Source organism: Argentina silus, assembly GCF_951799395.1.
Source record: "Argentina silus genome assembly, chromosome: X".
In the NCBI taxonomy this organism is placed as follows: Eukaryota; Metazoa; Chordata; class Actinopteri; order Argentiniformes; family Argentinidae; genus Argentina; species Argentina silus.
This window is the reverse complement of record NC_139653.1, coordinates 35,443,481-35,515,569: the sequence shown is the minus strand read 5'-3', so window position 1 is coordinate 35,515,569 and position 72,089 is coordinate 35,443,481. Positions and strand designations below refer to the sequence as shown.

The 72,089-nt window shown below is 46.2% G+C and overlaps 1 protein-coding gene and 1 pseudogene across 2 annotated transcripts; one reads left to right on the top strand and one right to left on the bottom strand.

Moving 5' to 3' along the window:
• Positions 1-17,602: 17,602 nt before the first annotated feature.
• LOC310822359 (ephexin-1-like) lies at positions 17,603-26,152 on the bottom strand (the record flags this gene model as incomplete). The annotated part of the gene is made up of 10 exons (XM_083694698.1): positions 17,603-18,858; positions 19,073-19,177; positions 19,347-19,426; positions 20,973-21,121; positions 21,402-21,491; positions 22,015-22,089; positions 22,955-23,099; positions 23,882-24,051; positions 24,508-24,578; positions 26,074-26,152. 10 exons carry the CDS (start codon positions 26,150-26,152, stop codon positions 18,620-18,622), a joined length of 1,203 nt encoding a protein of 400 aa, XP_083550824.1. The 3' UTR covers positions 17,603-18,619.
• Positions 26,153-44,866: 18,714 nt separating this feature from the next.
• On the top strand, positions 44,867-61,072 carry LOC310822358 (eosinophil peroxidase-like; annotated as a pseudogene). The gene is made up of 15 exons: positions 44,867-44,945; positions 50,161-50,232; positions 51,496-51,583; positions 51,812-51,985; positions 52,150-52,282; positions 52,631-52,760; positions 53,007-53,213; positions 53,420-53,765; positions 54,488-54,648; positions 55,237-55,495; positions 55,620-55,790; positions 56,395-56,632; positions 56,860-56,998; positions 57,330-57,932; positions 61,034-61,072. The product of its transcript is annotated as an eosinophil peroxidase-like (transcript).
• Positions 61,073-72,089: the final 11,017 nt, after the last annotated feature.

The following is a 72,089-nucleotide window of genomic DNA, read 5'->3' as shown; positions in this document are numbered from 1 at the left end:
CGGTCGTAACGATGCTTCATCGCCGTTTGTGAACTGGCAAGAGCTTCTCTTGCAATGGCATTGGCCTTATGCAAGCGCTCACGAAACTGACTAACAAAGTCCAACACGTTCCGCTCGGCGGAAGATTCGGACAATAACAATTTGTCCTGTAATGATTTTAGCGGACCACGGGGCGTGTGGCCAAAGACAAGCTCTGCGGAGCTGAATCCTAACGATTCCTGGACGGCTTCACGGGCTGCAAATAACACGAATGGAACTCCCTCGTCCCAACTTTTTTCAGTTTCCAGGCAGTATTTGCGGAGCATAGTCTTTAAGGTCTGATGCCACCGTTCTAACGCACCCTGAGACTCAGGATGGTATGCACTGGAAAATGTATGCCGTACCCCTAACATTTTGAATGCCTGATTAAAAAGCTTGGACTTAAAATTTGTGCCCTGATCCGTTTGGATCACACGGGGCAGGCCGAATGTGGAAAAGAACTTGTTTAGCGCTTTCACTACCCAACTGGCGGTGATGTTACGCACCGGGACAGCTTCGGGAAAACAAGTGGCAGCGCACATAATGGTGAGTAAATACTGATTTCCACTTTTTGTTCTGGGCAAGGGACCAACACAATCAACTATCACCCGTTCGAACGGCGCTCCTATTGCAGGTACAGGATCCAATGGGGCCGGAGGAATGGTTTGGTTTGGTTTACCTGCCAGCTGGCATACATGACAACAGCGGCAATGCTTAGCTACATCAGCCTTTAACCCTGGCCAAAAGAAGTGCCTAAGAATGAGCTGATAAGTTTTGGTTATCCCCAAATGTCCTGACCACTGGCTTTCATGAGCTACCGACAAAACATGGTGACGATTCACAGAGGGAACAACTACCTGATAGACAGTACTCCAATCAGAATTGTCCGCTAGGGGAGGCGACCACTTACGCACCAGAACATCGTTATGGAGTAAGTAGGCTACCTTCTCCCATTTTACTGTGTCAGCACTCACCACATTGGAGAAACACTTCGCCAGCGTCGGATCAGCTCCCTGAGCAGCGCACAGGCGTTCACGGGTCACTGGGAGCGACAGGGTATCAGAAGGTGGCGTCTCTGGGCCGGTCGGCGCACTAGATCGGCGGCACCTTCATTAGAGGATGCGGTTGCGACCTTCGTCCCACCCTCTCCTGAAAAGGTCTGCGCAAGCACACTGTCAACGAGAGAAATATCCTCATCCCTATCCTTATCTCTAATTGACTGTGCGCGAGTGACTGCGCACTCAGGGAACAACTCCGAGTGAGACTTTCCAACCTTGCCTGACTCCGGGCACTGAGGGAAATCCAACACTTCCAGTGTAGGAGTCACTTTACCCCCAGCTATATCGTTACCAATTAAAAAGGCAACACATCTAATTGGCAACGCAGGACAAACAGCGACAGGAAAGAAACCTGTGATCAGTTTCGATCATACATGTATGCGATGTACTGGCCGAGGGACGTAACCCATTTCAAGGCCACGCAACACGGCTCCATACCCGCATGCAGACTGCTCTGTGAAGGGCAACGCATCGGCGACCATTACCGATTGCGAGCAACCCGTGTCTCGTAAAATACGCACCGGGCGCTGATCACCAGTCTCGCCTGTCAATGACACTAACCCCTCAAACGTGAACGGTTCAAAACATGCATACATTTCCGCAACACTAGTCTCAGTGTCAAAACACGGTTCAACTTTAACTAATCCGACACTTTTCGGATACAGGCCCTTCTGAGAAGGTTGTTGCTCTTTCTGTCTAAGAGTCAAACAGTTAGCAATTATATGACCAGGTTTTTGGCAATAAAAACACTCTCTTTCCTCTTTCTTGAGATTTTGTGGCTTAAAGGAATGACTGTGCACCGCCGGAGTATGACGAGGCTTCTCAGCAGAGACTGACGGAAACACAGTCCTGTGAGTTAGCACATACTTGTCGGCCAGTACAGCAGCAGAGGAGAGTGAACTTACTTTTTGTTAATTTAAGTAGACTACAAGGCGATCGGGCAAACTCTTCTTGAATTCTTCTAACAGAATCAACTCCCACAACGTCGTAAAATCATTTGCTTTGCAGGTTGTGCTCCATTTATCAAACATGGTTCCCTTTTCCCTTGCGAATTCACCATAAGTCTGGTTTGGGGCTTTTTTAAAGATTTCTAAACCTCTGTCTATAGGCTTCAGGGACCAATTTGTAGGATCGCGGCTTTAACATTGTTATAATTTAAACTATCCTCTATAGGGAGGGAAGCAACTGCTTCTTGGGCTTTGCCATGAATTTTGCATTGCAATAGAAGTGCCCACACTTCAGCCGGCCACTGCAGCGCTGAAGCAATGCGCTCAAATGCACCAAAATAGGAGTCCACCTCCGTTTCCTTAAACGTTGGCACTAAAGCAATGTGCTTGCTTATCACAAAGGTTTTATGGCGTGAAGTGGTGGAAGGAGACATACCGTCTGCCGCAGCAGACGCACGCAGTGCCTGCGCCGCTCTCTGGGACTCGAGGTCCGGCTGACGTATTCTCACAGCTGTGTCAGCCTCGATCTCCAGCTTTTTAATTTCCAGTTGTAGCTGTCTGTGTTGTGCCTTCTCCTGGGCTTCTATGTGGAGACGGGCAAGACGGACTTTTAGCCGAGCCCCGTCTTTGGACCCAGTGCTGGCAAAAGGCAAGGGATCGTAGCGAGGCAGCGTAAACAGAGTTTTCACCCGCTCATCTGTCTCACCCTCCACTCCCGCACTTGCCTGAGCACCGTGAGGATCACCTGCCACTTCACCCAGGGCACTACCATCCAGCACAGCGGACTCTGACTACGACAACACGATAACCTCTCTCTCCACCAATTCGCGTATTACCAGAGCCTTAAGCTCTGCTTTCTTAATTATCCGCTTAGGATAAACTAGACCGAAGTGATGTGCAATCTGTGCTAAATCATCTTTACAGCAACTATCAATCTGCCCAAGCGTGGGATTAGCCAGGAATGTTTCGACGTTAAACAGTGCCATGTTCAACGGGTACTACAAGCACACACAATACCCTATTGTATTATTCTAAAAACAATCCAACCTCCCAGTTGTCAATAACTTTTTTGGCTACGGGAATCCTTTAACAGATAAATCCCGGACGAGCCCCCACTTATGTTACAATCCGGCTCGCTAGGGGAAAGGGAAGCAACATAAAACCAGATGGATTTGGTAAATTATAGTTGTTTTATTAACAAGGAACTTAAATCGTCTTATAAAGGTAACAAGGGTCATACAGAATCAGTGGCTACTACAATGGAAAAAAGGACCGGCAGGGGCTGTTCAACTCAAACAAATATAACCAAAAGAGAGCTCATAAACGGCTAACTAACTAACTAACCTAAACTTTCATTATCTAATCAAAACCAAAGCGAAAACAAAACCTCACTGGCCTAAAGCAGCGGACAAAACTTAAATACAGTCAAGAACAGCCACCTCTACTCCTGGAGCATCTAAACAAAAGAATCCACTACGTGGGGTGCGAATCAGTACAACAAAACTAAACTTGGCCCAATTTTCAGTAACCATAACAAATAATAATCGATTGCGCTATGCACAGTGTCCCAATACAAAGTCTATCGTTCTAATAAGTCTCCACAAGGGAACTGTTCAAACACACACACAGCCCGCTGACTGACAAGCTGGCCCCACTTTTTATACGCCCCGTGCTGGGACCCGATAGGCGCGCTGGTTGGGGTGTATCCAATCCGGATCTGCGCTGGCGATACTGACAGAGTGGGCGGAGCCTCGGAATCCTGTAGCGCCCAGCCTGCTTGACAGCACAAGAGACATACACGGGCGGCGTCGGCTGCAGCCGTAACAGAGGTTAGAGGCGACTGTCTCCCAAAACCTGGCCACTGGAGGACATTCCCAAACCATATGTGAGTAAGTACCATAAGCTTGTATAGTGCACAGGGTGCAAGTAGGGTTAGCAATTATTTTCATCAAACAGAGCTTCTTGGGAGTCAAGTAAACTCTATGTATGAAATTGTAATGTATTTGCTGGTGGTTGGAATTTCTCGAAGCTAGCAGTATGTTGGACCAGACTTTGTCCCAATCAAAGGCTGGGTCCAGATCTGGGAAGTCAGCCCTCCATATAGCTAATATATCTAATAGCATATATCTAATGCCAGGGGTCTGTAAGCATGCACTGAGATGAAACGGTAAAGTTTGGAAACTAGGCCGCTTGTGCCTCTAGTGCTATGAAGAATTGTATGCAATGGGTGTGGTGCGAGAGGACTTTGCCATGGTACTCCACTAGCCTTCAACGCCGACCTTAACTGTAAATAGAAGAAAAATACGCGGTCATTTACCTCGTCACAAAAATTTTGTCACAGCCGTTTGTAGCACCGTTTGTAGTAGTACTGATTTGGTGGGGCAAGAGGAAGCATTGAACTAAAGAAATTAACTCTGGGTAGAATGTTCATCTTTATTATTGATACTCGGCTGCGAAGAGAATTAGGCAGTGAGGACCATCTATCCAAGTCAGAAGTAATTTTGAGAAGTGTGTTACCATAGTTATGTTTAACTATTGACTGAGTCGAAGGAAAAATGTCTATCCCCAAGTATGTAACATTTTTGACAACTGGGACAGATGAAGGAACAGGTGCACGGATCGTCGCTTGGTTCAACAGTAACAGAGCAGATTTCTGCCAATTTATTTTAAACCCGGATAGCTTACCATATTGATCAAAAATAGACAATATTTGTGGGATACATTGTACGGTGTTGTCCATGTACAATAATACATCATCAGCATATAAAGAAATGTGATGATGCGTACCATTGATAGAGATCCGGGACAGTACGGATGATGGTCTGGGCCAGTGGCTCAAGAGAAAGTGCAAACAGCAATGGGCTTAGGGGACAACCTTGCCTCGACCCCCTCGAGATGGCGAATAGGGGAGAGCAGTTCCTGCCCGTGAGCACCATGGCCGTTGGATTACTATATCATGTCAATAAGAGCGGCACCGAAGCCCATTGCGCCGAGCGCTGACCACAAAAAGGGCCACTCGAGACGATCGAAGGCCTTCATTGCATCCAGCAAGAGAACTGCAGCTGGAGATGACATATTTTGGGCACCGTCTATGACATGCAGGAGCCTCCTTACATTATCAGAGGCCAGCCTGGATTTAAAAAAGCCTGTCTGATCGCTATGTACTAGTTTCGTCATATGACCCTGAAGGCGCCGAGCCAGGACTTTGGCATAGATCTTTATGTCTGCGTTTAGGAGTGCGAGGGGCCTGTAGCTAGAACACTGTACTGGGTCTTTGCCTTTTTTAAGAAGCAGAGATATTAAAGCAGTGTTGACATCTCTTGAAAAAGAACCCTCCTTGATTGAAAAGAGTACCATCTCTAAGAGCAGAGGGCCAAGCAAGGACCAAAAGGCAAGGTAGAACTCGGGCGGAATACCGTCAGGACCTGGAGATTTTCCATCACCGCTTTTAGCATTTCGAGTCGTGTAACAGGAGCATTTAGGTTTTCAGCTTCAGTGTCAGAGAGACACTCCATTTGGATATTAGTCAAAAAACTTTCACATGCAGATTTTTCAAAGCCATACTCTGAGCTGTACAGTTCTTTGTAAAAAAAAAGAAGCGAAGGCTGCGTTCACACTCTTGGGATCAGTTAGAACAGTGCCATCTTTAGATTGGACGCTAAAAATATCAGAATAATGTTCGTTGGTCCGAAGCCTCAGGGCCAGCAGGTGGCTAGGTCTGGCGGAGTGAAAGTTGTCACGCCTGAGGTTGCTGTCTGGTGACTCTGGTGCCCTCCTCTGGCGGTACGGGGCCAGTGCTCTCCCAATCTACCATTATTAGTTTCACCTGTGTATTCTGTCTGATGTTTGGTATATATAGCCTGTGTGTTCCCCATGTCTTTGTCGGAGATTCTCCCTGTATGTCTGTGAGTACCCTGTCTGCCCGTTGGTTCCGTGTATCCAGTTGTTTACCCCGTTGCCCTAGTTCGAGATTAGTATTTCTTAAATTCAAGTTATTCCACTTGTTAAGTGTGTACTTTTGTTAACAGAGCTTGGTTTTCTCCACCTTTATTTTACCCTTTTTCCCCAGTGTTTGTTTGTGTGCCGTGCTCCAGTTATCTTATTAAAACATTCTTTGATTTTGACTTTACATAGTCCGTCTGATTATTTCTCCCACTTGGGTCCACTGCACTATCATTGCTAACAGAAAGTAATAAGTCTGCCTGGTTCTGTGCATGAGAAATTCTGAACGGCGCCTGAGGAGAGAATTTATTTCTTTTTTAATTAGTATCTTTTGGAGGGCAACAGAATTGCTGTAATAGTGTTGTAGCGTTGCATCAAGAGTAGCATACTTTAATTCTAGCGCTTCCAATTTAGCTGAGCGTTCCTTCCTTTGGGTTGATGCATACAAAGTGGTGTTGCTTCTAATGAAGCCCTTCACTGCTTCCCACAAAATTCTCGGGTCAGAGACCGAACCCTTATTGAACCCCAAAAACTCGCGGAAATTGGCACAGCAACGAGGAGTTAAAACGCCATCTGGGAGCCCTAGTGGGGGCAGCCCTTATAGTAACAGAACAGAAGATGGGTTTGTGATCAGACCAAGTAACTGGTATATAGAAAGCGTTTTGAACATTTTGGAATAGGTCTTTGGACGCAAAGAGAAAATCTATCCTTGAAAAGGATCTATGTCTCCCCGAAAAAAGATATTATCTTTTATAGAAGGGTTCATCAAACGCCAGACGTCACTCATACCTGTGTGGGCTGCCCACTGGCGTAAAGCCCCAGAAGCAAGACATTGGTCCCTATTCTCTGCCCCACCCGTTCTATCAAAATTGCTATCCCATACTGCATTGAAATCTGCGCCCAGCACCAGACGAAAACCTGTGAGATCCAGAATAGTTTTAGTTAATAGTTCATAAAAACCAGCATCGAAATTGTTTGGAGCATAGGCAGAGATCAGTGCAATGTTCTGACCGTCCAGCCGAATCTTGGCAATAGCCAACCGCCCTTCCTTGTCGGCCTATGAGCCAATGAGATCAAATTTCAGCTTGCGCTAACAAACTATCATCACACCCCTTGTTTTTGTAGGAGCAGACGAAAAAACAATTGGGTGATAAAGCTTATTTGCAAAGCGGCCAGCATCTTTAACAAGCAGATGAAAACTACGCCAAAATGTTTCTTGTGCAAAAATTCTAAGATAGTGGACCTTTTATGAGGGATATTGAGACTCCTGGCATTAATGAAGATTATATTGAGACTAGTCATGTGTTGGATAGCAGAGAAGTATGGATCATAATCACCTCAGCAAGCAGAATATAGGGGCCTGGATCCCTAAAGTAAAACTCCCCAAAACAAAAAAACCCTAAGTAAAAAAGAAACACAATATAAAATGAAGAAAAGTGAAGAGACACTTTGCTCCTCGACATTCCTGATAAGTCCACAACTGGACAACCAACTCAAATCCGGGAACTAAGCAGCTGCCCATAAGAGGCAGCACCATCACCAACCATTAAGAACAGGTGACATAAATTTCAACATCCATTACCTGCAAAACATTGAGTCAATATTGTGAGTCATCAAAACACATTCAATGGGTCTATAGCAGCCTTAAAATTATGAAAAAAAATAAAAGGTATTAGGAAGGGCTAAAATATACCCAAAGCCCCCCCTCCCCGACATTACAACCCCTATAGAGGCAAATAGAGGGAGCAAAACTCTTAAAAACTAACACCAAACCGCCAAACATCTTGGAAATAAATGGATAAAAGCGTTGCTCAAGATTAATTTACCAATATAATTCAGAGTTCACTGAGGGGAGGGGTAAAAAAACTGGCTCAGAACAAGCAAGAGCAGTTCGTTATACGAGACATATATTAAAAGTTTTTGATGCAATGCAGGGCCTTCTTTGGGTCATCAAAACAGTGTTTAATCCCACCAGGTGCAGTGAAAGATAAAACAGCCGGGTATCCGATGCCAAACGGGATCTTTGCAGAGTGAAGCAGCCATTTACATTCCAGGAAGGAGTGTCACCGATCCTGCGTGGCCTTTGAGAAATCCTGGTAAAAGCTTATTTTGTGGTTCTGCCAACGGACATCTCCGATTTCCCTGGCGAGATTTCTCACGCGCTCCTTTTGCTGAAACCTCAAAAAGCGTACCACCAAGGGCCTTGGGGAAGCCCCGATCTTGACTGGAGCTAGTGACCTGTGAGCATGCTCCAAATCCAGGCCTCCGGGAAAATCCGCGTTGAGGATCTCCGGGAGTGTTGACTTAAGGAAAGATATGGCGTCATTATCCTCGGAACGCTCCGGGAATCCGTAGATGCGCAGATTCACCCGTCTATCCCTGTCCTCGTATTCCACCAGCTTGGCGTTCAGCCTCTCGAGCTCCGAGGCTGGGGCCAGAGGGCAGTTACGGCGCTGCGTCTCTGCGACTTCGAGCATATCTAGCCGACCCTCAGCACTAGCCAACCGGGTAAGCACATCGGCTAACTTCTCCTCAACAGCAGTAACTGTTCTCCGGGTTTCCGACAACTCTTTCCGAATGTCTGTGAAATGTCTTGATTGGTCTTCTGATAGCTTTTGGAGGAGCTAGAAAATCTCGGTATTAGAAGTAGGTTCGGTTGCAGGGGGGTCCAAGGTGCTCGGAGGAGCGTGTCTAGCTCTCGTGTTAGCATTAGATTTAGAGCTAGGGTGTTGTTGAGCGGTATTACCGTACATTTTTCGAGGATTCGGCATTTTGCTTGCAGTTAAGATGAAAATAGATTAATGACCCGTAAAAAAAAATATACAGGATAGCAAAGGATTATAAAAGTAAAATATATGGTGATGGTGCAGGAGCCTCAAGTTCAACCAGCCATCTTCCTCGACGTCGTCACGTGACCCCCAGAAACGACTAAACTTCTATCTAAAAGAACTAAAAGAAGAGAGACTCATGACAATATCATAACCTGGAAGATGTAATGTAGAAAACATGTTATTTGCCATTAATGTAATTGAAACTATGCAATTATTCTCTATATATTAATCTTAAATAATGTTCCTTTCTAAATATCACCTGCTGTTGATTTGATGTGCTTTACTCCATTTAATTATACTACACTTACAGTAAAGGTATATTGTATCCACCAATCAGTGCGTTGTTTGTTTTTCTCAGTCCCAGATGTTTTTCCCCTTAGTAAAAAATAGAATGCTGTTGTGCTGTGGGTGACAATGAAAAAGGAAATGTCAATATATTTTATTTTCCGATCACCAGAACAGAAATAGTGAGACAATTTTACTGAGTAAGACATGGCCACCTCAAAATGATTTTTTTCTATTGTTGCGTAGTAAAAGGTAGACGAGTGAAAGGTATGAGAGTCATTTGTCGATTTTTGTAGAAGATTTGTAGCACAGCACTCGTCATGAAAGATGGTCAATTTGTGTGTTTGCGGTGGTTGCTTGAACTCTGTTACGGTTCCCCCTCCTAACCATCCCTCTGGCACCACCTCGAGGCCCCGGCGATCATCGCTGGAGCGTCCAGCCCCCAGTCGACAGTGCACCTGGACCCGATCCGCAATCAGCACCCTATAAGAACCCTGCCAGGTCAACACTGCAGTGCCAGAACGTACTGTGATCTTACGGCAGGGGTGTCCAAACTTTTTTTTAAAGAGGGCCAGATTTGATAATGTGAAGATGCCCGGGGGCCAATGGTCCCTTCTGACATTTTTTTTAACAACCACCTGACCACCTGCCTGCCTGACTACTCATCTGCCTGTCCAACTACCCGTCTGCCTGCCCGACCACCTGCCTGTCCGACTACCCGTCTACCAGCCCGACCACCAGCCTGTCTGACTACCCGCTCTCCTGCCGACCCTGGACCGAACCTGGACTACTCTTTTTCGATTCTCCACTTGTCCCCATTCCCCTTTCCCTTATTATTATTTATCATTAAATACGCCTTTGGGTTTCATCTACCGTCTCTGTGTGCCGTCGTTTGGTTCCATCTTGACGTCAGACTACGAGGGCTTCAACGCGGAGTTCCGGTTTATATTTGATCACCCCCCGGACGGCTCAGACGCAGCTACCCGCCTCCACGTCATCCGCCAGGGGACTCGATCGGTGGCTGACTACACTGTGGAGTTCCGCACCCTTGCTGCAGAGAGCGGCTGGGGGGAAAAGGCGCTCCTCAGTGCTTACAAGCGGGGCCTCGCCGATAACATCAAGGAGAGGCGTTATGAACGCGGACAGGACAGGACTCCATCTCCAGGGTTGACAACCACCCTCGGCCACTCTCTCCCCAGTTTCCTTCCCGGTCCTCCCCGAGCCCCAATCTCCACGACACCCACCCTGACCACCTCCGCCCCCAGCAGCCGTCCCCAGAGAAGAGGAGGAACCAATGCAGGTGGGCAGGTCCTGTCTGTCCGCAGCAGAGCACGAGCAGCGGTTCCAGGACCAGCGCTGTCTCTACTGACCGGTCACTACATCCGGGCCTGCCCAACCTGCCCTCGACCTCCTGCGGAAAAAGACATGGCTTACCAGAGAGAGGGGTCCTGGTAAGCCATACAACATTCACTCACTCTGGCACCCCTCAAACTTGGCTCATTCCTACAACCCTCGCCTGGAACCAGGAGTCTAACAGCCTGGGCGCCATCCTGGATTCCGGGGCTGACGACAGCCTCATTAACGCCACCCTGGCTAAAGAGGCTGGGACTCCCCTGCTTCCGCTGGATACCCCTATTCAGGCGGAGTCTGAACAACATCACCATCAAGAACAAGTATCCGTTACCCCTCATCAGCTCTACCTTAGAGCCTCTCAGTCACGCAGCCGTCTTCACCAAGCTAGACCTCCGGAGTGCGTACCATCTGCTGCGCATAAAGGAGGGGGATGAATGGAAGACGGCCTTTAACACTCACCTGGGGCACTTTGAGTATCTAGTGATGCCCTTCGGGCTCACTAATGCCCCGGCCGTCTTCCAGGCTTCGGTGAATGACGTGCTGCGTGACGTTGAATGTCTTTGTGGTTGTATACTTGGACGACATCCTGGTGTTCTCCAGGACTAAGGAGGAGCACCACCAGCATGTCTGTCTGGTCCTCCAGTGACTCCTGGAGAACAGACTCTTCGTGAAGGCCGAGAAGTGCCAATTTCACGCCGCCTCCGTGGACTACTTGGTCCACATTGTGGAGAGGGGTCACCTACAGGTGGACGGGAGGAAGATCCAGGCGGTGGTGGAGTGGCCCCAAACCCTGAACTGCCAGCAGCTGAGACGTTTCCTGGGCTTCACAGGGTTCTACCGGCGGTTCATCCGGGGGTTCAGCCAGATGGCCGCCCCCCTAACCGCTCTCACCTCCACGCTCCGCCCGTACTCATAGACCCCAGAGGCGGAGGCCGCCTTCTCGACCCTGAAGAGTCTGTTCACGACAGCCCCGGTGCTTATCCCGTCCAGTCTGTTCACGACAGCCCCGACCCATCCCGTCAGTTCCAGCAACACCAAGGCCGACGCACTCTCCCGTCTGGCCCCGGAGGAGGTGGCGCCGCCAACCCCCAACACCATCCTTCCCCCATCCCGAGTGGTTGGCGTCATCACCTGGACCATCGACTCTGTGATCAGGACTGCCCAATGCACCAACCCCAGCCCAGGAGGCAGACGCCGCGGACGTGTCTTCATTCCCCCGTCAGCCAGATCCCGAGTCCTAGAGTGGGGGCATGCCAGTAAATTTGTCACCCGGGGGTGGGCCGGACCTTGTCCTTCATCCGTCTACGGTTCTGGTGGCCCGCCATGGAGTCGGATACCCGGGAGTATGTCGCCGCGTGTACCATCTGCGCCCGGAGCAAGGCGTCTCATCAACCCCCGGCCGGACTACTACAACCCCTTCCCATCCCCAGCTGCCCTTGGTCCCACATTGCTCTGGACTTCGTTACCGGTCTCCCCATCTCCCAGGGTAACACCATGGTCCTTACCATTGTTGACCGGTTTTCGAAGTCCGTCCACTTTGTCGCCCTTCCCAAACTCCCCTCCTCTGCCGAGACCGCCAATCTCCTGGTAATACACGTGGTGCGACTCCATGGGATCCCCCTGGACATTGTGTCTGACCGTGGTCCCCAGTTTACTTCCCGGGTGTGGCAGGCTTTTTGTAAGGGGATTGGGGCCATGGTCAGCCTCACATCAGGGTACCACCCCCAATCCAACGGCCAGGCGGAACAGGCCAACCAATGCTTAGAGGCTGCCCTCCACTGTGTCTCCTCCCGTCATCCTTCCTCCTGGTCCCGACACCTGCCATGGATTGAGTACGCCCACAACTCCATGATCAGCACCGCCACAGGCATGTCCCCATTCGAGTGCTCTCTGGGCTACCAACCCCCCATGTTCCCCACCAGGGTCTACCTCCGTCGGTGTCGGCGGGTCTGGAGGACCGCTCGATCTGCTTTAAAGAGAGCCACCAAGCGGTCCAGACGCACTGCCGAATGCAGACACAGACCCACCCCCACCTACCGTCCTGGACAACAGGTTTGGTTGACAGCCAAGGATCTTCACCTTCCCTCCACCTCCCAGAAGCTCACCCCCCGCTAGGTGGGTCCCTTCCCAGTCGACCGGATCATCAACCCTACCGCGGTACGTCTCCTCCTCCCTGCCTCTATGTCCATTATCCCCATGTTTCACGTCGCCCAGATCAAGCCCACAGTCTTCAGCCCTCTGTCTCCCCCTGTCAAAGCCCCTCCTCCGCCTTGAGTGCTTGACAACAGTGACTCCGTGTGGACCGTGAGGGAGGTCTTGGCGGTCCGCCATAGGGGTCACGGTTTCCAGTACCTCGTCAACTGGGAGGGTTACGGGCCTAAGGATTGAGACTGGGTCCCGGCCTCTTACTTCACGGACCCCTCCTTGTTGGTCGACTTCTATCTGGCCCACCCAGACGCTCCAGGACGGTCGCCCGGTGTCTCCCGTAAGGAGGGGGGTACTGCTACGGTTCCCCCTCCTAACCATCCCTCTGGCACCACCTGGAGGCCCCGGCGATCATCGCTGGAGTGTCCAGCCCCCAGTCGACAGCGCACCTGGACCCGATCCCCAATCAGCACACCTGCAACCCTTCCTCAATCAGCACCCTATAGGACCCTGCCCGGTCAACACTCCAGTGCCAGAACGTACTGTGATCTTACGTATAGGCGCATCCACAATGTACCATATTAAAGTCAAGATTTTTTTGTTGTTGACCTTTTTTTGTGAATCATGACCAACAGACGCTTTCAGCCCTCCTGTGTATACTGCGAATTCCTTGTGCCTTGTCTTCCTACGCGTAACCCAACCTGTTCTCCTGTGCCCCCATCCAGATACCTCGTCCTCCTTGGTTTCCCCTTGTCGACCCTTCCACGGACCTAGCCCCTTACATATTACTGGACCTCCCTGCCTGCCCGACCACCTGCCTGTTCGACTACCCGACTAACTGCCCGACCACCTGCCTGTCTGACTACCCGCTCTCCTGCCGACCCTGGGCCGACCCTGGACTACTCTCTTTGGATCCTCCAGTTGTCCCCATTCCCCTTTCCCTTATTATTATTTATCATTAAATACGCCTTCGGGCTTCATCTACCCTCTCTGTGTGCCGTCGTTTGGTTCCTCGACTTTATGTGTAACAAACTCTTGTCTAATCTAGACACACAGTCCATTTCAAGAAATTTAAGAGTAAGAAAGTGAGTTTTCGTGCATGGGATTAAGATTAAGTGCAGATTTAGGAGACAGGACTTCACTGCATCCTGTGCAGCCCAAACAATGTTTTGTGTGATGCACACTTCACTGATAGTGACTATTTACTAAATATTTTAGTAACACTCAATAAACATGCATCGTGAACTAAGTTTTCCAGTGATCTTAGTTAGATTTGATCACTGTTGATTCGCAATAGCTTCTGCCAGAGCAGCTGTGGTACAGCTAGGTACCTGACTTGCATCTGCTGAAAACTAGCTGGCCAGAAGTTACTTTACCAGGTAACATTCTATTATTATAATTATTGTGTTATAGTTACCTAGCAAGCCAGAAAGCTAACTACATGGAGCTGAGTGTTTGAACGCAGAGATCCAGCAGAATCTATTGGTTCTCGGTTGCTGGCTTTATTTCATCATCAACTTTATTGGGAATCCTTCTAGCCAACTACATCTGACTTTATTCTTGACGTAATCATAAAAGTATGAGAGTTAGGTAATGTGAGAAATGTTAGTGCTTCATTCAAAGTTAACTCAAATTGTAATGATTTTAGAAATTAATTAACATTGTTTGATCCAAAGCATATTGATCGCCAGAGAATGGTTATAGTTGCATTATACTTATAGAAAGCCTTACCTTCTGCCATGATGTGTAAAGTGTAATACACTTGATACCATCATCCAAAGTAAATTAGCATCCCACAATGAACATGGTCCAAATATAACCAATTTTTAAATAGCCAAATCGGCCTTATATAGTCTAATATCTTCCATCACTAGCCACAATTGACAAGATTGTTGATCTCAAATCACGATCAAGAGGAGCTGCTAACGGGCCTTACACAGGGTCGTTACAATATTGTAGCCTTAACCTACCTTTGTCGTGCTAACTAATCCAGTTTAATGGTCCAAATATCTTTGATTTTGCCATCAAGCCACACATGCTTCCATCAGCCATCGATTGACAAGATTAGATCAGCCGATGTCTGCTCATAAAAATGTCCCTGCTAGAGATTTTGGCAATAAGTAAGGAGGTGATGTGGTCGGCTGACACCGTCCGTTTATGAAAGAAACTGTATTGTGTCCCCTGAAACTTGCTAGCTAGCTAGCTGGGCAGCTGGTCTGCTGGTTTGAGTGTGCCTAAAAAGTGAGTCACTATTTTAATTATATTAATATACACTATGAATTAAATACACATTGTTTTTTTTGTATAAAAGAAACCGTTTCTAGATGCATTGTGTGTTTGTTTGTGTGTTTGCAATTTAGTTGTGACTAAAAGGTTTGTGATTATTAGCTAGCATGGTCAGTTTGACATACTACTTTCACATGCACTTTTGGACGGACGGGTCGGGGGGTTGAACCTAGCCTCCCACTGCACCCATTCAGCTAGCTACAGCCCCACTACCTCGCTTTTTCTCTGCAAGAAGTGCACAGTGCTTTATTACTGCCTAGTATCTAGGTCTCTTGCTCTGATTAGTCGTATGTGAATCTATTTTGTATAGTGGCCACAGAAGTATAGCTAGGATAAAGCATGATGCAGGTGTTGGTCTACCAGATAGCATCTTCAAATTAAATAAAAATGACTCCGCCAAGCCACAGTTTGGAATAAAGTCCTTTGTTCACTCACTCTTATTGTTCCTCTGATGTTCGTCTGATAAAGCTTGCCAAATGTGCCTTCGAAAAATCTCTAACTTTACCTCCAAATCTGGATTTTGGATGTCAAAATTGGCTCGTTAACTACCTTTACTTGCTATTAAATTACTTTTCAAGAGAAATTTGGCCAGCTTGATGTCCTTCAAAGGGGACAACTACCCAATGAACAATCAGTCAGTGAAAGAAGGATTTCATTGTTCATGTTTCATGTTCATGAAACCAACGACTTTTGCTTTGTGACATGGTGCATTATCATGCTGGAAGTAGCCATTAGAAGATGGGTAAATTGTGGCCATGAAAGGATGCACATGGTCAGCAACAATACTCAAATAGGCTGTGGCATTCAAGCGATGATTGATTGGTATTAACAGGCCCAAAGTGTGCCAAGAAAACATTCCCCACACCGTTACACCACCTCCAACATGAGAAGGTGTACAGATGTTCCTAATAAAGTGTTTTGTGAGTGTGTGTGTGTGTGTGTGTGTGTGTGTGTGTGTGTGTGTGTGTATATACATATATACACACACATATATATATACACACACATATATATATACACACACATATATATACACATATATATATATATAATAGATATAGTAGATATATGTAGATATATAATGCCTGATCAAATTGATTAAAACTCAAATCAAAATATTAAAAAATACATTACTGTAGGTACAAGGTAATCAATACTGATTTTGTCTTAACTTAAACATTGCCCTTTACAGGGATAGATTTGTTATATTTTTTATAGTCAGATGGGTCCTTACCCTGCAAATAGTCCATGGGCTAGGAGAAACTGTAATCCATGGTTCAGAGTTGTTTAAAAAGCCACTACTAACTTTAGTCATTGCTAACAAAAATGAATGGGTGTGAATGGGATCAGTAGACAAAGTTAATTTGTGGCCAAATTAGTAGTATTGAAACTACCAACCAAGTCAGACAGTTCATTTGAGTTGATTTGTCCATGCAATGTTGAACTTTGTCCACTGATCCCATTCACACCAATTGTTTTTATGTTAGTGGTGGCTAAAGTTAGCTGAAGTTAGTAGTTGCTATTTAAACAAATCTGAACCATGGATTATAGACTACTTTCTGACTATAAGGTGTAAAAAATTAACTTTAAGCCACACAAACTCCATATCACCTGCTCAATGTTCCGCAGAAGCCTTTAACGGAGGTCCCTTCTGTAGCCATCCTACCATTGCGCCAGCTCCAACCCTGACACTACCTTCAGACAACACTCCCCCTATATCTCTCCTACAAATAAACATTCACACTCACTCATGCGAAAATGCAGTCTTGTATGCTCCCACACACAAACACTGTTTCCTGTGGTGAGATGTGTTGGTTATGCGAAGGCTATTTTAAACAGTGGCTAAAATAGAAACCGAATGACGCGGGTTTCACGCTCTGGTAACAGTACAGCTCACTCGCTGGGTGAAATACTGCTGCATTAATGCAGGGCACGTTGTATTTTGTATTCACACGATCACAGTCTAGTGTATTATTATGGACACGAAAAAAATGCACTTTGGCCACTTTTATGTTTCAATAAGGCGCTGGATTTCAGACGGTGTGTTGTGTCATTGTGTTTTATTCAGTTTTGCCCCTGTAGGGACACTCCACATTACATGGGGTGATTGTTGGGTTGGCCTACATTTGGCCCTTCACAATAGACAGGTTGCAATATGTGTGATACTAAAAGTAATGGCATTAGTTGATTTCAACCTATACTACAGACATTGCTTTTAATTTTCAGATATTGGTGACTCATGAACTCATTGGCTTCATTTAAAGGTTACACATAGAATTAAGAGTGTGGTGAAAAATACTGTAGTTGAGACCTGCACTTACATTAATTGGACAGTAGGGTGAGCTGTAGTGTTTCTCAAAGATCATTGGTAAATCTCTATTGATTTGTTGCTGTAATCTCTGGGGCATGACTCTTATTGTTCATAATGATCGTTTATAGAGAACACAATAGCAAGAGATTTGGGGGGTCTAAAGACCTTGAATATATTTCAAGTAGTGTTGCATGCCCTACTATCGGCCTATATGTAAAATAAATAGAGTCCTGGACTTGTTATGAGTTAATATGGTCTAATGTTATGTCTCCAAGACAAGGTTATGAGTTACTAATTATACTTCTCTTGACTGGTCAAAATCACATCACATTATCAGTTATGCAATACCATGATAAACCCATGTCAGTGCTTAAACTGGGATACCAGTCAAACCAGTTATCATTAAAATCAACAAGCAATGCGTTTCAGGTTTATTTTTTTATCGACAATAAATTACTTAAAGTTCTTACAAAATGAAATGGGACAATTATTTAGTAATTATAATTTTTTGACACATTAAACATTACAATATACACATGTGCACATACTCATACACACAAACACATGCATGAATGTTCTTTCACTGCATGCCATTCTGGTGCTGTCGGTGTACAAGTACATTCTTTGCGGATGCTCCAGGTGTGTGGTGGTTTTTGCCATTGGACTGGTTGTGCCTCAAGTGTGTGTGACATATCCACGTTGGCAGAGGAACTGGCCCCATAACACATGTCCACTGCATATGCAAGGCCTGCAATTCTTTAGTGCTCTTCTCCACTTGATTACCCACAGCCCAACATTACTGAGCACGTTGTCATTTGATTGTTCTATGTACAAATTCATGGAACATTAATTGTCAGTTTCTATTCAATACCGTTTACCTTTTCATAATTTTTCCTTTGTGCTTATGTAGAGTTTGAATAGAGTGTTTGCTGTTTACAAACAGGTAGATTGTCATGTCATTGTTCACAGGGATTTGATTCTCGAGCGAAGTGCTTAAAAATTAAAGACAAAATACACCCATGCAGTTGAGGTGTGATTACATTACATTCACATGCGATCCTCCCCATGAAAACTGTTTCTGTGGTTCTCTTCTCTTTTTGCATGCATAGCTGCTCTTCCTGAGCCTTGTTCTACAGTTGCCTTTGACTGTCAGTGCCAACAATTTCACATGAAGTTCATATTGTAGGACATGCAAGTTTATAATAGTGGTGAAAACAACTTGTGTACATTCTCTGATAGCAGGACTCATCAGGGCAGCCTGGGATCCCCAACCCCGGTGCATTCAAACCACCTGAGCAGAAATTAAGAAATTATGCAATCGCACAATGTCATTTTCCTCCAATGCAACCCCAGGCTTGAATCATAACATTCTCCGATCCATTTGGTGCAATAAAGATGATTGCCAGGGGCTTCACTCAGTGACTCCGGTTAACATTACGCTCTTCACTGCCCTTCCTCTGATTTATCTGTCCAAGTATCAAAAAAGTTGGAGACTTTTGGGCTGCGCCTGCCCCTGGAGGCCATCTTTGGCCCAAGCGAAGACCCCCCTCCCTGAGCCTGGTGGATCCGCTGGCACTCTCTGAGGTTCTGGGCTCGAACTTCCTTGCTCTGGATCTCCTCCACCACCCTACAGAGAAACCACCCCCTCTCACCGTCATGGAGCCTCTCACCCATCATCCAACCTGAGAAAGAGAGGGAGGAAGGGAGGGAGAGAGCAGACAGAGATAGAAAGAGTAGCCAGAGAGAGAGGATGTGGTCAGGAGAGAGCGAGAGCATAAAAAAGGGAGCCATGGGATAAATATGTAATAACAGGCCTGGTGAAACTCATTAGACAGGTGAAACTCATCAAAGCTCCCTCCCATAAGATTTCCAAGCAGACATGTTGTCTTGTCTCACCATCGTCTGTTCTCTCCAGGATGTTGAGGACGTCAGCCATCTCGATGGAGAGTTCATCTGGTTCCTGAGATGAGTAGGACTGGATGCATTGCACCTGGGGGGAGTCTGACACACAGACAGACAGCAGCATAGCACATAAGTTCTACTTATCACCTGTTAGAACAGGTATCCATACATTCAGCAGTGAGTGAATAATATTCAGCTGTGAGTAAATAACATTCAGCTGTGAGTAAATACTATGTGAAGACATCATCTGTGACTGACAATTTCTCACCTGGTTGGTGTGCGCTAGTGGACATGAAGCATGTGCGTCTGTTTGGTGTGAGAGCACAAATCCAGCGGAGCTTATCACTCCTGTCAACAGCACAGAAACATAGGACACTGTTTACAACTGATAGGCTACATGGAAAACATTGACATGTGACAGTAATAGTTGTCTTGCTGTCACGGAGGCCCTCCACTCTGCTCAAGCTTCCTCCCTCTCCTCTGTTCTCATTCTTCTGGACCTGTCCGCTGCATTCGACACAGTAAACCACCCAATCCTTCTCTCCACCCTCTCAGAATTGGGCATCTCTGGCTCTACACTCTCCTGGTTTGCATCCTCCCTGGCCGATCGCTCTTACCAGGTTACCCTCACCACTGGGGTCCCCCAGGGCTCTGTCCTAGGGCCCTTACCCTTCTCCCTTTATACCAAATCTCTTGGCTCGGTAATTTCCTCTCATGGTTTCTGCTACCACAGCTACGCAGATGACACTCAACTATTGCTCTCTTTCCCCCCTTCTGACTCTCTACGTGTCTTGCAGACATTTCTGCTTTGGTGTCAGCCCACCACCTCAAGCTCAACCTTAACAAGACTGAGCTGCTCTTCCTCCCGGGGAAAGCCTGCCCTCTCCAAGACTTCTCCATCACAGTAGAGAACTCTACTGTGACCTCCTCCCATACAGCCAAGAACCTTGGGGTGATCATTGACAACCATTTATCCTGTGTGGCGAACATCACACTCCTGTAGATTCTTCCTCTATAACATCAGAAGGATAGGTCAATTCTTCACCAGAGAAGCAGCACAACTTTTGGTCCAAACACTTGTGATCTCTCGCCTTGACTACTGCAACGCACTCTTGGCCGGTCTCCCCGCCTCCACCATCAGGCCTCTGCAGCTCATCCAGAACGCTACCGCCCGTCTGGTGTTCAATCTCCCCAAATTCTCCCATGTCACTCCCCTCCTCCACACCATTCACTGGCTCCCGGTAGCAGCTCGCATCAGATTCAAGACCCTGAAAGGGAACAGCTCCTCCCTACTTGCAAGCAATGGTCAGCCCCCAAACCCCTGCCCGATCACTCCGCTCTTCCACCTCGGCTGGCCGCCTGGCACTACCGCCTCTACAGCAGCTGCACTACTCGGTCACGGCTTTTCACTGTCCTGGCGCCCCGCTGGTGGAATGAGCTTCCCACTGCTGTCATGACTGCAGAGTCACTACCAATCTTACACCTAGATTGGTATGTAGATTGAAGACCCATCTCTTCAGGTTACATTTTAATGGTCCCTCCTAAAGACCTCTTCACCCTCACTACCCCCCTGTATAAGTTTCTCTTCTGAAAAAAAAAAATCCTTCTTCTAGCATTATGACTGCCTATGGCCCCTGGTCTCAGCACTGATTACTTTGTCTTAAGATGACTGATGGATAGATGATTCACTGACTGAAACAAATGTATTTGTTGTAAGTCACTTTGGATAAAGGCATCTGCTAAATGCCATAAATGTAAATGTATTACTGGTATTACAGTAACTAGGTGTACTATGTAAAATGCTGATACTGTGTGGTAAAAAAACTAGGGTGGGTTTAAGACCCTAGTGTGAGGTAGGTATTAGTTGTTAGTTGGGTGTTTTCAACACACTCACATGCTGGAGGCCTTGAGCATGTAGTTGACGGTCCTCTCCTCCTGGTTCTCTAAAAGTTTCAGGTTGAACACGTTGGCCAGCATCTGGCCCTGGTCCTCCAAATCCTCAGTCCTCAACATGGCCCGAGTGCATGAGTCCAGCACCTGGAACTTCTCACCACTGATGGTTACGCAAACACAAACACACACTCCAAAAAATATAATTGACTGGTTTTACACAAAGAGTTCAGTTCCCTGTGATACCAGATGTGGGGGTCTGTGGACTAGTGACCCTAAGACGATGACAAAGGCTGGCCTGGAGCTTCGTTTGGTAACATACTCTGTCACTGAGATAACCATATGACCCCCCTGACCAATTCACTTTATGTCTTTGTGACAGTTTCACTGTTTGAATATAGCATGTGAGATCTGCCATTGTGACTGTGTTTACCTTAGATTTGAACTCCAGTGTTTTCTCGATGCTGATCAGCTCCTCTGTGCGACTCATCTTCCTTACCCCTTCATTGCAGTCCTTTACAATCTGAGACAGGAACAAACACACACCCTAAGGATATACATATACATATCCTCAAACTCGCTGTGGTATTAGTACTACATGGTATGTTACAACTATCAATATACTGTATTGTAGATAAGATAGATGATCAGTGTGCAGATAAATACAATTCATGGAGACAAGGTAAAGCAAATTATTAGTACAGATGGCTACTGAACCTGTTTCAGAACCTAACCACTACATATATCCATATGGCTATGCAGCTCCAATTAAAACCACATTCTTTTCTAGGTAAAAAGGACAATTAAACTCATCAGCATCATCATTCCTTATGAGGTAGAGAGGCATGACACCACACAGGACATAATTATTTCTTCATATTTCATCACTCCATGCCCTGAGCCTGAGCCAACTCTAACCACTATACCTCCAACACTTCCTTCATTGTACCCAAGCTCAGTACTGACCCCAACCCAACTTAATCCTGCCAGGTCTAGGTGTGTGTGTGTGTGTGTGTGTGTGTGTGTGTGTTTTTTTTTTACAGTACCTGTTCCAGCTGCTTATGTGCCTTGATGGCGTTGACCTCCCTCTCTGAGTTCTCCTCTGCCCTCTTCAGAATGTTCTGCAAGATTTCATAGCACTTAACATTAAGTATCCCCTATACCTTAGTGGTAACACTGTTATTACTCTCGTAACAACATTGTATTGACATAGTGTCACATAGAGAATTACAAAGAAAACAGCTGGGGGCAGGTATTTCTCCTATAGGGCCCCCTCCCTTTGAAACAGCCTGCCACTCCATGTTCAGTCCTGAATTTTTTATAATCTAGATTGAAACCCCACATATTTAGCCTCAGCTATGACTAGCAGTAGACCAGTTATGTGTTCATCATTCATGTATTGTGATTCACACTCCCACAAATTCCACACTAACTCCACACTTCTCTCACTATCCCATGAGCCCCCCATCCCTCAGCCCCACTCAGTCCAGGGTCCAACCGGTCCAAGGTCCAACCACTTCCATCTGCATTCCTGACCCAAAAGGCCACCCAGTGATCTACAAACCACATCCCCTGTCTACCATCTCTTGTGCCACTTACATGCTCTAGTGTTCCTGTCTAAAGCCTGCCTCCTGTGCCACCCCCCTGTGTTGTCCCTCCTGCTGGATCCCCACACTGCCTACCAACGCTGCCCTCCCTACTGTTTAGCATTCCATGTCTTGTCTGTGAACTTGGTCTTGCCCCTGTCCTGTCTTGAACCCCCCCCCGCCCCATCCCCACCCACTGTGTTGCCTCATGTCTGCATCATGTCCTGAAGTCAAATCTCTGTTATTATGCTTGTTGTTTATCTATCTTCTGTTTTAATTTGGATTTGTTTCCCCTGTAAAGTGTATATGCACTTTAAATAAAACTTGGCTTGATGACAATGGTGTGGAAGGCTTTTATTATACAAGTGGAATAAGGAACAGACCTTGTTGGTCCTCTTACCTGCACCAGAAGCTTGAGCCGTGTGATCCTCTGGAAAGGGAGGATGAGGAAGGAGGTGAAGGAGAGGCCTCGGACGTGCGGCTGGTTTTCCAGCTGAGCCATGGCTTCACGGAACGCCTGGTTTCCCTGTCTGAACACAGGCATGCTCAAACGAACACAGAGAGACAGGACCAACACAAACCACAGTTAACACACAGTATAAACACACTTTAAATTAAGCTGCAACTATACCCATGTAGTAACGCTGATATTACTCTGATAACAACAATACTGTATTACCATGCTGCTACCATAGTACATTAGCAAGGTGAAGATTGGAGGTAGGGTAAACTGATCCTAGATCTGTGCCTAAGGGGAACTTCTATCCGGAGCAACAAGACACTGCACCAATGTAACTTAGGCAAGTTCAAACATTCCCAATGTGCTGATTCAGGTTGGAGGGATGGAGAGAAGGCCGCTGAGGAGGAGTGAAGAGTGCGAGTAGGGGTGTATTCTTGAAGTAGATCGGAGAGGTAGGGGGTGCAAGGGAGTGAAGGGCTTCGTATGTGAGCAGGAGGATCTTAAAGTCAATGTGGTATTGGACCGGTAACCAGTGTAGTTGCATGAGAATGGGAGTGATGTGGTCATTGTATTTGGTGCTGGTGAGGATTCGTGCTGCTGAGTTTTGGATGATTTGTAGTTTATTGATGAGCTTGGAGGGTAGTCCTGAGAGTAAACCGTTACAGTAGTCCAGTCAGGTGACAAATGCGTGGATTAAAGTTTCAGCACTGGAGTGAGAGGTGCAGAAATTCAGTGCGTGTGATGTTCTTGATGTGGGGTTCGAAAGAAAGGGTGCGGTCCAGTGAAATGCTGAGGCTTTTAACTTGTGTTGACAGGGAAACTGGGTATCCATCAATGTGTATGACAGGGCTACTGGTTGCTTTTGACAAGGTGGTTTTTGAGCCGATGACCATGACTTCTGTTTTATTGCCGTTGAGTTTCAGAAAGTTAGAGGCCTTGATATCATGGAGGAAGTTGATGAGGGAGGTTGGGGGCAGGGGGGCAGTGGGCTTGGATGAGATATACAGCTGGGTGAAGTTGGGGTGCGACCACACATTCTAGAACTTTGGAGAGAAATGGGAGATTTGAAATGGGGCGAAAATGATTGAGATTGTTGTGATCTGTACCAGGCTTTTTGAGTATTGGTGTGATAGCAGCCATTTTGAGAGAGAGTAAAACAGAGCTGGACACCAGGGGTGAGTTGATTGTCCGGGTTATCAATGAGGAGAGGGCAGGGAGGGCAACTTTGAACAGACTGGTAAACAAACGGTCCAATTTGCAGGTGGAAAATGTAGATGCATTGATGACTTTGATTATGGATGCCTCAGACATTGGGATGGAGGCAGAGAGACTGGTTTTGAGTGGGGGCCAGTGGGGGTGGTGATCCACGGCATTATAGGTGTGGGGAAGTAGCAGCTCTTTATGGATATTGTCGATTTTTGTCTGGAACTTTTTCAATAAATTATTGCACAGGTCAGGGGAAATATTGTCAAGAGTTGAAGCAGGTGTTTAACGGTGGAGAAAAGGATCTTGGAGTTGCTCCTCTCATTATTGATCATGTTTGAGTAGTGGGAGCTTCTGGCAGCTGAGAGGGCATATTTATAGAGAGTGAGGTGTTCAGAGTATGCTCGGGAGTAGACTGTTGAGACAGTTTTTTTAACCTACCGCTCAAAGCGATGTCCTGCGGTTTTTAATAGGCGGAGTTCAGGGGAGAACCAGGAGGCATAGTGAGAAAATGTAACAGTGTGTGTCTTGAGAGGGGCTAGTGCATCCAGGGTGGAGGAGAGACAGGTGTTGTAATGAATAACTATGTTATCAGTAGTTGTGTGAGTGCTGGGGGAAGGGCAGGTGCTGATCAGGTTAGTGAGGTCATTATTATTTTTGTGTTTTATGTTTCGGAATGTGATGGAGCGTTGAGCTTTTTCCTTGTAAGTTTGGGCAGGGACCTCAAACCAAACAGCTTTGTGATCAGAGATGGGAAGTAATAGATCAGTGAGATTGAGAGGGGTCAGACCAGTGGAGCAAACTAAATCGAGTCTGTGTCCTTTGCTATGGGTCGAGAAGGTGACATGTTGTTTGATATCCAGGCAGTCCAGTAGTGAGAGGAAATCAGTAGCCAAAGTGGAGCCTGGGGAGTCAATGTGGATGTTAAAATCACCCAGAAGGAGCACATTTGCTGACATGGCGCAGACAGTGGTGAGTTGGGAAGACAGTTCAGGGAGAAATACAGCTGATGGTCTGGGTGGGGGGTAGTCACAATAATGAGTGGCCGCGGACCAGAGAGTTTGACAATGAGATGTTCAAATGATGAGTGTTGGGGAAGATTGACAGTGTTGGCTTTAATGGACGCCTGCCTTCCTCTCTCCTCCCTGCAGAGGGAATATCCACACCACCGCCATAATAGCATAATGCAAAGTTTAATTTTCGTACATATTTGCCATTTGTTTTTTTGTGACAAATAATGGCAAAACCAAGAATGACAGTAAGCTGTTTTAATGGAATAATTTTTCTTAATTCTTGTTCAAAAACGTTCAATCTGAGGAAAATAACAGAAAAAGGGAAGTGAGAGATAATAAGACGCTCACATACAGACTGTTGACATTAGACAAACAACTCAGTTTTATTGTTGAGCCAAACACCTCAAAAAGCAGCTGTTTGTGCTCTATTTCTCACCTCAAATTTATTTTCTGCCAAATCGTCATCTTCCGCTTTGGAAACCTGGCCGCCTCTGGGTCATCCTGCATGTCCTCTGCAAAACATTCCCCACCCGCCATCCCTTCAAGCCCCTGCTCTCTCTTCTTCAAAGCCCATGTCTCATAGCGGTCCACCTCCTTCTGCCTCTTCTCCTCCGTCTCTAAGAGCTCCTCCTTCTTCTCCTGCTCTCTCTGGGCACGGGTGCGCAGCGTGTGTGTGGCCATTGAGGCCACGCCCCCAGCAATGGTGCCTGACAGAGAAGAGGACAATATCCAATAGTACTAAGTTTAGAATAGAATAGAACAGTCAGATATACATAGATCTAACAAAATATTTACAGTAACTGACTTGTTTTTTTCGAGAAATTGCTAATTGTCTGGCCTTACCGTTGAAGTACACCTCGTGCCCCTCCTCCTTCTCTCTCTTGAAGGTCCTCTCCATCTTCCGGAGGTTGCGCTCCATCATCTTCTGGTTAGCCCAGTTGAACGCTCTTCTCCGGATGCTCTTGTCTTTCTTCCTCTTCTGTCTTCATCTGTTCCTGTGCTACATGAAGGGCACCTTGTAGATCTGGGTGTCAATGTAAAGGTTTGTTTTGTTTTTAGTGTTTAGGAGTAGGCCAATAGACACATTTGGAGATTGAAGATTTCATTCAGGCCCCATGTGAAATGTTGCTAGACTTATATACTAAGGAGCAACTGTTGAAAGTTGCAGACCACGATGAAATTGAAGTATCTGGTTGTGATAAACGTCTAAAATACAGTGCCAAAGCCATTTTGAAGGCCAAATTAGTTGAAATGGGGGGGTCCTCTCTGGCGAAATGGAGGTTTCCCCACCCAGTCGGCCTGTGGAGGTTAACGTTAGCAAAAAAAGCACAAGCAAAGAGAAGTCTAAATGGTCATTCAATCACACAAATTGTATCAAGGCGGAATGAAGAATGGACTGTGTAGTTCTGTGATCAGCAGTGTAAAGGTCAAATCCAGGTTAACAAACCATCGCCCTGTCCAGAATCCCTTTGCCCTCTACCCCCTAGAAAAACATTGCTGTTTTAAGGTTGATAAACACATATTCCTCCATACTTGGACACGCTGGCGTAGCTGAGCAATTAGTATCTATGTTAGACTGGATGGAAAGGAACACACACTGACCTGCATGTTGTCTGACTGTTACAAAATCTGAAATATACAGAAACAATGTGTCAATGAACATGTTCATACTGTATTTGACACAAGTGTTGTCTGCAAATATCAACATGCACAAATGTTGAATACCAGAAACTGTAACATAGGGACATTGTAAATGAAATGTGTCCCTGCTTTCCAAGATGATTTATTTAATTTGGTTTATACAATTCCAATTCAGTGAATTTGATTTACCTGGATTCCCTCCCATGTTCACAAAATCTTTGAGTAAAAAAAACAAAAACAGAACAGCCGTGTCTATATGAGTATAAATGAATACTTCATGAGCGTGTTTTAATCACAAAAGGAACAAAAGCAAAAGCTTCTCATTCTTTGAGATTTTAGTACTGAATTGTTCGGTCATTTCAGACAATGCATTATGAAATCTAACATCACACCATCAATGAGGCCAAAACCAGAAATACATATTTTACCTTATAGAGTTTCATACAGTACATTGTTTGTTTTTAAATGGGTACTGTTATATTATATGACAGATACAATCTAATTATATGGCTTTAAATATAAATCTTCATGATCAAGTCAATGAAGCTGTGGGGGGACATGCAGCGTTCGGCCTGTAGAGGGAGCTACAGGACCGTGGCCGGGGTTGTGTCGGCGAGACTTTTGTTGCACACCTGCTGCGAATTAAGTCTCGCCGGCGAATGTTTAAGATGGGTGTGCTTCTGCCATTTCAGTAAGGGAGCTAAGCTGGAGAAGCTGACGGCGAGAGCAGAGGAGAGCCGAGCCGAGCACAGGACCAAAGGGCCAAAAGACTTTGAACGAGGCTGGAAAGCCGAGCCGAGCCAGCGGACCCCTTTGTTGAAATAAACGGGAGAAAATCCCTTACCTCCATACTGCGTCTGCCTCTGTGTACAAACGGACATTGCTACATTGGAGCCCAACGTGGGGCACAGAGGACTAGATGGACGCGCTAGCAGCGGCAATCGCGAGGATAACGCTCGTGTTAGAGCAACAGACAGCCCTGCAGCAGACCCAGCAGGCGACCCTAACGGAGCTGACGGCGGCGAGGCTCGCGGGCGGGGCCGGCGGGCCGGCGCCGGGGACCGGAGCGGCACCAGGTCCCCCTAAGGTCCAGCTGCAGAAGATGGGGGACCTGGACGACCCAGAGGCGTTCCTCGCGGTGTTCGAGGGGACGGCGAGGATCTCGGGGTGGCCGGACCGAGAGTGGGCCTACCATCTGCTGCCCCTCCTGTCAGGGGAGGCGCAGCTCGCGGCCCACAGTTTGCCGGCGGCCGCCCAACGGGATTACCCGTCCCTGGCCCGGGCGATTCGGGACCGCCTGGGCCTGACACCGGAGGAACACCGACGCCGGTTCCGGGCCATGACCATGGAGGAGGGGTGCCGGCCCTTCGCCTTCGCCCAGCGGCTGGGGGACAGCGCATGGCGGTGGCTGGACCCCGAGAACAACTCGGCGGTGGAGGTCGGGAACCGGGTGGTATTGGAGCAGTTCCTCGCGGGGCTCCCGGCCCGCACCGCCGCCTGGGTCCAGTACCACCGCCCCCAGGACCTAAAGACCGCCGTGGGTCTGGCGGAGGACCATCTCTCCCTCCCACCGCGAGGGCCACAACGACCAACCCCGGCCCCGCGGCAAGGGGGGGGGGGACAACGCCCAGGAGGAGCCGGGGGAGCAGAAGGAGGGAGGCCGGCGCCCGCCCCGAGAACGAGATGGCAGGAGCGCGCCGATCCGGAACCAGCCCCGGCCCCGCAGAGAGAACTGCGAGCGACAGGGGGGGTGTGTTGGCGGTGCGGACGGCCGGGCCACGTGCAGGCCGAGTGTCGGGCGATGGACGTGGGGCAGGTCGTCCGCATCGGCGACATACCGGGCCCTCCCCCCGGACCAGGAGCGGCGTATCGTATTCCGGTAAGGATACAACGTGATACGCACCAGGCGTTCTTGGATTCGGGCTGTATGCAGTCCATGATCCAGGAGCGCCTGGTTCGACCGGGGGCACTGTTGAAGGCATCGAGGGTGCGGGTGAGGTGTGTGCATGGGGACATTCACGAATATCCGCTGGTCGCTATCGAAATTCATTTTGAGGGGAGAAACCATAGGGTACAGGCGGCGGTTAGCCCACGCCTCACGCATCCCCTGATTCTAGGTGTGGATTGGGAGGGGTTTCCTCAAGCGGTAAAGAGGGCTACCGGGATGCGTGCACGACAGCTAGGGAGGTGTGTGGCGTGTAATGTGCTCTGTGCCGAGGCGGCGCCTCGCGACACTGCCGGGGAGCCGGAGCCGGCGGGGGCGCCTCACCCCGAGACTTCCTCGCCGAACTATCCGCTGCTAGGCGACTTCCCCCTCGAGCAGTCTCGTGATGAGACCCTCAGATCAGCCTTTGACCAAGTGATAGCAATTGATGGTACTTTGATACGGCCAGACACAGTGCGCGCCCACCCCTATTTCGCGATTATCAGCGACAGGTTATACCGAGTAAGTCGTGACTCACATAGTCAGGAGGAGGTAACCCAGTTGCTGGTTCCCCGCAGCCGCCGCGAAATGGTCTTCCAGGCGGCTCATTTCAACCCCATGGCGGGCCATCTAGGGTATGACAAAACACTGCACCGTATAATGGCTCGATTTTATTGGCCGGGGATTCGGGCAGAGGTGCGTAGGTGGTGCGCATCCTGTCGGGAATGTCAGTTAGTAAATCCCCCGGCCATCCCACGGGCCCCCTTGCGGCCCTTACCATTGGTCGAGAACCCCTTCGACCGCATTGCGATGGATATTATCGGGCCATTTGAGCGGAGCACACAGGGTTATCGATTTGTGTTGGTCTTGATAGATTACGCCACCCGATACCCCGAGGCAATACCTCTGCGCAATACCTCTGCCAGGAGTGTAGCGCAAGCATTGTTTCAAGTCATCTCCCGCGTGGGAATCCCGAAAGAGATTCTCACCGATCAGGGCACTAATTTTATGTCACGCACCCTCAAGGAACTGTATGGCTTGCTGAACATCAAGGCGATTCGAACCAGTGTTTACCACCCGGCCACGGACGGCCTTTGTGAGCGGTTCAATCGGACCTTGAAGTCAATGATCCGGAAGTTTGTCCACGAGGATAGTCGGAATTGGCATAAATGGCTAGATCCCCTGTTGTTTGCGGTGCGGGAAGTTCCCCAAGCTTCCACCGGGTTTTCCCCGTTTGAATTACTCTACGGCCGTAAGCCCCGGGGTGTCCTAGACCTGTTTAAAGAAAATTGGGAGGAAGGGTCTAGCGACAGTAAGAATGAGATCCAGTACGTCCTCGACTTGCGCACAAAGCTCCACGCCCTAGGGGCTATCTCACGTGAGCATTTGCTGCAAGCCCAGGAGCGTCAGAAACGCCTGTATGACAGGGGGGCTACCCTACGAGAGTTTACACCGGGAGACAAGGTGCTCGTACTGTTACCCACCTCCAGCACGAAATTACTCGCGAAGTGGCAAGGGCCGTTTGTGGTCACACGTCGCATGGGGGACGTGGATTATGAGGTTATACGCTCGGACCGGGGGGATAGCTTGCAGGTGTATCACGTCAATCTCCTAAAAAAATGGAACGACGTGGTCACTGTTGCTCTGGCTACGATAGTTCCAGAGAGAGAGGAGTTCGGTCCGGAAGTCCCAAAATCGAAAGGTAGCACTCCGGTCGATATTGATACCCATCTCTCTGCTAGCCAGGCCGCGGACGTTGCAGATTTGCAGCTTAAGTTCGCCGACGTGTTCTCTCCCCTGCCCGGTCGGACTACGCTCATCGACCACCATATAGAAACGCAGCCGGGTTTAACGGTGCGCACGCGTCCCTATAGGTTGCCGGTGCACAAACGAGACGTTGTGTGCCGGGAGTTGGAAGCCATGCTGGAGCTGGGTGTGGTCGAGGAGTCCCGCAGTGATTGGTGTAGCCCCATCGTGCTTGTCAACAAGCCAGATGGGACTATACGGTTCTGTGTGGATTATAGACGGGTTAATGCGGTCTCCAAGTTCGATGCCTATCCGATGCCCCGGGTCGACGAGCTCTTGGACCGGCTTGGTACGGCCAGGTACTTCACGACATTGGATTGCACGAAGGGATACTGGCAGATTCCACTCTCGCCGGTGTCCCGGGAGAAAACGGCATTCTCCACTCCGCTCGGGTTATTCCAGTTCACCGTGCTCCCTTTCGGGTTGTTCGGAGCCCCAGCCACTTTTCAGCGCCTCATGGACCGTATTCTGCGGCCGCACGCCGCCTATGCTGCGGCCTACCTAGACGACATTGTCGTCCACAGTGACACCTGGCCGCAGCATGTGCGGAGGGTGGCTGCTGTTCTGCGGTCCCTGAGGCAGGCGGGGCTAACGGCCAACCCGAAAAAGTGCGTGATCGGGCGGAGGGAGATCCGGTATCTGGGGTACCACTTGGGACGGGGGGAGGTGCGACCGCAGATTGAAAAGACTGCGGCTATCGCCGCCTCTCCCCGGCCCAAGACAAAGAAGGAGGTGAGGGCCTTCCTGGGGCTGGCGGGATATTACCGCCAGTTCGTACCGGGGTTTTCAGAGCTGGCCAGTCCCTTGACGGACCTCACCCGGAAGGGGGCCCCGGATCCGGTCCAATGGTCGGGCCAGTGCCAGGGGTCGTTCGAGGCCCTTAAGGGGGCTCTTTGTGGAGAAACGGTCCTGTATGCGCCTGATTTTAACCTCCCTTTCTCCCTACAGACGGACGCGTCGGATAGAGGGCTGGGAGCAGTGCTGACCCAGCGCGTGGAGGGGGCCGACCGGCCGGTGCTGTACCTGAGCCGTAAGCTGTCGGAGAGGGAGGGCCGGTACAGCACCGTGGAGAAGGAGTGCCTGGCCATCAAGTGGGCGGTCGGCACCCTCCGCTACTACCTGCTGGGTCGCGCCTTCACCCTCTACTCCGACCATGCCCCCCTCCAGTGGCTCCACCGCATGAAGGATGTCAACGCGAGGATCACCCGGTGGTACCTCGCGTTGCAGCCCTTCAACTTTTCCGTCGTGCACAGACCGGGGGCGCAGATGGTCGTGGCAGACTTCCTCTCCCGGGCAGGGGGGGGGGAGTAGGTCGTCGGCCGTCGGGTCCCCGGCCTGTGTCGGGCGGTGGGGGTATGTGGGGGGACATGCAGCGTTCGGCCTGTAGAGGGAGCTACAGGACCGTGGCCGGGGTTGTGTCGGCGAGACTTTTGTTGCACACCTGCTGCGAATTAAGTCTCGCCGGCGAATGTTTAAGATGGGTGTGCTTCTGCCATTTCAGTAAGGGAGCTAAGCTGGAGAAGCTGACGGCGAGAGCAGAGGAGAGCCGAGCCGAGCACAGGACCAAAGGGCCAAAAGACTTTGAACGAGGCTGGAAAGCCGAGCCGAGCCAGCGGACCCCTTTGTTGAAATAAACGGGAGAAAATCCCTTACCTCCATACTGCGTCTGCCTCTGTGTACAAACGGACATTGCTACAGAAGCTCTGTACAAGAAGCTATCACATATGATAATACACTCTTGGACTACTCACCCAGCTGATTAGAAAGATGATCTGTAGACAAACAGATGAATAGAAGTCAATGACAACATCTTAGACAAAGTTAAAAGACAATGTACCCTGACGCTTAATGAGATCATCTGTTGTGACAAATGCATGAAATCCAGTGAGAACATCAGGAAGCTAGCTACTACGGTGCTACTTACCCTGCATCATCTTGAGCATATCTGTACATATGAAGAACAGATGAGCATCATAAACATGGACACCAGAAGATGAAGCATACTGTAGTGACTAGTTGAAGGTGCTACTTACCCAGCTCCTGAGTCAGTTGAACTGACATAAAGAACAGATGAAAGACAGTTCGTTCTGAATATTCTTTTCATCATCAGCCAACAAGTCCTCCATCCACCGTTTCTTATCAGCTGTGTTTGTCATCTCTCTTTCCTCCTCCACCTCTTTCATCATTTCTTCTTTTTCTTGTTTTTCTTCACTCCTCTCTTTCTCCATGTCACTTTCAGTGAGGATCTCCACCTGTCTCTCAAATACCAAGGGTGGTTTCTTCTCCTTCTTCCATTTCTTAATGTTTTTCTTCTTCTTCCTTCTCTGCACTTCTGTCTTCTTAAGACTTTCTTCATGTTGCTCTTCTTTTGTCTTGAGTTCCCTGTTTCCTAGGAGCACCATCTCTCGAGCCACAGCGAACAGAAAAGCTGTTCTATAAATGCATGAATACATAGAATTGAAAAAAAACAAAAAGGCAACAGACTAAAAATTTGTTTGAAATACAGGCGAATCCTGAGAAGTGCACTTTGGATAAGAGCACACTCTGTTTAAGTGCGACACAGATAGATAACCAGTCCCAATTTAATTCAATTAAAATATCTTTAATTCATCTGGAAAATGGCATGCTCTTGTTTTTCATGCATGCAGCCATGAGTGGCAATGTCAAATCTGCACTGAGCTTAAGAGCCCCACCTCTGGAACTTAACTTAACTCACCAACCGACAAAGAGTTCCAGAACACTCACCACCAAGAGTGCTAAAGGTCATACATGCCATTGACCTGCAACAGATGAAACAACAGAGGGGCTCCAGCCACTGTCTGCAATAAAAGCAACTATCACTGTGGACCCACATACATGATACACTTGTCACAGGATACACTTGTCATACAGTCATTAAGCTGGTATTTATCCAGCATTTATGAAGAAACTATTTGGTAGCTACTGTATGTGGTAACAAAGGGTACCTTCTGGTACTTACCTCAATCAATTCAGGGCACCTTCTGGTACTTACCTCAATCAATTCAGGGTACCTTCTGGTACTTACCTCAATCAATTCAGGGAACCTTCTGGTAACCATTTGGCCAAGACGACATCCTCAAGGTCTGAGGCGACACTCTCAGGCAGGGCTACCTCAGGCTACCTCATCACCACAGTGTGACTCCAAATCATCTCCGCTACATCTGCAGGTATAGATGTCAGTGCACACGGAATCCCTATGTTTAAACCACAATGAAAACATGGGTTGTTCCACATTTGATTCAGTCCTAGCCCCTGGATGTTACCCAAGGAAGCCTCTCTCTCTCTCCCTCTCCTCCCCTCCCCTCCCTCTCACTCTCTCTCCCTCCTCCCCTCCCCTCCAGAACAGAATCCCTATGGTTAAACCACAATGAAAACATGGGTTGTTCCACATTTGATTCAGTCCTAGCCCCTGGATGTTACCCAAGGAAGCCTCTCTCTCTCCCTCTCTCTTCCCCTCCCACCCTCTCTCCCTCTCTCTCCCTCTCTCCTCCCCTCCCCTCCAGAACAGAATCCCTATAGGTAAACCCCAATGAAAACATGGGTAGTAACACATTTGATTCAGCCCTAACCCCAAGGAAGCCCCAGTGTCTCTCTCTCTCTCTATCACACACACACACACACACACACACACTTCCAATAAAAATATACACACTTCTTTTCAAATGTAGCAGAGAAGAAAACAACGAATATGGTCCCTGAATGCAGTATCAGGGTCTGGAGTCACATCCACTGTGGAGAGAAACAAACAGTTCACATCATGATCAACTTTATGACTAAATTAGCAAATACAGTATAAATAGAAATCATATTAACCTGGGGGACTGCATGTCATGACTATGAACCCTCTAACACAACATGGCCACTATACTATACTAAAGTTATTGACTGTAGATGAACAGCCTGGCTTTACCAAGCGTATAGCTGTAAACCACATGGTTGGTGATCAACACTACTAAATGATAGACTGAGTACAGTATGAACATGCACAAGGTTTGTCTGCAAATAACATGGGGACACTGTAAGTGAAATGTGTCCCTGCTTTCCAATATGATTTATTTAATTTTGATTTGGTTTATACAATTCCAATTTAACCTGGATTCCTTCCCATGTTCACAAAATCTGAGAGTAAATGAAAATAAACAGACAAGCCGTGTCTACACGAGTATAAATGAATACTTCATGAACATGTTTTCATCGCAGAAGGAACAAATACAAAAGCTTCTCATACGTTGATATTTTAGTACTGAACTTATACTATAGTACTGAACGCATTATGAAATCAAACATCACACCATCAATGAGGCCAAAACCAGAAAGACATATTTTACTTTATAGACTTTCATGCAGTACATTGTTTTTAAATGGGTACTGTTATATTATATGACAGATACTGTCACGCGAGGACGTTCGTGTGGAACCAATGACGGCACAGGGAGCGGAGAAAAGCCATATTGCCCGAAGGCATCTTTAATTATAATAATAATAATAATAATAATAATAATAATAATAACAGGGAAAAGGGGAATGGGGACGAGTGGAGAATCCAAAGAGAGTAGTCGAGGGTCGGTCCAGGGTCGGCAGGAGAACGGGTAGTCAGACGGGCAGGTAGTCAGACAGGCAGGTGGTCGGGCAGGCAGACGGGTTTCCGGACAGGCAGTGGGTCGAGCAGGCGGGGAGGTCCAGTAACAGGCAAGGGGCTAGGTCCGTGGGAGGGTCGACGAGGGGAAACCAATGAGGTCAGGACTGCAGGAGGCAAACACAGGAGACAAGGGGTGAGGCAACGACGAGGAGACGGAAAGAAAACACTGGAGGGCTGAAGCGTAGCGATGAGAATACTCTAGAGGTTACTGTGTGGTTGCAGTACGTTCTGGCACTGGACTGAAGCTCAGGCAGGGTTTAAGTAGGCCGTTGATTGGGGATGGGTTGCAGGTGCGTTGATTGGGGATAGGGTGCAGGTGCGCTGTCGACTGGGAAGACGCTCCAGTGATGACCGCCGCGGCCTCGGGGTGGTGCCAGAGGGTTGGTTAGGAGAGGGAACTGTAACAGATACAATCTAATTCTATGGCTTTAAATATAAGTCTACATGATCAAGTCAATGAAGCTCTGTACAAGAAGCTGTCACATATGATAATACACTCTCGACCTACTCACCCAGCTGATTAGAAAGATCATCTGTAGACAAACAGATGAATAGAAGTCAATGACAACATCTTAGACAAGTTAATAATATAAAAATAATATATCTGCCATTTAGCTGATGCTTTTATCCAAAGCGACTTACATTGCAGTGAGTGCATACATTTCAGTATATATGGTCCCAGCAGGAATCAAACCCACAACCTAAGCGTTGTTAGCGCCATGCTCTACCAACTCAGCCACAGAGGACCAAGTTAAAAGACAATATGTACCCTGACGCTTAATGAGTCTGAGAGTCAGAGCCACACTCTGGTGTGGGCCTTTACAGTGAGAGTGTTCAATGACCTGAAGGCCATACAGGAATCAGGGCCAGGCCTCTCTTGTTAAAGGGATTTGATCTCAGTGAGGCTAACCTGGACTGCACTCTGACTGCTTGTGGCACATATTCTGTATGTATAGTTGATTTAGTTACTTTAGACAAATGTACTGAATTGTAAGTCACTCTGGATTAGAGAGTCTGCTAAATGACTAAAATGTAAATGTGGTTAAATGGAAATGGACTGAGATGAACCAGAGCATAGCACACATGCTAGCATTCTGTATAAACAACACTAACAAACACTTACTGCCAAATGAATGAACCACCAAATCATCTAAATTATTCAAATGGAGATGTGGTCGAATGGAAGTTGACTAAGATGATATAGCCACTACTGACCCCGCTGCTGGTTGAGGTCACCTATGAGCAGAGTAAAAGACAGAGAAATGTCTTCAGTATAAACATTTCAAAGTTTAGACCAGAGCTTGAAAAATGACTACCATTCTGTATAAACAACACTGACAAACACTCACTGCCAAATGAATAAACCTTCAAATCATCATGTGACTTCACCTTCCGCTCAACATCCTTTCACCAGGAAGTAGATGGCCAGAGGTAATCCAATGACAATGACAGAAACACCAAAGACAACCATCCATGGGTTGGTGCGGTCAAACAGCTCACCTGAAACATAAATCATTCTAAATCGACTTCAGCCTTGTACCAAGTAAACAAGGTTGATTTTGTTAGATGTCACCCAGAAGGAAAAAAAAAACAGTACTTTCAAACAAAAGGATATCAAATTTTACTATGTACAATGACAGGTAGTTTGACTGTGTGGAGTCCTCTTATAGAGTCCCTGTGTGTCTCTGGAGACCCAGCAGAGAGAGGGACTGCTTCACTGTCCAGCCACACCATCTCAGGCTCAGGGTGCCAGCCTTTAGATTCACACAGCAGACCCGTCCCTCCCTCTCTGCATCCCTCAATGGAGATCACTGGCTGGGTTCCTACAGCTACACACACAAAGACAGACTGGAGCTGAAGTACTGGTGTGAGGTTATGAACATAGATTTAGGAAGAGGAAAATAGGTACTGTACAAGTCATTCAAGGTTATGCCTTAACCAACAACAACACCTTTACGTATCGTCATTGTACCGGGTCTTCGCGGTACTTGGTCTCAATAAAGCATTTGTAAAACCTAGGATCATATCCTTGTACCGAGGTCAGTTTCAAGGACGTGTTCCCTCTCTTTAGTTCATCTGTAATCACGGCTGTTCTGTTTCTGGACAAGCGTATCTGACATTTATACTTGACGGTATCTCATGAAAATATTGGCATCAAACCCACTCGGTTTTCACTCGCTAGTTAGCCATGCCAACGGTTAGCCGAGCTAGCTTAGCTGGTGAACTCTACATGCCAGCCTCAATCAATCATTCCAAATACATTTAACACCATCTACATATTGGGGTTAGCTACCATTTGGGCCTAGTCTAAACGTCGAGGTGTTTGTTGACATTTCACTAACCTGAAAGAGTAATAGAAGGTAAAAAGGGTGAGCTGGCTGTCCTCAGTGTCGCCTGAGTCTCAACTGCCAACTAAGGACACAACGGCAACTCGAGCCCACAGCGAACTGTCCACCACCTCCGCCGCGCCCTCTAGCGGTACATGCCGACATGGGCCAACAATTGTCCAACTACTTGTCGAGACTTATTAGAATCTTTCCATTTATTATGCAGCCGTCTGTCAACATATCACCAACACATTTAACAACCATCTTTTTAAACTTGCTTTAAATCTTTAGTCCGTCAGTATTGTTGTTTTTACTGACTGTGCTTTTGTTTCACTTTTTATTTATCTATCTATTTTTTCTCCATGGAATGTAGTGTGTTTGAGGACTGAGAAAAGCGCTATACAAAATAAATACATTATTATTATAATTATTATTATAATTATTATTATTACAATTATAACAATACTGACGCATTAAATAAAAATGGTTTGGCATGTATGATTTGAGTCGCGGTAAGACACGGCGTGTCTGTAGGCCTATGTAACAATGGGTTATGACATCACAGATGACGAAATTTTCCAGACGTTCAATATTATATCCATAGATGTCCTATCTCTATTATTCTAGCAGTTGTACTGTATGCAGCCCGTCTTGGCCTTGGTTAAGAAAATAATTGAGATTGACTGACAGACAAAGACCAGCATTGCTGGCAAGGTATGTTTTACTCTCCTTATTTCTGATAAATACATCGACAAGCAGATTATATATTACAGAATTGAATCTTTATGAAGATATTGGCTTGAAGTATGCTGTTGCATGGTGTGCAACAACCAACAAACCAACAAGAAAGTTTAACGTATATAAATGAACTGTAAAGATACTTGCTGTTCATCAATGCAGTGTATACAATTTACTAAGCTGTATATATACTATGCCTTGATGAGCAGTAACCAAGCCACTGTGTCAACCTCCTAGTGATAGTAAGTACTTCTTGCTCAATGCTCATATAATTTGAATGCATCTATTGTAAATTTGTAAAAGTTTTTAAAAAGTTATTTAAATTGTAGTCAATAACTAAACACTTGACAACAAGACAGACAGACACAGCACAGAGGTACAGGGACACATTACAAACACACAAGTCAATACAGAACAGTTACTGTACAGCACAAGACAGACAGACATCACAACACAGAGGTACAGAAACACAATGTGTCATATCAGGCAACAACACAACATTTAGTAAACACAGTCAGCATAGACAATGTACAGTACATCCACAATGTTTTACCGTGGATTTAAATCAGTTAAATATCTTTAAAGTATGACTTGACTTCCCTATTAGGCAGAGACCGGTTAGAGGTTTAGCGGCCTTGGTTCTGTCTGGGTAGGTAAAGACCGGTTGGAGGGGTAGTGGTCTTGGCTCTGTCTGGGTAGGTAAAGACTGGTTGGAGGGGTAGTAGCCTTGGTTCTGTCTGGGTAGGTAAAGACCGGTTGGAGGGGTAGTAGCCTTGGTTCTGTCTGGGTAGGTATAGACCAGTTGGAGGGGGAGTGGTCTTGGCTCTGTCTGGGTAGGTAAAGACCGGTTGGAGGGGCAGTAGCCTTGGTTCTGTCTGGGTAGGTAAAGACCGGTTGGAGAGGTAGTGGTCTTGGCTCTGTCTGAGTAGGTAAAGACCGGTTGGAGGGGTAGTGGCCTTGGTTTTGTCTGGGTTGGTTAAAGATCGGTTAGAAGGGTAGTAGTCTTGGTTCTGTCTGGGTAGGTTAAAGGGTAGTGGTCTTGGTTCTGTCTGGGTAGGTTTAAGGGTAGTAGCCTTGGTTCTGTCTGGGTAGGTTAAAGGATAGTGGTCTTGGTTCTGTCTGGGTAGGTTAAAGGGTAGTGGTCTTGGTTCTGTCTGGGTAGGTTAAAGGGTAGTGGTCTTTGTTCTGTCTGGGTAGGTTAAAGGGTAGTGGTCTTGGTTCTGTCTGGGTAGGTTAAAGGGTAGTGGTCTTGGTTCTGCCTGGGTAGATTAAAGAGGAGTGAGAGCTAATGGTCTTTGGCGGACTGAAACTTGAGTGACATTTTATGGATATCAATCTACTGTTTTGCATTTAATGTAAAGATGCTTGCTGTTCTAAGACATCTTTACTACAAAATCTCAATTTCTAGACATAATGTGATGCCCTGATTCTTTTTTATTCAAGGCTGACAGGAAAAATGTCCACGCAAAAGGAGGATCCTTGGACTGAATTTCACAGCGCTTTTGCACACAGATTTCATGTTTTGGAGCAATTGACATTTTCAATGGCTAATGAAAGGTAAGGGATGAACCACACACAGAAATATAGTATATATAGGTTACTGTATTATGAAAAGATCAGCCATCTCCAATGGAAATGCAATTTGGTCTAATGCTTGATTTAGTCAATGATTTAGAATTTAGAATTTTGGAAGGAAGATGAAATAATTTATCCATGATTGACCTGAATGTATCCATGACCGCTGTGCCTGTCGCTGTGTTGCTACTCTGTAGAGCTTCTTTATTTTTTTTACTTGTGTAAAGTATACTTCTATTGCCTGGTGCTAAGATAATAGTCTCTCAGGAATAACAAAGATTACTTACCCTAAAGAAAGAGGGAGCAGCAATATCAAGTGGACCTTGCAGTAGAGGCACGTATTGCACATATTTCTAAGGATCTGGACGACCATTTTGAGGAAAACAAAAAGCGTTTTCCCTTTTTACAGGTGAGAGTAAATTACAATAAACTACAGTTCTACTATTATTACATCAATATTACCACTGTTGATGGTCCTCATCTATATATGAAGTGTTCTAAGGGCCTGATTGTTATACCTAACTCGTTCTCAGAGTTGGTTAACTCTTGAGGTTCCTCGGGTCTCCACCGAATTGGGTTTTAGTTGTGGTGCAGAGAACTGCTGGAACAATCTGCAGAGAACGTTTCAGTTTAAGGTTTTGAGGGCAGTTTAAAGTTTTCATTGAGGACTTTGTTGAAAAATGTGTTTGTTTTTCTTGATTGTGTTTTCGAATGTTGTAATTTTGTGTTTGTATTATGTATGGTTGTAAACTGAGACCTTGGTCTCAAAGGGACTCCCTGCTAAAATAAAGGTTAAATACAATTGGAGACTTATTGGAAGTTTGATGGTAAAAAAATGAATTATGCAGGGAGCAATCCCAGATTGCCCCTTCAAGTCTAATGAGACAGATCCAATGGTGTGTGATTTTCTGTAAGGACAGTGTGCTGCTAGTTGTCTTTATGAGCCATTCACATGTTCATATGTTCACATGTTCAAAAAAGAGTGAGGAAGACAGTGACACCGAAATGGAGAGGGAGCCAAAGAAAAAGAATAAAGAAATGAAGGGAGTCATGAAGCTGCAACGAGACATGAAAATACTCCAAGATCAGGCAAGGGCAGCGGAGACAGAGACGAAGGAAAAGCAGAGGAAGATTGACACACTTGAAGATCTGGTGAGGTCAATGATAAGAGAGGACCATCTGGGAAAGGAAGAGCAACATGTTCTTCATGTGGAGAAACAGAAACAAAAGAAAAGAGAGAGGGGGACAACCCATGCAGAGACAGAGAATCAGATGGAGGAGGAAAAAGAAGGACAGACAGAGTCTGACAGAAAGAACAATTCAGAGAGACAAGAAGTTGAGATTGAGAGAAAGTGGAAGGAGCAGAATAGAAAAGTGGGACGAAAGGATATCATCAATGAAGGGAAAGGAGAGATGAATGTGGAACACAAACCACAGTTGTGTACTAATGGACAGAAACATCCAGAAGAAAAGAAGGTGTGGATAGATATCTTGTCTGCAGAGGATGACGAGAAGAGACAGAAAGAGGTGGAAAAATGCAATGATAAAATAAGACAGAGACAGACACTGACAGTAAGGGACATTGTCCAGATGCAGGATGAGAAAAAGATGGAGAGTCCGAAAGAGGAGGGACAAAGAGAGACGCATAGAAGGACCGCTTCTGAGATTAAAGGAGAACTAGGGAAGGAAATGAAGATGGAGGGAAAGAGAGAGGAAGAGGATGAGATGAGGAATGAAGGGACCAAACAGATGGTGGAGAAAAATAGAGAGATGGGGGAAGAAAGGGAAGGACAGGTGCCGATTAGAAGACAGAGAAATCTTCCAGAAAATAAGGGATGGATGTTGGACTTGTTTGCAGGTGATGAAAAGAAGATTCAGAATGTTGATGAACAGAATAATATAAAGATGGAGGGAACGGGAGTGGTGGCAGGGAGAAGAAAGGTTCCAAAACAACAGATAGAGGAAGATCAAAGTGAGATGGAAAAAGAGAAGGAAGGAGAGTTGTCTCCTCATGGACAGAGAAATCTAGCCCAAAGGAAGGCACGTGTAGACGACTTGTTTGTGTTCGATGAAGAAACGAAACAGAAAGAGGTGGAGAGACACAATGAGAGAATACAACAGGGACAGAAACTGACAGTGGGGGATTCTATCCAGATAGTCGAGGAAAAGCAGAAGATGGGGCGGAGGGAGGCAGGACAAAGAGAGACGAATAGAAGGACCACTTCTGAGATTAGAGGAGAACTAGGAAAGGAAATGAAGATGGAGGGAAAGAGAGAGGAAGAGGATGAGAAGAGGAATGAAGGGACCAAACAGATGGTGGAGAAAAATAGAGAGATTGAGGAAGAAAGGGAAGGACAGGTGCCGATTAGAAGACAGAGAAATCTTCCAGAAAATAAGGGATGGATGGTGGACTTGTTTGCAGGTGATGAAAAGAAGATTCAGAATGTTGATGAACAGAAGAATAGAAAGATGGAGGGAACGGGAGTGGTGGCAGGGAGAAGAAAGGTTCCAAAACAACAGATAGAGGAAGATCAAAGTGAGATGGAAAAAGAGAAGGAAGGAGAGTTGTCTCCTCATGGACAGAGAAATCTAGCCCAAAGGAAGGCACGTGTAGACGACTTGTTTGTGTTCGATGAAGAAACGAAACAGAAAGAGGTGGAGAGACACAATGAGAGAATACAACAGGGACAGAAACTGACAGTGGGGGATTCTATCCAGATAGTCGAGGAAAAGCAGAAGATGGGGCGGAGGGAGGCAGGACAAAGAGAGATTGATAGAAAGACAGCTTCTGAGATTAGAGGAGAACTAGGGAAGGAAATGAAGATGGAGGGAAAGAGAGAGGAAGAGGATGAGAAGAGGAATGAAGGGACCAAACAGATGGTGGAGAAAAATAGAGAGATGGAGGAAGAAAGGGAAGGACAGGTGCCGATTAGAAGACAGAGAAATCTTCCAGAAAATAAGGGATGGATGGTGGACTTGTTTGCAGGTGATGAAAAGAAGATTCAGAATGTTGATGAACAGAATAGAAAGATGGAGGGAACGGGAGTGGTGGCAGGGAGAAGAAAGGTTCCAAAACAACAGATAGAGGAAGATCAAAGTGAGATGGAAAAAGAGAAGGAAGGAGAGTTGTCTCCTCATGGACAGAGAAATCTAGTCCAAAGGAAGGCACGTGTAGACGACTTGTTTGTGTTCGATGAAGAAACAAAACAGAAAGAGGTGGAAAGACACAATGAGAGAATACAACAGGGACAGAAACTGACAGTGGGGGATTCTATCCAGATAGTCGAGGAAAAGCAGAAGATGGGGCGGAGGGAGGGTGGACAAAGAGAGATTGATAGAAAGACAGCTTCTGAGATACACAAAGAACTAAATGTGAAAAAAGCAAAAATAGAGATAGAGAGAGATAATGGACAGTTGCCTGCTGGAAGACAGAGAAATCAAACAGCCAAGAAGGCTTGGATAATGGACTTGATTGCAGATGATACAGAGAAGAGACATGGAGAGGAGGGAAAAAGTACTTCAGAGACAAAAATGGACACTCAGTACAGTAGAGCAAGCAAAATGGATGTCAAAAGAGAGAGAATACTAGAGGGAGATAGAGGGAAGAAACAAGCTGAAACTGAGATGCAGAAAAAGATCAGGAGAGAGGAGGAAAGACAGAGGGAATTTCAGAAGCATTTAGAAAGAGAAACAGAAAAAGAATTTGAGATGGAGTGGAAGAAATATTTTGCAATTCAAGGAGAGGAAGAGGAGACGACTGTCCCAAAAAAGCAGGTGGAGGGAGAGATAAGCCAGAGGGAGCAGGCAAAACAGAAGGAGATGGAAAGGGAGGTAAAACAAAGAGAGATTGATAGATTTAAACGAGAAACACAATTAGAAAAAGGAAAGGAGAGAAAGATAGAGGAGACTGAACCAAATGATGAAGAGGAAAAGAAGAAGGCTACAAAACAACGGATGGCTGGAGAAATGAGAGAAATTGAAAGAGAGAGGAGAATAAATGTAGAGCAAGCAAGAATCCAGAAAGAAAAGGAGAAAGAAGAGGAAAGACAGAAAGAGGAGGGGAAGAATGAAGCTGAAAAACAGAAAAGAGAGGTGGAGAAAGAAAAACTAAAACAGTTAGAGAGAGTGAGAAACCAGAGAGAGGAGGAGGAACAGAAAGAGAGGAGAAATGAGGTAACACAAATAGAGACAAGAGAAAATGAGGAGGAGAGGAACAAGGCTGCAAAACAACGGATGGTTGGAGAAATGAGAGAAATTGAAAGGGAGAGGAGAAGAAAGTTAGAGGAAGTGAGAATCCAGACAGAAAAAGAGAAAGAGAAGGAAGAGGAAGAAAAACAAAAAGAGATTGCTCGAACAAAAAAGCAGAGAGAGGAGGAACAAGAAATGGAAAGGAAGAGAGAGGATGCAAGACAGAGAGAGGAGGAGGAAAGGAAGAAAGCCGAAAAGCAGGCTGAGGACAAAAAAAGAGAGATGGAGCAAGAAAAGCAAAAACACTTAGAGAGAGAGAGAATGCAGAGAGAGGAGGAGAAACAGAAAAGAGAGAAAATACAGAAAGAGAAACAACAACAACTCATTGAGAGGAGGAGAGAGGAGGCAAAACAAAGAGAGATTGATAGACAGAGAGAACAAGAACAAAAAATAGAGAGGGAGAGAGAGGAGACAAAACTAAGGGAGGAGGAGGAGGAGAAGAAGAAGGTTGCTAAACAGCAGAAGAAAGAGAGAAAAGAGCTAGAAAAAGAAAAAGAAAAAGAGTTAGAGAGAGAGAGAATCCAGAAAGAGGAGGAGCAACAGTACGCACTGGTGAAACAGTTGGAAGAGCAATACAACATGGCAAGACAAATGGAGGATGAAAAAAAGAAAACACTAGAGAAGGAGAGAGATGAACAACAGACTGAAATGGAGGCAGAGGAACCGAAGAAAGACAAGAGCTTCCGGAGAAGAGCGTTCAACTGGGTTAACCAGAAGATGAAGGAGCGCAACCTCCGGAAGATTGATAGGACCTTCAAGAGAGAGAAGGAGGAGGGGCACGAGGTGTACATCAACGGTAAGGCCTTCCTCTCTGAAAAAACAAGTCAGTTACTGTAAATGTTTTGTTCGATATGTATATCTGACTGTTCTATTTTATTCTAAACTTGGTACTATTGGATATTGTCCTTCTCTCTGTCAGGTGCCATGGCTGGGGGCGTGGCTTCAATGGCCACACACACGCTGCGCACCCGTGCCCAGAGAGAGCAGGAGAAGAGGGAGGAGCTCTTAGAGACGGAGGAGAAGAGGCAGAAGTTAGAGGAAAGCTGGAATAAGTTCCAGGACGAAAAGGCCCAGAAGAAAGGTGCCAAGAAACAAAAGGAGGTGGACCGATATGAGAAGTGGGCCTCGAAAAAGAGAGAGCGGAGGCTTGAAGGAATGGCGGGTGGGGAACATTTTGCAGAGGACCTGCAAGATGACCCAGAGGCGGCCATGTTTCCTGATCAAAAAATGACAATTTGGCAAAAAAGAAAGTTGAGGTGAGAAATAGAGCACACAGGGAAGAGGAGTTAGTAGTAGGATACACATTTCAAACAGACGTGTAGTTGAACGTGAAGTTGTTTGTCTAATGTCAACAGTCTGTATGTGAGCGTCTTATTATCTCTCACTTCCCTTTTTCTGTTATTTTCCTCAGATTGAACGTATTTGAAGATTAAAGATGCCGCCCCCCCCCACCACCATCTACAGCATCTCCATCTTTCCTCTTCTGACCAGTCATGGTTCTCTTCTTCATCTTCATATGTTTTCCTGTTCCTCCTGCCTTTCCAACATCCCTTTGTTTATACAAATGAAGAACCTTTGTTTCCAAGAGTGTACCCCACACTTTCTACACCTCACTCACACACTACCCCATTAACCCCACATACTACCCCATTAACCCCACACACTACCCCAATTATACACCACACTCACACACTACCCCTCACTCACCAACCACCCCAGTACACCCCACACTCTATAACTACCTCACTACCCCATACTCTATTATATCATGTCATATGACAGCCCATTCATATGAGAGAGTTTGAACCCATCAAGAAAATGTTGCCTGTATGTTGCAGATCTGGTGCTTAATAAAAAATTAAAAGAACTAACTGTCATTCTTGGTTGTCATTATTTGTCACAAAAAAACGAATGGCAAAAACGTACACAGACCGAAATTAAACTTTGCATTATGCTAATATGGCGGTGGTTTGTCTGAAATATTAGTGATATTTTCGAGGCAAAATTGTCATCTGATGGCACTTGACCTGCTCATTGTCATGAATTCTGTGGAGAGAGTCAATGTATTGATCACTGTGAGAGCTACTGGTGGGAGAATCACCATCAGAGATAATGGTGATCAGATGATCAGAGAGTCACTCGGTTGTAGATAGTAGAGATACAGGGGACAAGGACACGGATGTGACTAGTTGGGCTGGTCATGTGACTAGTTGGGCTGGACACTTAGTGGAGTGAATGACTGTTGTATGATTCTTTACTGTAATTCAACCTATTGATGTCTATAATCATGTGTCATGTTGAAACTGTAAAGCTTTTCTGTTGCCTTATTGAGGGTGACATGTCAATATTGTAAAATGCATATTGATGAATGATTAGAGCCTTGTACCAACACACAGTGGACATAACCGTCCATCATCAGAGTCCATGTGTGTAGATAGTTACCAGGATTCTCCGGACCAGGAGTGATGCAGCACAGCAGTGAAGTGGATAGAAGAACCAACTGTTTATAGAGATGCATGATTGTGGGGTGGGAAGCTGTACTTACAATGTACTTCACCTTCAGAGTCAGAGTCCGAGTAGTCCAGCTCTGATGTGGTTCTTATAAGGGGAGTGCATGTACTGGTCTGTCTTGTGTACAAGCAGAGCAGTGACTGAAACCCAGTAGTGTTGTAGTTCTCTCTTCCATCCACTAGAGGGGAGCAGAGAACACTACTATCTCAGGATGACCAAACAGCTGTTATACTCCTAAACCACCAACAAGGGGCGCCTATACATTAGTCAAAAGCCTACTGTTTGTGCTGGTGCTATGACAACCGTGGGGTCTACAGGTCATCGTAAAGGTCAGGTCCTGTCCACTGGGCTCTGTACCTGGAGAAGAAGGGGAGGTCAGTAGGGGACCTGGGGCACTGATCGTGGGCTCAGATAACTCCACAATGGAAGGGGGAGAGAGGAGGGCAGTTAGAAACAACTGTCATAAGCAGAGAGCTGCACCTGAGACATATACCCTCACCATGACAACACCCTCACCATGTCTGTAAATAGTCTGTCAACATGTATATATCTGTATACTAAACACTTGTATAGGAATATCTATATTCTATAGGTTCATTTTGAGTGTGTACTAACATAGGAGAGCAGCGGAAACTTCCGTAACAAATGTTTTTGAAACACAACTTTTTGAGTAAGAGGACTTGTGTTGTCATAGTCACTGCTCTGTCAGGTTGCTGTGGGACTATCGTTCCATCTGACTACGGTAAGCATGGATACCTCTGGGCTCGCTGAGTCTCTGTTTAGAACTTCAATGGTTCCAGGCATAAACTGGGGCCTGGAGTTTTTCCTGACCATGTGACCTGGCCAGCAAAACCTCCTGGCCCCTTGAAATTATAGCATATGGATTTTTTTTGGAGGGGGCATTAAAAGAGGAAGATGGAGGGAAATTAAAAAGACTGTTAAAACAATAATATCTACTCATCAAACACTTTATTAGAAACACCTGTACACCTTCTCATGGTGGAGGTGGTGTAACGGTGTGGGGAATGTTTTCTTGGCACACTTTGGGCCTGTTAATACCAATCAATCATCACTTGAATTCCACAGCCTATTTGAGTATTGTTGCTGACCATGTGCATCCCTACATGGCCACAATTTACCCATCTTCTAATGGCTACTTCCAGCATGATAATGCACCACAAATGTCACAAAGCAAAAGTGGTCGCAAACTGGTTTCATGAACATGACAATGGGTTCAGTGTGTGATGCAATGTGATGCAATCATTTCATCATGGTCATCATGGACCAGAATCTCAAAGGAATGTTTCCAACATCTTGTGGAATCAATGCCACGAAGAATTGAGGCTGTTTTGAGAGCAAAGGGAGGCCCTAACCAGTATTAGTACAGTGTTCCTTAAAAAGTGCTCAGTGAGTGTATATAGAATAGGACTAGGATACAAACCAAACATTTGTCCCCCTGTCAACAAAGATGAAACAGGCACAGATTACCTATTTTTTTCTGATCATAATACGTACGTATTTATTGCCTGTTTGCTTGTTCCTGACATTGCTTCTTTTTCCATATTACAAAGAGTAAGACCAGGACTGTACAAACAACCTTTGATAAACATGAACAGCTCCCTCCACCTCCTCTTGCTCCTCCTCTTCCTACAACAGCAAAGCAATAATCAACACCATCATCATACAGCATCTACTGTTAGACCAAGAGAATATGGTACTGCACGTCTGTACACACATGAATAGATGCATTCACCATCTGCGCAATGTTTACAAGTAAAACAGATTCTAAAAAAAAAAGAGTTACAGACAGTTCTTACTATTCTTTTATTTTCTTGTTTGTTTGTTTTTACTTTGTATCGATAACTGGTTTTCTTTTCATAAAACACAGTAAAGGTTATGAATGCTGGGATCGTTCCTACCATGAATGCTGGGATCGTTCCTACCATGATAACTTGATGATATGAGTAACTCCTCAATCTGTCATGCAGGGTTAGGGTTAGGGTTAGGGTTAGGGTTAGGGTTAGGCCTTTCTGGACACCCAAGGTCACCTTACAGTAAGCTAAAAATATATTAAAAGTGCAACAAAAGCACTGTTATAATCAAGGAGATCAAAAAAGACATGCAACATGTTGAAACATAATAACTAAGGACAAAACAGCAACAACAAGACATGAACAGCATACAAATACAGGGTATAAAACAACAAGACAGGTTACTAAACAGTAGGAGGCAAACAGCAATAGGACATGTACAGCATAAAAACAGGGAATAGTGAGTGGCAGTTTTCAGTAGGTGAGAAGTGTCAGTTGTAGGCCATGGTGAACAGGTGTGTTTTGAGCAGTTTTTTGAATGAATGCAGTGTGTCTGTATGTCCCTCTCACATGATATATTTCCTCTTGTATCTAATTGAATGATTTTATGCATTAATTTTCCCACAGACATATGACACTTACGTAGCTGACACAAAAGGAGCAATGCAGCAGGACAGGAAAGAGAAAAGAAACCCTTATCTCTGTCAATTTGGAAATGGCAATAATGTAATAAACACAAGTATACTGCACAAACGACAAAGGGACACGTGAGGCCAATTATGAAATCAGAGACAAAGGTGGGCGTGAGGCCTTGATTTTTCTTCAAATTAGCACCTACAGAGAGAACAACGCAGTACAACGTAAGATCTGAATACGACTCCTGAAAGACAAAGTACTCTTTATTCAATTTTCTTTTTATCCAGTCTTGTCTAGTAAGCAAAACGTGTTTTATTCAAATGTATAGGATTTAGCTGCCATTCCTATTCGTTTATCAATTAATGTTATAAATATTATGCATTGGAAAAGGCAGTGCTCTGTGCAAAGTGCTATGTAGATGCAGTATTTACAGGAATTTCAATTCGATCACGTAAATGTATTTCTTGTTCCTGTTCAATTCTTTCTTCAGTCTGCTCTCTGTGACTCCGCATCCTAATATCCTGCCGCGAGCTGCAGAGGCTGTCCCGGTATGAACCGTCAGAACAGAAACACTGTGGATGGACCTACGTATGGCCTCTGAAATAGATACGCAGCGTCCGTTAACCGGCTCGACAGCCCCGACCGACACATGCAGAGCCTTGACGGATTCATAGTAGGAGTTATCTGTTTCACCCCGGGCAAATCAGAAACCCTGATTCCGAACTTAACAGCTAAGACCAAAGACACATGAAACGCCACTGAAAGAATTACTTCTAGAACTTAATACCCGATGCAATGATAAAATACAGGGTCGAGCGTTCACAACAGAATTTTACTTGCCACTTTCCCTACACACCTGTGCAAATTATCACTCAGCCAACGTGCGCTGTGTTGTGCTCAACCACTGCAATCATTAGCTGCCAAAACCACGTGTATAATTAATCCAGTGCAATCCAATGGAGGTGAAATCATTGCACATCGACGTGAGACGGTGACCCCCACTGGTGTGCACTTGCCAGCTATAGTAGTGTGTATTATCTTTCTGTTTTTCAGAGATGAACCTATTTCTCTCGCTCGTCCTGGCCGCGGGGCTGCACCTGACCCTCAGCCTGCCAGCCTCTACAGGTGAGTGAGACTACACACCTGCCCCCGTGAAGACAAGCGCATTCTGTCCTGGTTAAACACTGCCTGGTAAAGTGTTTCATTGCCTTTCGCCAGTGAACTTGGCTACTTCGAGTGGTTCAAGGGGCAGTCGTATTGACTGTATATACAGGGCTTGGCACCGTTTTAGTCCTTCGGACAATTTTTTTTTTTTTTTTTTTTTTACTTGTCCGAAAACTGAAGTCACATTTTCAGAATGGTCTGAATTTAGGGCTGATATTATATTGCTTCGGTCACAATTTGTCGACAACCTTAATTTGTTTAAGGAAATAACAGACATGTTCAACCCTGTTATGAATGCCTCACGACTTTAGTTCAACTCAAGTATAAGCTTGTTTTTGTAGTAGAATTTAAGTAATGGTATTTTGAAATAACATACCGTTAACCAGAGCTGTTGATTCATTCAGAGACTTTATTCACAGAGGAAGCCGTGTCAGGTTTGCAAAGTTGAACACACTTTCCACTTCCGTTTCCTGTCTTTTTATAGACATCACATAGGTCAACACCCTTCATTCAACAAACGTCTACTTCCTGTCTACATACACCAATAATATTCAAGAACTACATTTCGTCATCCAGGGGCTACGCCCCCTTTGACTTGGCGTCGGTCAGTCTACTTGAGAGATCAATTGACCTAGGCTATTTTCTAAAGCCCTTTTGTCCTGGCTGTTTACAACTGTGTTTATTACCCATCTATCCTGTCCCTAGATCACTCGATCCTGTTTATACAGCTGTGTACCATTTTACTTCAAAGCATCCATACCCTCTAGTCAACCCCCACTTATCTGATCTCACCCCTCTGAGATGTTCCAGGACCATCTGGTGTCCTTGTGACCTTTTCCCCTAGGTGTGGGATTACCACCCTTATATTGTCTTTAAATTTACCATATTTTACGCCATTGTTTGTCAACAATGCAGTTGCAAACAAACACGGTATAGTTTTTACCATGTTTCTTCTCATGAGTGGTCAGTTCTTGCATCCAAAGCTCTGTCCATGAATTTCAGTGGTTACATTTTTCCCTCAGCTCTTAAGTTTAAAAAAAAAATATATATAATAATACTTGTCTGTGTGGTTTGAGTGGCAGGCTCCAAATCCATTTTGCCTTCTCCAAGACAAGTTTATCCAGCTCACTCAGGATGAATATCATAATCTTTTTCCACATTTAGGGCACTTGGCAGTAGGAGATGGATATGTTATCTTAACAATTTGCTCATGTTGGTCTGCAGGGGAAAGTTTGGGAAGTCCTTTCATTCAAAGTGCAGTGGAGGAGGCAAAGAGACTTGTAGATGAAGCATACAAGTATTCCAGAGAAAAGTGGGTGAACATATACATTTTCAGAAGAGAACAAAAGCCATGACACCTTTTTGACCGTCATGTCTCCTCTTCACCATTTCACTACCATTTGTATGCTACCTGTTTTTTTCCCTAAAGGAAATGACACTTTCATACCTTGTGCAACAGTGCCTCAAATGCTTTGAGGCATTTTTTTTTATTATTGTGTTCAACAGCCGTGACCTCTGATTGTGTTTCCTGGTGCTGCAGAAGCTTGGAGAGGGTGCGTAGGGAGGCCACCAAGCCCTCAGACGTCCTGCGGCTCATGAAACAGCCTGTCAGAGACACGCGCAGTGCCGTGCGAGCTGCGGACTACTTGGAGAACAGCCTGAGACTGATACATGAGAGCCCACCGCATTCACAAACGCTCCATCAATGCAACAGGTCAGTTGCATCCATGCACACATGCAGGCATACGTGTGCATGCACACAACACGTCAGTCACACATGCACACACTTATTCAATCTCATCTACGTATTTCCCCTCTACATACTATAGACACACGCACTCCTATTTGGGACACGTTCTCGTATGTCTTGTTTCTCAGACCTGCTCACTGAAGAGGAGCTCGAGGTCATCGTCCGGGTGAGCGGCTGTGAGGCTCGAACCCGGCCTCCGTCCTGCCGCACCACGCCCAACCTCGCCAAGTTCCGCACTGCCACCAGCGTCTGCAACAACCTGTAAGGGCAACTATAATAACAATATCAGGCTTTATCTCCTTACCATGGTAGTCAGGGCAAAGCCGGTATGCTGATTGACATCTGCGGGTTTGGCTGCATACAATGCAACCGTCTTGGGTCCTTTGAGCAGAGTGACTGTTGGGTGGAACATAAGGAGGTCCAGTGCTGTTCCTGAAGGTGGGCCATGGCATGGCGTCGGCCGCAGGCAGCCTGAGTTTCTCAAGTGAAGTTGCTTAACCCACCAACTGCCAAGGAATTCCGGAACACTCGCCACCTAGAGTGCCAAGTGTATTATGGGCCCACACAAAAAAGAACAATAATAAAATAAAAATTCATGCTTGTTTCCAGGAAGGACCCTTTTCTTGGAGCATCCAACACGCCCTTCACTCGCTGGCTGAGAGCGGAATATGATGATGGGGTCTCTGCACCAAGGGGCTTTGACAGAACCAAGACCTTCAACAACTTCATGCTCCCGCTGGTATAGTGAACAAAACCAGCCAGTTCACATAAACTGAGACAAGTAATGATGCTTGAAAAATACAGTTGGTTTCTTACCAGTTCAAACTACTTGTGGAACTGGAACCAGGCACAATGGGGATGAAATAGTGCGGAGAAGAGCGTTGAACATGGTTGGAATGACTGCAATCCTGTCGCCATAAGGCATGTACGTTTTGATAAATACCATGATTATACACTCCCCATCCCCCCCCTCCTCTGTATCCAGGTCAGGGAAGTCTCTAATCGTATCCTGAAAACGACAGACGTGGGTGTGGTCAGCGATCCAGAGTTCTCCCACTTTTTGACCATCTTTGGCCAGTGGATCGACCACGACCTGACCTTCACGCCCTTCTCCCCCAGCATCCGCTCCTTCAGCAACGGTCTGGACTGTGACGAGAGCTGCGAGCGCTCCGATCCCTGCTTCCCCATCCAGGTCAGTCCCGCACCCCAACTCCTCTCCTTGCACCCCAACATCCCATCCTGTCAACCACACTTCCCTTCTGTATACACCAAGCACATTCTCAGTCCAGGGATGTTCTCCCTGGGGTTTTCATAATGCAATCCATCACTGCGCTGTTCAAAAAACCTGGGGAGAACCCTGGGGTACTCTCTAACTCCTCTTATTTGCCCCATAACCAGATTCCTCGCGGGGACCCCCGGCTGCACACTGGGCCAGACAGCTGCCTCCCGGTCTTCAGTACCGGAACCACCGCCTTTCTGTTTGGTGGTGTGGCCGAAAAGAGGGAGCAGATCAACGCTCTGACAGCCTTCCTGGACATGGGCCAGGTCTACGGCTCTGAAGAGGGGCTGGCGAAAGACCTCCGGAACCTCGACGACGACGGAGGCCTGCTGCGCGTCAACACCAAGTTCACAGACAATGGGCGTGAGCTGCTGCCCTTCACCATTATGGAGGTGAACGCCTGTGCCACACGCCAGGAGATCACCGGCGACCCCAATGCCCAGGAGGTGCCCTGCTTCATAGCAGGTTAGCCTCAACATGGGTACTGCACGATAAGGACACCGGCCCCTTCTCATAATCCAAACACCCCCACTTTCTGGGGCTTTTCTCTCAGGGAGAGGGGGGACAGCAGGGCTAGTAAGAGCCTGTTATGTATTACCATCTGTCAGTCCAGTATCCATTCTCAGGACAGTGTATTCCTGTTCATGGACTCCCTGGCCACTCCTAAATCCCAGTCAGTTCCCTTCACCTGCACCTCATAGTAGAATCTCCTTGAGGGAAAACTCCTTTCCCAGGACATTGACACATCTGCCAAACCTCTCAGGGCGGTCCTGTCTAGTGTCTACATGTCTCACTTGTTTCACATCCTCAGACAGGATGCGACAGGGATGTGTAGAGTCATGTCCACTGTGGAGAGAAACATACCGTTCACATGAGAAACATTATGACTGAATTAGCAAGTACAGTACAAGTGGATATCATTAATCTGGGGGATTGTGTGTGAGGCTTGATTGTTATAAAATACAATGTGGATACAGTAAGGGCTGTCCATGTGTGACTAGGTAACAAATGACAGCACACCCAATAGCAAATGTCAATGATGTTTATGGTTGTAAATGACCAGCCTGGCTTTACCAAGCTTATAGCTGTAAACCACACTAATACCCCCCCCCCCATCTTCAGCAGTTGACCAAATGCAGTCTGAATGGGTTGATCTAAACGTGTGCTCTCGACATCTCTGTCCCCAGGTGATACCCGCCCGAATGAGAATGTAGCCCTTACCACTATTCACACATTCTTTTTGCGGGAGCACAACCGCCTGGCTCGTGCTCTGCGCCGTCTGAACCCACACTGAGACAGTGAGACTCTCTACCAGCAGGCCCGCAAGATCATGGGCGCCTACATCCAGGTAACACACCCACACATCCTCATGCTCTCCTCTCTGCTGATTTCTCATCAGTCCCCCAGTTAATCTACATTGACTCTCTCATTGATCCCCTTCATCAGTATCCGGCATTCCACAGTGGGGCTTAGGTTGTGCATGCCAAGGCCAATTGCTTTTCCAGTCACTCCTGCCCTATACAGTACACTTGAAACCTCAGGCTTTTTGCCTTCTCTACCTTGCTAGCGAACTTGGTGGGTGGCAAGAATAATCAAAGTTAGCTCGCTGTAACTACACGATCGAACTGACCTGAATAGTGCTTTTACAAATAATATTGCCATAAGCTGTTGACATTCAAACAGGCTTGTTCACTGGGCTTTTAGCACTAGCTGTCCACTAGTAAGCCTTGGCACACCCTGGCACCACTGTCAAAGCGGCTAATGATGTGGACTAGCACCGTGGGCGTCTAGCAGGGCATACCCTCTCCTCCTTATTTTCTGTCTGCCTACACCATGTCCAATAAAAACTGAACTGAGACTACCACACCAAAAAAAACCGGTTAATGATGTACAGTACACACCCACAGCCCACTCTCACTCCCCCTCTCCAACCCAGGTGTTTGTGTTCCGTGACTATCTACCAGTCATTGTGGGTGACGAAGCAATGAAGCGCCAGCTAGGACCTTACCCTGGCTATAATTAGAATATCAATCCCAGCATCGCCAATGTGTTTGCTACGGCGGCATTCCGCTTCGCCCACCCGACCATCCAGCCCACCTTGTTCCGCCTGGACGACCTCTTCAGGGAAAACAGACAGTTTCCAAGCATCCCCCTCTTTAAGGGTTTCTCCACCCCCTGGAGAGTCATATTTGAGGGTTAGTGCTGGGGCGTTGGGATGCCTGGTAAAGTATCTGCCAAGTGGGAAACATTTTCATCAGGTAATCCTGTTCTGTTTCCTCTTTCTCTGCTTTTTTCTGCCTCTTTCCTCTCCTCTTCTAGGTGGTATTGACTCTCTGCTCAGGGGTCTGCTGCGCCGACCAGCCAAGCTGAACACTCAGGACAGCATCTTGGTGGAGGCTCTGAGAGACAAACTCTTTTCGTTTGTGGAGGATATGGCGATGGACCTGGGCTCCCTCAATATGCAGCGTGCCCGTGACCATGGCATTCCTGGTACACCGCTCTCCTGTATCCCCCTAGGATAGGTCTAAGAACATCAATCATTATTATTACTACCCTAAGGGGTCACCAACCCGAACGTCGCTGGTTCAAATTGCGCTTAGGACACTACTTCACATTTTCTTTTGTGTTAATTCTTGTTGCTTATGCTCGTATTTGCTAATGCCTTCCCTGACAACTTACCCTAACCTTAATCACTCGAAGTTAATGCCTAATACTGCCTGACTATCACGCAATTTGTAATTCACATGGTCAACCATACGTAAACATTGGTTTTCTGTGGCATGAACAATTGGAACGTTTGTATCGGAATTATCAGGTTGCCACGATGAAGATATCTAGGGACGAACATGGCAAGCTTGTATGGAATGCTCCACAGGAGACCATTTTAGCTAGATTGTTGAATGTGACTTTAAATGTAATGTCATAATCGGGACAAGTGTGCTAGGACAAAAGTGGCTAGTCACTAATATAGCTGAGAACAGGCGTGCAGCGCTGCAACACGGATGTGGTTTCGGTGTCTCCGGTGACGTTTACTTCACCAGCGCTTTTCAGTTCACCTCACTGAGCCAGTCTTTTCCTTCCCTTTTCACCCTAGCCTACAATGCATGGCGCAAGTTCTGTGGGCTCCCTGCACCTAGGAACCACGTTGAGCTGGCGCAGATTCTGAACAACCCAAGCCTGGCCCACAGACTGCTGCAGCTCTACGGCACGCCGGCCAACATTGACGTGTGGCTAGGGGGCGTGGCTGAGCCCTTTGTACAGGGGGGGCGCGTGGGGCCTCTCTTCGCTTGTCTCATTGCCACCCAGTTCCAGAGGATCCGTGAGGGAGACAGGTGCGTGTGTGTTTGGGGGATGCTGTGTGTGTGTGTCAGTCAAGGAAGGCTGGTGGAGGTAGAAATCGGAGGACTGGTTCATTGTAATGAATGGAACGAGGAATGGTAATCAGTGTTCCTTCCACACCTTACAATGAGCCAGTCCTCCGATGTCTGCCTTCCCTGGTGTCTATTTTGAGTGCATGTCTGTACTGTATGTGAATCTCTTTCACTTTGCTCCTCCCCAGACTGTGGTATGAGAGCCCAGGAGTCTTCACCGCCAGACAGAGGGCAGCCCTGAGCACTGCCTCTCTGAACCGGATCATCTGTGACAACACTGGCATCACCAAGATGATTATACAAGATGGCGCCGAGGAAGGCTGCCGTGTCTCACGCTCCTCCTCACCTTTTTATTGTTTTAACTTATCTTGCTAGTTTATTTTTATATTTACGCCTAACTCTCGGTAACAGGCGAACGGCCAAAGCGAGCCCTATCATACGATATGATAGAGAAAAACTTCTGCGCATTAGATCGTCGGTGGAAAACACTTTTTCACCACCACCCGCAAACAATGGCAATCTACCCTGGCTACCTGCTGCCTCACCTGGACAATGGAGGAGACGGAGGAAGCGAGGCTCGCGGGCTGGAGTGCTGGTCAGGCTGAGGAAACGTGAGAACCGGCCTCCTCTCCCCAGTATTCTTCTGGCGAACGTCCAGTCACTGGACAACAAGCTGGATGAACTCCGGAGCAGGATGGCGTTTCAACGGGACATTAAGAACTGTAACGTTATGGTTTTCACGGAGACTTGGCTCGACCCTTCGGCCCCAGATTGCGCCATTGTTCCACACGGATTCTCCATTCACCGCCAGGACAGGACAATGACATCGGGGAAGAGCAAGGGGGGAGGTGTCTGCTTCATGGTGAATAACAAGTGGTGCTCAGACGTGGAGATACTTTCATCGGACTGTTCTCCCAATTTAGAGCACCTCATGATCGGATGTCGACCTTATTATTCGCCCAGGGAGTTTACATCGGTTGTGCTTACAGCTGTCTATATACCACCAGACGCTGATACCAACCAAGCGCTGCACGAGCTGTATGGAGTTATCGACAGGACGGAGACCTCACGGCCCGAGGCTGCTTTCATTGTGGCTGGGGATTTTAATAAAGCCAACTTGAGGAAAGTCCTGCCGAGATACCGCCAGCACATCAGCTTTCCTACGCGAGGCGCAAACACGCTCGACCATGTTTACTCTCCCTTCCGCGACGGATATAAGGCCCTCCTACGACCCCCATTCGGCAAATCAGACCACAGCTCAGTACTGCTTCTGCCTTCCTACAGGCAGATACTCAAACGTGACAGGCCGGTGACGCGGACCATTCAACGTTGGTCTGACCAATCAGACTCTGCATTACGGGACTGTTTCAGCACTACGGAGTGGGATGTGTTTAAGGACGACAATTTAAACACACACACGGACTCAGTGATTTGCTACATTGGCAAATGCATTGATGACGTCGTGCCGCGGATTACTGTACGGACATTTCCCAATCAGAAGCCCTGGGTTAATGGAGAAGTCCGAGCCAAACTTAAGGCACGGACTGCCGCCTACAACTCAGGTGATTTGGAGGAGTACAGCAATTCCAGGTATGCACTCAGGAAAGCTATTAACATTGCTAAGAGACAATACAAGGACAGAATGGAGTCCAACTTTGAGGGCTCCAACTCAAGGCACATGTGGACCGGACTCAGAACAATTACAGACTTTAAAGGGACTACGAGTGTGACTGAGGAAGTGTCTCCATCTCTTCCAGATGACCTTAACACCTACTTCGCACGTTTTGAGAGCTACTCTCCGGCTGAGGAAGTACAGATGGACCAGGACCCCTGCACACTAGCAATAACAAGGGCAGATGTGTGCAAATCCTTCAAAAGGATTAATCCACACAAGGCCCCTGGTCCGGATGGCATACCTGGCCGGGCTCTCAGGGTGTGTGCAGATCAGCTGGCAGGTGTGTTTACAGACATTTTCAACCTGTCACTGCTCCAGTCGGTGGTCCCCACATGTCTCAAAAAGTCCACCATCATCCCCATCCCAAAGAAGTCAAAAACATCCTGCCTCAACGACTACCGACCAGTAGCACTCACTTCCATCGTCATGAAGTGCTTTGAGCGGTTAGTCAAATCATTCATCACCTCCTCCCTCCCTGACTCACTGGACCCCATGCAGTTTGCATACAGGGCAAACAGGTCCACAGACGACGCCATCGCCCTCGCCCTCCACACTGCCCTCTCCCACCTGGACCAGAAGAACACATATGTGAGAATGCTGTTCATTGACTACAGTTCAGCATTCAATACCATTGTGCCCTCCAAGCTCGCTGTGAAGCTCAGGGACCTCGGGCTCAACACCACGCTTTATGACTGGATCCTGAGCTTCCTGACGGGCAGACCCCAGGCAGTGCGGATAGGAGGCGCCACATCATCCACCCTGACTCTCAACACCGGCGCACCCCAGGGCTGCGTGCTCAGCCCTCTCCTCTACTCCCTGTTCACACATGACTGCGTGGCCACACACAGCTCCAACACCATCATCAAGTTTGCTGACGACACGACCGTCATCGGCCTGATCACCGACGGCGACGAGACGGCGTACAGAGAGGAGGTGAGTCCTGACATCTTGGTGCCAGGACAACAACCTCCAGCTCAACCTCAGCAAAACTAAGGAGCTGATTGTGGACTACAGGAAGCGGCAGGGAGCCGGGCACGCCCCTATCACCATCAACGGGACGGCAGTAGAGAGAGTCAGCAGCTTCAAGTTCCTCGGGGTCCACATCTGCGAGGACCTGACCTGGACTCACCACACCGACGCCATCACAAAGACGGCAAGACAGCGGCTCTTCTTCCTCCGCAGGCTGCAGAGGTTCAACATGGACTCCAGGATACTCTGCAACTTCTACAGGTGCACCATAGAGAGTATCCTGACTGGCTGCATCACCGCCTGGTACGGCAGTTGCTCGGCCCTCAACCGTAAGACATTACAGAGGGTGGTGAAAGCTGCCCAGCACATTACCAGGACGGAGCTGCCATCCATGGAGGACCTCTACACTCAGCGCTGCAGGAAGAAGACTAACCGGATTATTAAAGACCCTCATCACCCCAGCAACAAACTGTTTCGGCTGCTCCCGTCTGGCAGACGCTACCGCAGCATCCGGTCTCGCACCACCAGACTCAGGGACAGTTTCATCCCACAGGCAATAAGACTGTTGAACTCCTGAGCTACTTAGCTCACCACAATGACACTTTAACTATGCCACTTTATAACATGCCACTTTATAAAATGCCACTTTACACCAGTCGACATCTGGATAAAAACGTCTGTTTACATTTCACTTTTTACATTTTACATTTACATTTATTTAGTTTTGTATTTAGGTAAATATTGTTATTGTTGTTGTTTCTTTATTTTTATTATTTACACTTCTTATTGCACTGTTGGAGGAGCCCAAGACTTAAGAATTTCATTGCCAGCGATTGCTCTGTAACTGTTGTGCATATGACAATAAAACCATCTTGAATCTTGAAACCAGACAACACTGGCATCACAAGCCTGGCAGTAGTAGGCTCATCCCCTGCTCCAATGTCCTGCGTGTAGACCTCTCAGTCTGGAGGGACAGAGGCTGTTCAAATTCTGGTGAGTGGCCTCTGTCTCCATGGCCCGGTCTACACTTGTTGCTTATGTCTTGTTGCTTATGACTGTAGAGGTCTACGTGTGTGGAGGTTGTGTTCCATTGTTGGCCCTGTTTCAGCTGACCACCTCGCACTCACATTTTCATTTCACCTTTATTTACACAGGACAAACGCAGTGGATTGTATTTCTAGTCCCAGTCTGGCCACAGAAGGCGCATGCAGCTGAAAACATTTGAACTGAGACTTTGTAATACCAGGTGTGGACACGGATCTGATCATACCAGGATAACAAGTCTGATTTTAGTGTAGATGAGGCCTATGAAGACACCGACATTGTATGCATGATTACTGAAGAGTGAGGGAGTACAGGAGTGAATCAGTACTTTATTTATATGTCTGTATAGACTTGAAGTGATTAATTTGCTCCACAACTCTCCTATTCAAGTGTGACTTTCTTAGTCAAATAGAGAATCTAGCTAGAGCTTCATGTGTGTTTGAGTTGGCTGGCTAACTTCATCCTGAAATGATTGACTTGCGTGATTGGATCTTGCTCTACCATATTCTCAGTCTTGTATGAAGCCCTTGCATGAACTATGCCTTTGCACTTAACAAGTCTCTCTTACAAAAGAGATTTTAAATCTGAGATGACAAATAAAATGATTACATAATAATAACTTGTGTAATATGTATATGTGCTTCTAATAACACATGTGGTTTCTGATCTTACAGGTGAAAGCTGCTATGATGACAAGGTCAGTATTTTTATGACTTGCCTGCCTGTGAAATTGGATACACATTCAGTTATGAAGTAATTTTGACCAATACCATGGTAGTCAAATCAAGCTAAATGTCTTTTTTTCTGGGTGGAAGGGCTCTGTGCTACCCACCAGGTCCCAGCACAGAGCCCTTCCACCCAGAAAAAAAACAGACGTTTAGCTTGATTTGACTACCATGGTATTGGTCAAAATTACTTTTTAAAAAGGGGCAATCTGGAATTGGTGCAACCACTTTTAAATGAAATATGTAGTCGTTGATTATTAAAGAATGCCACTTCTAAATGCCTGTTAGTTCGTGCTTGTTTTATGCCATTGGTTACAAAGTGTAATTGTAAAACTACACTGTATAGCTTTAAAAACTGTATAGCTTTAAAAACATGGTTAAAATTGTTGGGGCTTTTGCTCTAGCTAGCTCAGCAGTCATGTCCTCTAAACCCAACTGAGTGCGTACAGAATTTGGACTCACAACTGCTTATACGTGATTGCTCTTAAGCACGTGCCAAGGACAGAGCAAAGCCAGCAAAAATGTACGTCACAAGCTTTTTCTCTGACACCACTTGGACAATTTTGATTAAACTTGGGTGAATGATTGGTCTTGCCATACAGATTAGGAAATTACGCTGATTGTCCAAATTGACTAAACTATTGTTTAGGAGTTTCGAGGTGATGTCATAATAGGGAGCAAAGTGGAGAGCTAGGAGTGTCCGCAGTGAGCTGTTCTTGGTTAAATGCTGAGCACAGGGCTGTGTCTGGGTGCTCCGTGCGCTAGCAGCGATATGCTAACACCAACTAGGTAGGCATTGCTATGCTAGTAAGAGAGTAGCTTGATAGTAAGAGGGCATAAAATACATTTAGAAAGTCTGTCATACAAAGAGTGTGTATTTAGATGTCCTCAATTTCAACTGAAGTACCCGCCATCTTGTGAGATGTGTTTGTCCCGCCCCTCCTTCAAGCAATAGTGTCGCTGTAGCCCCTAACGCCGTAGGCATAATGCATTTGGGAATAATATTTTGAGAAATTAATGCAAAGCTGATAGTCAAATAAACAGTTCAGGTTCTGGTAACTTTTCAGTCTAGCTAGGAATGCAGCTGTAGGCCTATAGCCTAATGAATTTGTGAATAATATTTTGTGAGTGACGTCTGTTATGCAGCATCATTTAATACCAAAACTTGGCCTATATCAATATGGAAACCAGAGGTGTGTAACCTTGGTTTATAGCCAGTTGTCATAAATTATGTGTATCTTTACCGATACCGTCAAGTATAAATGTCAGATACGCTCGTCCAGAAACAGAACAGCCGTGATTACAGATGAACTAAAGAGAGGGAACACGTCCTTGAAACTGACCTCCCGGAGGATCCTTCAGTCCTTCTACTCTGGAGCTGTGGAGAGCATCCTGGCTGGCAACATGGAGCTCCAACCCCCCCTCTCCATGTCCTGTACACCAGGAGGTGTAGGACCAGAGCCTACAGGATAATGAAGGACCCTCACCACCCAAAAAACGGACTGTTCCAGCTGCTGCGGTCAGGCAAACATAATTACCCATTGCAGACTCATCCTCCACTGTAATTATCTGTACACTGTAAAACATTTTAGGTCAGTTTAACTTGCAAATGAAGGTTCACCTGCTGCCTTAAAACTGCAAGTTAACTCAACTGAAGATTACCTTTGTTTCAACTCTGAAAATAAAGTTCAAAAGGTTGATTATACTACAATGTTCTAGTTGTCACAATATTGTTTTTTAAGTTGTTGAAGTTGACTTAACTTTTAATCACTTGTAATCTTAACTTGATACCATTAGTTGAAACAAAAAATCATTATACATCATCAATACATGAAAACTTTTAATCACATCTTGTTTAAACTTGATACTGTGAGTTAAAACAATTTTTTTTTTTCATTTAAAATTAAGTGGATCATAATTCCAAATTTGTTTCAACTTGCATGGTAAATGACCTCACACTGAATTCTAAAAATACATGTTTATATAAACTTTAACAGGGGTTAAAGGCTTTAACATGCCATACCCAATGTATGTCTAACATACCTGAACAGGTGCACTCACAAGTGCAAGTGTGTGTGTGTCTGTGTGGGGGGTGGACTTGCACACAGACAGGACGGACAGACAGAGACAGACAGAGAGAGGGTGGACTTGTAGACAGACAGGACAGACGGACAGAGGGTGGACTTGTAGACAGACAGGACAGACAGACAGAGGGTGGACTTGTAGACAGACAGGACAGATGGTGGACTTGTAGACAGACAGGACAGACGGACAGAGGGTGGACTTGTAGAAACAAAGAAGGTGAGGTAGGGTTGAACAATGGGGTATGTGAGATACTAAACAGATAATCTTAAAATCTCAAAATGAAAATATATAATGTTGGTGTAAAGAACAAGGCAAGCTTCCCAAATAACCGCTGCCTCCTAGTAGTTGCTTGACAAGTGCATTCCTTTGTTTACATGCGATATCTAAGCAGTTTATTTCTGAGTCCATGGATTCTGGCTGAACATTGGTCCGGTTTAATGTTCATGACAACCCTCTGAAGGAACTCAAAAGAGTACCTCATATTACGTGGGTACTCAAGGTTAAGGCAGTAGATTGCGCCCAGTAACATGGCAAAGCCCGTGGGCACATCTCTGAGGTCATGTAATAATAATAATAATGCATTTTATTTGGAGGCGCCTTTCAGGTCACCCAAGGTCACCTTACAGAAAAGAAGTAAAAGCAAAAGCATGACATCAATCATTAAAAACAAACAACACATCAAGATAAAAACAAGTGAAGTGCAGAGTGTCCAATTTATAGATAGTATGCCAGTTTGAACAGGTGGGTTTTGAGTTGGGACTTGAATGTTGTGATGGAGTCTGACTGTCTTATGTGTGGGGGGAGAGAATTCCAGAGCTTGGGTGCTGAGCAGCTGAAGGCTCGGGCATCCATGGTGCTGAAGCGTGACGTGGGGATGGTTAGCAGTCCAGCAGAGGTTGAGCGAAGGGAGCGGGAGGGAGTGTAATCATGGAGGAGGTCACGGAGGTAAGTGGGGGCTAGATTGTGGAGGGATTTGTAGGTGAGGAGAAGGTTTTTGTACTGGATGCGGTAATGTACCGGAAGCCAGTGAAGTTGGATGAGGACAGGGGTGATGTGGTCAGATGATTTAGTGCGGGTGATGATCCGGGCGGCCGAGTTCTGAATGATCTGCAGTCTGTTGATGAGTTTGGTGGGGAGTCCGGTAAGGAGGGCATTACAGTAGTCGATGCGTGGTGTGACAAGTGAGTTGACCAGGATTTCAGTGCTGGATTGGGTCAGTGATGGGCGGAGTCTGGAGATGTTGCGGAGGTGGAAGAATGCAGTCCGGGTGATGTTCTGAATATGGGAAGTAAATGTCAAGGTGTTGTCCAAGATGACGCCGAGGCTCTTGACTTGGGGGGAGAAGGGTACGGGGGATCCATCGATGATGATGGGTGGAGCTGGGGTGTGTTGTGATTTGGTGAGGGTGGATTTGGAGCCGATGAGCAGTGCCTCAGTTTTGTCACCGTTAAGTTTCAGGAAGTTCCTGCTCATCCAGCTCCGGATGTCTTCCAGGCAGGTGATGAAGGAAGTGGGAGGGATGGCGGCAGTGGGTTTGGAGGAGATGTAGACCTGTGTGTCATCAGCGTAGCAGTGAAAATGGACCCCATGGTGACGGAGGAGTGTGGCCAGGGGGAGGAGGTAAATGGTGAACAGGAGTGGACCCAAGACTGACCCCTGGGGGACACCCAGTGAAACACCCGAACACCCAGACTTGGTGGTTGCTTAGTTGAACGAATTGTTGGCGGTCAGTGAGGTATGACGTGAACCAGGACAGTGCAGCACCAGTGATCCCAATGCCAGCCAGGCGGTCCAGGAGCAGAGGGTGGGAGATGGTATCGAAAGCTGCGCTGAGATCGAGGAGGATGAGAATGGTGAGTAGTCCGGAGTCAGCTGCACGGAGGAGGTCGTTGGTGATTTTGACTAGGGCTGTTTCAGTGCTATGTTTTGGACGGAAGCCAGATTGGAAGGGGTCGTGGAGATTGTTTGTGTCAAGGTGGGACTGTAGTTGTGCGGCGACCGCCCTTTCAAGTGTTTTGGAGATGAAGGGGAGGTTGGAGATGGGCCGATAATGGTTGAGGTCGGCTGGGTCAGCACCGGGTTTTTTCAGGATGGGTGTAATGGCAGCCAGTTTGAGAGTGGGGGGTACAGTACCAGTAGAGAGGGATGAGTTAATTATGTTGGTGATCATGGGGGAGATGGACGGCAGACATGCTTTGACAAGGGAGGTGGGAAGAGGGTCGAGCTGACAGGTGGTGGTTTTGGCTTTGTGGATGAGTTCTGTGACGGTGTGTTCTGATACTGGGGTGAAGTCAGAGAGGGAGCTGATGAAAGGTTGGCCAGTGGTGATCATCCAGGGCGGATCGTTTGAGGTGCAAGATGAGGCCAGTTGTTGGTGAATAGTGTTGATCTTAGAGCTGAAGAAGTCCAGAAAGGCAGTGCACTGATTGGTGGAAATGTCTGGAGGGAGGGTTTTAGGAGGCTGAAATAAGTGACTTACTGTTGAGAAGAGGACTCTGTTGTTACCTGAACCAGTGTTGATGAGGTTGGAATAGTATGAGGATTTGGCAGTGGTGAGGGCATTCTTGTAGTGATGGAGGTGGTCTGAGTACATTTGGCTGTGTACAGTGAGTCCAGTCTTTTTGTAGAGTCGCTCCAGTCGACGGCCAGTGGTTTTGAGCTGGCGAAGTTCAGGGGTGAACCAGGGAGCAGTGTGAATGAATGAGACTGAACGGGTTTTCAGGGGAGCCAGGGTGGTGAGGGAAGAGGAAAGGCAGTTGTTATAGTGAGTCACCAGGTCAGCTGAGGAGGATGCTGGGGGAGGGTTGGGGTAGGAGCTGATCAGGGTGGAGAGGTCTGTGGTGTTGATATGTTTGATGTTTCTGAAGGAGATGGTCCGTTGTTCCTTGACTTTGTGTAGTTGGGTGTGAATGTCAAAAAGTACAGCTTTGTGGTCGGAGATGGGGAAATCAGTGACATCAAGGTTGGTGGGAGTGATGTCAGTACAGCAGATTAAATCCAGTATGTGACCTTTGTTATGGGTTGGGAGGTTGACGTGTTGTGTGATACCAAGACAGTCCAGGAGTGATGTGAAGTCGTTAGCAAAGGTACAGGATGGGTTGTCAACGTGGATGTTGAAATCACAGAGGAGGATCACAGTGGGGGACATTGCACATACGGCTGTAAGTAGTGATGAGAATTCGTTGAGGAAAACAGCAGAGGGTTTTGGTGGTCTGTAGATTGTAACAATGAAGGTGGGTTTGGGGCCTGTGAGTTTTACAGCTAGACATTCAAAAGAGGAGTGATGGGGGACTGTGACGGCAGTGACTTTGATGTTCTCACGGTGAAGAAGAGCGAGGCCACCCCCTCTCCCAGTAACACGGGGTTTACTAATAAAAGAATATCCTGGTGGGACGGCCTCATTAAGATGGGAGAAGTCATTTGGCTGTTGCCAGGTTTCAGTGAGGCAGAGAATGTCCAGGTTGTGGTCAACAATAAAGTCAGTGATCAGAAGAGCCTTGTTACTGAGAGATCTGGTGTTCAATAAACAGAGTTTCAGACAGGTGAGTGGAGTGTAGGAGGTTGCTTTAAGCAGGGGGGACAGTACACTGTGATTGACAGGACTGGCAGAACGGGCAGTGTGAGGAGGGGGGCAGGGCCCAGTGGACCAGAAGGAGCGGATATTTACGTTGCTGTTGTGTTGGGTGTACTGAAAGTTCCGTCCAGAGCCACGGTGGATGTACCTTGGTCGTTTGAGGATGTAGTGGTGGGATGCAAGCTGAGGAGGGGGGATCCTTGAGAAGGTCCGGAGACGTAACAACTCCATTACCAAGTACTGGAGCGGCAGAGATGCGCTCGTGAGAGTCAGACAGAGCGCAATCCAGAGAAACAAATTAAAAATCCACATGGTGTGAGATCGGCAGCGATGTAGTCCAGTGGTGGGTGGTCCAGGTGATGGTGAGCTTCACTGGAGACGGGGAAGCCAGCTGCACGGCGCCGGGGCCTAGCGGCAGGCTAGCCGGCCGGCAGGTGAACACGGTCGGGTAGAGGTGTAGCAGGGAGGCGGCGTCCTCCGCGGTGACAGCAATCCGCGGACGCAGGTAAACGTCCGAGAGTGCTGGCAGTGTGGCAGCGGACCGGTCCGAACGGGCGTGCTTCGTGGGGCACACCAGAGCAGGCTATCTAGCCACAGAGTGCGGAGAGGAGCCACGGGAGTCCCGACAGGTGAGCCCTGTACCGGCGAAGCTAGCCTCCGGATAACGCGCGACGAGGCAGTAGCAGCAGACAGGCAGAAACCGATGTTTTGGTGTCGCAGAGTGACGAATCGAGGAAGCCGAATTGAGCAGAGGGACTCCAAGTCCAACATTCGTGACAGACAAACTTGATGGATCGATTTGAAGCATCCAAAATAGTGATAATAGTGAGAACAACGGGGAGGCGCGGCAGCAGCTTGCCAGCGGTCCCTCCTCGTAACTATGGCAACTGAGGATGATAATGTAGGATGATTTTCTCCTCTACTACCAGAGCCACGTTGAAAACATCCAAAGGAAATGCATCATGCAGAGGGCCTTCGTGTCCAATCAACAGTCCAACTTGCATTCCTCTCATTATCACGTCAAGGGTTTCACCATGAACCTGAAAACATAAAGAGAAAAACACACATCTTAACTGACTGACTTAAACATCACTGCTATTCTAATAAAGAAAGGCTACAAATATCTTTGAAATTAGTTGAGTGAGTGTTGTCATTGCCTTTCTGCATGTTCATTGTTAAACCCAAATAATAAAATAAACCAACAGTCATTTTGGCCACTATGTGGAGCTAAACTGAGAGAAATGTACTGCATTGAAATTTTCTCTATTTCTCAAAAATGTAGTATATTGGGATTTTAAGTATGAATAAGAATTCAATGTTTTATACATTGCATTTGAAATGAAAGAATGATTATTATAGACTATGCATCATACAGCTACATGCACATGGACAGAAACTCCGGGACACACCTCTTAACTAACATGTAACACGTGGTCAATAAAAAAAAGTCTAGGCTGTAGCCTACTACTTTATCATCCCATCAAACTTTTTTCTGATATACTACTAGGCTATTTTTTTAGAGAAGTTAGCATTACATTAAAAAAAAAATATAAGTCTGGATATTTTATTACATATTGGTTAAGTTATTGCAAACATAGGGCATAGTTATTTTTACAATTGTGATAATAATAACTTAAGATGAAGAATTATTACATTTACTATTTCATTTGTAAAAATTATCCCATACCACTTCTGAAAATGAGTGTATAACGAATGTAATATAAAATGTGTAAATACAGTGTCTTACATCACACATCCTGATTATGTCGGAGGAATCTTCTGCAAGGTAGCATGGAAGACCAAGTAGGGCAGCTGTTCTTTTGTTTTGGTTGGTGTCCTACAAGAACAGACAAGAGTTTGTGAATAGGATATCCAAGCTACAATACTACTATTTTAGTACATCAACAAGAAATGATTTCTATGCAGTACATACCTCCTTTTGAAGACAACTGAGAACACTGCTCAGGCGCAACCTCCTGCCTGATGCAGCAGCTGCTTCGTACATCTGTAGAACACCTGGCACCAAGGCATCAAGTCCATCCAGGAATGACTCCAGCAGGTCTTTGGTGACGATTCTACTGAACTCGGCACTAAGCTGAAACCAATAATAAAAAAGCAGAGAAAAGGGCAATAAATTAGGGAAAATTAAGAGCAGCATAGAGCTCTAAGGGGTAGACACACAAAAAACACAAATATGATTGCAACATATAGTGCATAGTTTGTCTACCTCAAAGCTCAAGTAACACAATATAGGATTTCTATGCTGTACTCAGTTGGCAAAGGACAATGCAGGCCATCTGTCCACGACTGCAGAAATGAGTGGCTCGTCACCAATGATCTCTTGTCTTCGCTGGGAGAATGTTGCAGTCATCAATTCATCGAGCAGGTGCAAATCTGGCTCTCTCTTCTGCACTTCCAAAAGCATGGTCTCACGATCCTTATCTGATTTAACAGTAGTTTGTCCATAAGGTGGCTCTGGTAAGTAGTGGATCTCTCCCCTTTTTGCCTTCTTGATTGGCTTGGTGTTTCCCCTTCTTTTTCTTTTATTTACAAGAACTTCAGGGCATCCAGCTGCCATCATCCTCTGACGGTAATTGCCCATCTTGAATGTCAGGCTGAATCTCCAGCAGTACCATCCTTTACCTGAACCAGGCTCCCTGAGACAAGGGTGCTTTGCAACAAGAGCTTTGGCTACGCTTTCTAAATTGTCTTTACTTGGATAGCAAGTGATTTTGGTTATGCTATCAGCCAGTTTGTCCAGTATTTCACTCTTCACACTCTTTGAGATGACCATCACGGCTCCATCCTTGGCATAGGCCTCATTTGCTACCCTCAGCTGAAACTCAACGTCATGGGAGAAAACTGGAATAACAAAGGGATCAGGCCATTCTGTAGAATCAACACTACTAGGGGGATCAGGGCTTGCACTATTCTGGGAACTAAGGCTTGCACTATTCTGGGAACTAAGGCTTGCACTATTCTGGGAACTAAGGCTTGCAGTATCTAATGTCGAGTCAGAAACTGGTTCAGAAAACGTGAACAGAACTTTCAGTGTGGCTCGTTCAGTTGGTAGGTCCTTGATGTCTGTCAAATTGCAGAGCTCGTTCCCAAAGTCTGGATCTTCAAATTGTAAAAGGAACTTCCCACTGAGGCCCAGATTGTTGCGCAGTACTACACATAGCTCATCAACTGATGGGGGAACATTCTGTAGGGTGACACGTCTTATTTCCTGAGGTGAGACGATGACTCTGAGAAGCATCATTGATGAGATGCCAAAAACTGAAACACAGTGAACAAACAAGAAAACACTTAATTAAAAACAGTAAATAATATGAATCTAAGAGAAGCTGTAAATGGAGTTAAAACAGCAGAGAGATTACAACGGATAGGGAGTGAATTCAGAGATCAGTTAGCCATTTCTACACTACATCTTTATATAGCAAATAGTTGTTTGTTGATACATTGTGGGACTGAGTGTCATATAACCTTTAAAGTGCAGTTTATATCCCGTTATGTGGTCCAAAGATTAAGAGTTTGTTTAAATTTATGATAATCCACCCCAATCAAATATTACCTTAATGTAACATGAATGTCCTTGGAGTGACGAGCAGCTTTTCTTCAACAGGGTATGCAGCAAGGGGAACGTAGTCATTCAGACTGTCCGGATCAATGACCACAATTGTTGCAGGATCTCGTCTGGTGAGCTGGTAACACCTGAGATGCTCCTGGAAGGTCGCTGTGAATAGTTCCATAATGAATGATATGCAACCATCCACTACACAGATCTCCAATACTCTCCCAAAATCTGGCAGTCCATATGTCTGTCCAACTGAGAATACCATGCCTTTAGAATATTTTGTCCCATTCAAGTAAGCAATGGAGGTGAGTGAAACAGAGTCCAGACCTTCAAACTTATTCCATACAGCCTCTCTGATTGCAGCATCTAAGATGCCCACAGACACAACTGATACTCTTCCAGTTTCAATGCTTGGCTTGAAAATAGTTGGCATCTCCAAGTAATATGACAACATCAGTTGATGTCTTGTGGCCAACGTGTGCAGAATATTTTTGAAATTGCCAGTATTGTGAACCACTTTTTTTAAAGAAAGAATGTTTTGCCTCAAATCGTAATGTCCAGAACTCAATTAATGGTCCAAATTTCTGTATCAGAACAGGATAATGTTCAAGATAATGATGTTTAGGGCATAATTTAGTACCAGGAAATACTTCTAAGAGCAACTGTCTGTGGTCAGAAATTTTGGCTTGTAGGTAGCACAGGGTTTCTGTTGTGAATGAGGGGCTTGATAACACCTCCACAATGTCTTTCAGTTCAAGGACCACAGACCAAGTCTTTTCACTGTCTGGAACATGATGGCCAATCAACAGTGGAAGAAATCTCACAAGTGCCCAGTTCTCATGTCCGTTGCCACCAATTGTTCCTTTTTTTGAAAAGTTTGTTTATATTGTCTGAGGCCTGTTAGTTTTGTCAGAAAACTGAAAAGGAAATGATGCTATTCTATCATTAAGGTCATTCAATGTGAAGTACTTTTTAGCAATAAGATCTGAAAGACATATGCATAGTTCCACAGGTACAATTCCCTCCAATATATCGTGCAGAAAATCAGGTGGAAAACCTTTTGCAGGATGAAAGTGGGCAAGTCTGCTTAAAGGACATTCTCTCTTCAAACCATGAACACATGAGGCATCAGTTGTGTTAAGCACATTAATGGCTTCATCAAACAGTTCTGGTGTTCTGAAAGTAAATGTCCCGCTTCTGACATCATGATGCTGAATATCTTTAAGGTTAGCCAAACAAAATCTGCAAAATTTCTCCACATTGAAAGACTCTTGGTATCCAGCAAGGGAGTGTGCACCTAAGTTGTCTGCCGACACAAACAAAACAGTACCTTTGACATAAGACCCAAGTCTATTTACAAATACACCGGTCGTCTCTAAATGCTGAAGGTCTCTAATCAGAGGCTCCAAAACTTTGCTGTAACCATATTGTTTTATATGTACAGTTTTGCACAGTGCAGCTAGATAAATTGATGATAATGTTGATCTAAGTCTTATGGGTAAGTTAGCTATCACCCAATATATACCACACAACTTATGTTTCTTTTTTGAAGTTCCCAATGGATTACAGATTTCAAAATCATCAATGTATAAGCCAAGAGCTATGCCTAATTCTTCAGCAAAAAGTTTGTTTTCTTTAGAGTATTCGCCATCTTGAAATGAGCAATAATGACCTTCCCGTACATTGGATCTCTGTAATGTCTGTAGAATCTCACTTCTTTCCAACAACTTACTTAACAAATATAAAAATAGGAACATAAACAAATGAAT